This window comes from Eucalyptus grandis, chromosome 8 (assembly GCF_016545825.1).
Source record: "Eucalyptus grandis isolate ANBG69807.140 chromosome 8, ASM1654582v1, whole genome shotgun sequence".
NCBI classification, from domain to species: domain Eukaryota; kingdom Viridiplantae; phylum Streptophyta; class Magnoliopsida; order Myrtales; family Myrtaceae; genus Eucalyptus; species Eucalyptus grandis.
Genome location: NC_052619.1, coordinates 51,480,927 through 51,546,798, shown reverse-complemented (window position 1 = coordinate 51,546,798; position 65,872 = coordinate 51,480,927). Strand labels below are relative to the sequence as shown.

Below are 65,872 nucleotides of genomic sequence, written 5' to 3'. Positions count from 1 at the left end.
AAGTATTCTTTTAAGGAAAAATGTTGTAAAAATCATTTATCTTTTACGAAACAAATATAGGTTAAATATACTTAAAAATCATCTTAGCATACTTTCTTCTCTATTATAACACTATGGCCTTAAAAATAAAAATACAACTATAATAGTCCAATAACAATGGACATCCATCCACATCATGCTCTCCAAAAGAGTGATCTACAACCTTTTGAAAAGATAGAAGATTCCAACACTATCGTTATTTATTATAAGATGAACAATAACAATTTGAATATTGAATAATATATATTTTGATAACTTGAATGTTATCTTATTCCGTAATATATCTTATTAGTTCTATAATTATTCTACTTTTGCAAATCAAATTGTATTTTGGATTCTTCTTTAGAACTATTCATATTAGTTGGTGGCCTTTTTGTTAATAGACAAAAGCTCATTAATATCCTTTCCTGATGTAACTCTGCCCAACTAGCTTGCTGCGTTGCCAATTTTCCAATTGAAGCGATCCTTTGATATTTTAATATGCATTAGCTTGATATTTTCACCAATTAATGTACAAATCCTGAAAAATAAAATTTTATTTTCTAGAAAAAGACAAGTTGGACCTAAATCAATAAAGAAAAAGGCCCATCAATATCCTTTCCTGATGTAACTCTGCCCAACTAGCTTGCTGCGTTGCCAATTTTCCAATTGAAGCGATCCTTTGATATTTTAATATGCATTAGCTTGATATTTTCACCAATTAATATACAAATACTGAAAAATAAAATTTTATTTTCTAGAAAAAGACAAGTTGGACCTAAATCAATAAAGAAAAAGATACTATTATAAATGTCAATTCATTTTGGGCACTTGTATGGTTTCGAAGGATGAAACTCCGGATTGCAATTTATTGAAATTATTTTTCCATTATTTTTAATTAAAATATTGTAACACACAAAAATTTAAAATGGTTCGTGATTAATGGTGAGATTTACTCTCTTTTCTCTCCAACCCCATGAAAAATTAGGGATATGCTTTCGAAAAATCTTTAGAAACCTCTTATTACAATCCAAAATGCATATGCCTATTATCCTTTTGAGCAGCTTTGCGTAGTAATTTTCAGCCGTGAAAAGGAGTGTCATGACTTTCGTAAATTATTTGGTCAACACCTCACAGCTACAGCTATGACCACTTTAAAATTTCAGCAGCTTATAATAACTTTATAGGAATTAGGAAGCTACTACAATTTATAAATTATGCATTTCAAAAACATGAAAGCCACCTCATTTTATAACACACCTCAACTACCTTTGTACCAATCTGGCTCTACTAATTTTGAAAGAGAAAGCCCAAAAACAGAGAGTCAACGTCTAGTTTTTGGGTATCAATTATTCCTGACTGGGCCTGGACCACAGATTGCAAAATGAAGCTGGCTCATCCCAGTTTTGTGCGTATGATAAACTAGGGGTGATCAGTTCCCGGTTCAGTTTGGTTTCAAGGTGGAACCGGGAAATAGACCGGGAGAACTGGTTCCGGTCCGGTCCGGTCCAACAAAATTGACATTTTCCTTTTTCACTAAAGAAAAACCATGCTCCGGACTGATCAATCCAATTCGGTTCCTAGGCGTTTTAATAAAACTACTCACACATGTTTCCATGCGCCATGTGCAAAATATTCACACTTCACTTGCGTGAATATCAATCACAGTTTATGTGTTTCACGCTTAATTTTAAGCATAAAAGCCATGAACAATTTGATTAAAGGTTGTGCTTAGTTTAGATTTTATAAACAATCTCTCTTCTATGCTTTGAATGTTTAGTCGATATCGGACTCTTTGAGGCTTGAAGTGCCTTGTTGTTTGCAAGTGAGGGGAGCAAGTGAGAGAGTGTGAGCACGAGGAACTCCTAGAGCCTTCTCTCACATTGAGTAGAAAATGAAACTAACAAGTAAGTTTTCTCTATAAATAAAGAGTAACAACAAAGCTTTGGTGGTCTCTTGGCCACATAGAAGATTGTTACCTCAATTGCAATTGTAATTGCAATAAGTTTCATATATAATATTCATATATTATATGTGTTTATATATTATATGTATATAAATTATATATAAAAAAATTGGTCGTGCAGTCGGTCCGGTTGGTCCGGTTCCCACCTTGAAACCAAGAACCAGACCAACCGGCCGCCGGTTCCAAGATTAGGGCGGGAACCGGACCGCCGACCGTGGGAACCGCCCAAAACCGGCCGGTTCGGTCAGTCCGGTTCGGGCGGTTTCCGTTGCACACCCCTATGATAAACAAGCTAGCAGATTGGGTGGTAAAAGCCCCACGAAAAGAAGAATTCCCCCAGAATTGGCTATTTCATCCTGGGGAACTTATGTTGGATAATTTATATTGGGTAAAAGTCACCAATAACACATTTATTTAAAACTTTTTTTCGTGACACAAAAAACTCTAAACTAAACTAATGTGTACATTTACCCCAAATTTATATAGTGTGACATCTTTATCCCAAATTTATTTTTCAAACATTTACTTGTGTGATGAATTCACCCAAAAAATTTGGTGTCTCAAGAAAAATTTTGAGATTTTTGGTGTTATAAAAAAAAAATTAGAGTAAATACGTCACACAGGTAAAAATTTGGGATTTTTTGTATCACAGAAAAATTCGAAGCAAATGTGCTATAGTGGGCAAAGTTTGGAGTTTTTTGCGTCACAAAAAATAATTTATGGTAAATGTGTCATTATCAGCAAAGTTTGAGATTTTTTTTTTTTTTTGGTAACTTTTTCCCTTATATTTTCACAAACTTGGCTTGAGTTGATAAAATTTATGTTTAGACACAAAAAAATTTGTTGCATACTAGAAAACCGACTCTTTGCGCAGAAATTGAGAAAAAAACAGAATAAAATTATTGTCCTTTTCTTGCATCGTGCGGATTCCCACCCAATACCACCTGTTTTTATTTATTATTTTTTTTTTGCTAAAAATCAATTTTCCATTTGCTTTCAATATAACTTTCATATACTACTGCTTTTTACTACTGTTCTCTTGTTCCTTAAATTAAGAGAAGATAGCATAAATGATCCTTGAATTTTGTCTCAATTCGCAATATCATCCTTAAAATTTTAATTTATTTAATGTGGTTCTTGAACTATTAGTAAATGTTCAATGTCGTCTTTATGCTTGCTCAAAGGGCAAACCAAATGTTATTTTGATGATGTAGATTACTATATGTTGAGTTGAATTTTTAGAAATGATGATTCGATATATCTATCATTTTACCCATCTACTTTAGATAAGGAAAAAATTTAAGCATTAACATGTCCATTGTTATTTATTGACATGGATTATTATATCCAAGTCAAGATGAATATCTTACGTGGATAATCCATAAATAACTCTTTTTCTTTTTTTGCTCACTATTCAAACCTAAATGATTGGAAGCTACATCACTAGATTTGTTATTGTAGCTTTTGTTAATTTGAATTAATGGAAGGAATGTATTCTAGAATTAGATTGAATATTTGTAAATAATTCAAGTATCACATTGCATATTGGACCAAAATTCATAGACCATTTACGTCATCTTTCTTTAAATTTTTTAATCAAGTACATAAATATTGCAATGTACCTATGTTTTTCAATTTTTTTTTTCATTTAAATGAGTTTTATTTGGAGAGAATTCAGAAAGGGCTTTCTGCTTCGTTTATAACCACGGACAGAATGCAATAAAGTCAGCGGGGCACTTCCAAAAAGCTTTCATTATACCTTGATTTTACTCAAATTATCTAATAAATGTTTTTGGAGGTAGAACCCACTGATTTGTCAAACCCATTATGGCTAATTCCTGCCACATCTCATTAAACTACAGTTTAGATTAAATAAAATATATGGTAGAAATGAAATAGCATTTCTTTACACTTCGGCTAAAATATTTTTACAACTTTGCCATGAATTTCCAAATTTAGATGGATTGATTTTTTTCTATTTATTTTTTTTATATCATTGTATTGACCCCATTGATAAATTTTTTTTATTACAATTAAAAAGTAAAAGCTTACGCAATCATGACTGAGTATTATAATTGTGATGGAATCATGTTTTTAAGTGGAGAAACAATCAATGTAAATAATTACTTATTGTAGATTTTAGCAATAACTTTTGTGCTTCAAGTAAATATAAAATAAAATTTGCCACTCTACTTGAACTAGATATATGGCCAAGTATAACACTTGAGCCAGAGAGAGAAGTTCAGTATCTCCATAGCTTCATTTTCTTGATCGAAAGTTTTGTGAACTATGATTCAGCTACAATAAATCACATGGGACTCCAAACATTTCTTGATACTCAAGACTCGATCGAATCTATTAGAGCTAGGTCTCTTCTCGAAACGAAAATTAATACCGACATCTTTTTGTCCTTACTAGAAAAAGAATTCAACCAAAAAAAGAAGTGTGGAAATGTGGAAATAGAAAGCATAAGGCGTTCCTTTTTCTGCTTGAGAAGGAAATAACATTCCACGTCGAATGTATCGATTCTATCCTCAAATTCAACCTCTTCAACGAAGTGGAAGATAAACAAACATCAAGTCTCGTCTTCTTGACATTACATTTAAGTTTGATATATGGGGAAAACAGTCAAATTAATCCATCTTCTTTGCCCAAGAACTAGACATATTGCTAACAGATGCTCTTTCATAAACGTGAGCTGCAATTGGGCCTACAAGAGCCAACAGTTCTTGCAAACCGGCCTGCTCATCAAGGATCAGCAAGGCATGAACTTTTGCGGCGCCTTCTCCGTCTTGTTTTTTCCGATCGCTCTTCCTTAAGACGACTAGCGACATGCATTCCAAGAGCATGGGATTATACGCCAAGAGTTGGGGGACTTAATGGGAGCTGATTAACTTTCCATTGTCACAAATTATATCAACTGATCCGGATCTAGAGTCACCATCTAATGATATAACAGAGGATCTGTTACCATAATGCTGAACTGCACAATAACTAATCACTAGGACTTTAGGACTGATCCATCCGGATTGTATCGATTAAGCATGTTCTATTAAGTCCAGTGTGCATGCAACATCTCAAAGCTGCATCTTCAAAAGGAGAGACGGAAGTGCATGTACGACAACTGCCGATCAAAGACTACTCGATCCTACTGCTCTATTTAGCGCATGGCTTGTCGACAATAAAATTTTTATTAAGATGGCCAACTGTCTCATAACGCACATCATATTACTCACATACAAACCCCTCGCAGATCAAGCTCGGAAACATCCTCCCAGAAAAGAAAAAAAGGAGAACGGCTCCAAACGAGTCATAGATAACGAAACTTCCATACGGCTACTTTCAGGCTTTACGACAGACCTCACCATCACAGACCCATCCTTCTTTGGCATCTCCTTCTTTCTTTGCTTCCTCCTCAGCTGCTTCATCGTCTTCATCTAACTCGTTTTCAGTTGCTTTCTCTTCTTTAACAGCACATTTTGGATGGAGATCAAAGTCACACTCCTCGCAATAATATGACCACCCCTCCCCCTCTTCATCGCAGCCCTCACAAGTGTACCGTCTCCTCTGAGCCGGAACGAGCTCGTGCTCTTCATGCAAAGGATGCTTCAACTTCTCTGGCCAGCCTTTTATACTTTCCTTGAACTTTTCCTCAAACTTCTTGAGATGTTCGGCAGTAAAAGGATAAGCATCAGCCCCGTGGTCCATTATAAGATCCCTTGCTTTGTTAGTCACCGTCCGGCCCGTTGGACCTATGGCTACAAGCATGGGGATGCCCCGGACCTTGAATTTGCCACTCAGGGATTTCTTCCTCTCGTCACCAAAAGGGAGCGCCAGCCACGGCATCTGAGCAAAATAATCATCAAAGGCAGTTTGATTCCTGTCACTGGAGATGAAGATAACCTCCAAGGCATTGCCGGCAGCCTTGATCTTTTCATATGCCTCCATAAGCACCGGCAGGAATGCACGGCAAGGACGGCACCAGTGTGCCGAGAAGTACAGGAGGACAGTCTTCCCTATCAAGTCTGATACTGGAATCTGCAATCGAAGTTAAGAAACAACCTTTTAGATGAACCACAAATTGATGGAGAAAGCACATGAAAACTGCATATATGGAAAGGATTTTCCTAGCTATAAACCTGGTTTCACTCCTTTCCTCAAGTCAAGTAACCCGAGGTACAACTTTATATGGGGCCTCATTGTAGACATTAAAAATTTCTGAGTCATTAGCTTCTAGGAGAAAAACAAATTTACCTTGGTTCCTTCCTTTCCAATGATGAAATCCAGATCCCCTGAAACCAAGATCGACTCCAAGGTCTGAGATTCTTCCTTTTTCTTTTCTATCTCTGCAAGCTCTGCAAACTTTTCTGGAGTGAATGGGTAAGCCGCAACGCCATGCTTTTCGACAGTTCGGCAACATTGGGATGGACAGTCTTCCCATCCTGACCGATAATGACCAGAGTGGGTAGGGTCGACAGCTCAAAGTACCTAACCAACTTCTCCCATTTCTTGTCTTTGAATGGTAATGAAAGCCATGGCATGCTTCCAAAGGATTGGTTGAATGATGCTTCGTCATCATCAAGAGGTATCTGAACAATCTCAAAACTCTCTTCTTTGGCCTTCAATGTCTTATAAACCTCAAGCAACTTCGGCGTGAAATCAACGCATGATTTGGACATGGACAATGAGAAGTACAGGCCCACAGTTTTCCCTTCAAGCTCAGAAACAGAAACCTAGTTTGGCAACATAACTAGATTAGTAAAAAGAGGATGGAAAACCGAATCATAAGCACATGTGACCATCACTTTCAAATGCATCAAAGATCCCTTTAGGTCTACCTTCTTCCCATCAGACGAAACTACGAAGTCACGAGTTTTAATGACCAAAAGAGAGGTCAATGATTGATTTCTCCTAGCAGCTTCTTCCTGGTCTTTCAACTCTTTGATGCGTTCTGGAGTGAAAGGATGACCTTCCTCTCCATACTCACGGACAATCTCCACTCCACTATCTGTTAAGACTGTACCTGTGCCATCAAGAAGGACAAGGTGGGGTATTCCTCTGACATTAAACAATTCATCCAAGCTATCACGCTTCTCCGAGTCGGAAAATGGGATTGCAAGCCACGGCATCTTGGAAAAGTATCCACTGAAGGACTCCTCATCCTCATCTGAGGAGATAAAAATGATTTCCAGGTCACCTCTTGGGGCAAGTTCATTGTACACCTCCAGCAGAATTGGGGTGAACTGTTGGCACGGACCGCACCACGACGCGGAGAAGTACAAGCCGATATTCTTCCCCTTCAAGCTGTTGACCTTAACCTGATATAGGACAAAAAGATTCCTAATTTGAGTTCTTTCAACAGCAATCAGCAAGCAAGGCATACTAGATCACTTGACCACCACACAAAGATCCTGAAAATGCTCAAGATACATCCAAATGCCAACTGGAGAAGCACTTCCCTTAAGCACTACTCATTAATTCGCAAGCAAATCAACAGTCTCACCGACCAAAACAAGAATACCGCATTCTAGGTGTGAGCATTTACAACTAAAGAGCATTAAACTTCATAGTATCACGAAATTCATATCTACTGCATCCGCACGGCTCTAAGTATATATCTTTGCTTAAAAACTAATGCATCAATTACCAATCATCCAGTTTCTGAAGGAAACAAATGGCTAGCACTCGAAAAATTAGCTTATCTGGAACTAAATTCCCCTGCTTAGCCATCACAATCCGACGGCCTGGTAATCAGAGACTCCCAGCAAAGAACCAACCGGAAAGAACATCAGCATCTAAACTAAAAAGGCACACGAACCCATCTTCCAATCCGGCAAGAGAAGCCCCAACCAAGAATCAGATCAACAAATGCTCTCGACCCCCACCCTCCCCCAGTTCGAAATTCAAGAACCGATCAACCACCAGACCAAGAATTTCTCGCACGAAACTGGGTAGTCAGTGAAACAACGAGAACTTCCACAAGGACGCCAACCAACCCACGAAATTCTTTTCTTTCTCCCCTCTTTCAAAGGGAAAGAGCAAAGTGAAAGAAGAGAACCGAGTATCACCTGATCGCCGTTGTTCCGGATGAGGAAGTCCCTGTCCGGAGAAGACAAGAGGGACTGGACATCGTGAGAAGAAGCCCCGCCTTCGACATCGTCAGCCATCCTCGTCGCCTTCGCTGGAGTGTTCTTGGTGTCCTTGCAGAGCATGCGTGAGAAATCCTCCAATGGCGGGCTCCTGCACCTTGCTCCTGTTTATATAAAACTCGGGCGGGCAGACAGGTGGTTTTTTTAAAAAAAAAAAAATTAAATTATCACCAAAAGTAACTCTTTAATTTTTCCTTTTTTTTTTTTTTTTTTTCTGGGGCTCCTGGATTGTTCCTTGGACTTTTTGGGGGCGCACGCATGGCATCTCGGGAGATGGGCTCCAACGTTGGAAAGCGTCCACGTCAGCAAAATCAATGCTCGCCTTCTTATTCCTTGCTTCGATTTTTTTTTTTTCTTATTTAGCCCTTTCGCCATTTTGTGCTTCCTCCGCCCCCAAGAAATCTCCCGTGTAGAAGTTTGCAAATAATTATTTATCTTTACCCTCTCGATATTATAAAAGGTTAAATCTTAATTTTTGTATTTTATGGAATCATTGTGATTACTCTATATGATCAAAGGAAAAATCGCATATGATAAATTCTATAAAATTTAAAATTTCGCAATAATTAGGAGGATGAGGCTGATTTGCAGGGATGTGAAGAGGGGAAGTCGAAAAGTATTATGTGAAGTATTATTCTTAGTGGTTAAGATTGTGTCATCCATTAATTGGTGAACTAGACCCGTCGACAAAGCCATGTCTTTATCTTCTTATTTTATTTATTATTGACCCGTTGATCATTCCTTGCTTCCATCCTAGGTAGTCCATCTCCAAAAATTAAACTTTGACAAAGTTTTATTTTATTTCTCTCAATTTTCATATAGGTTTGGTTTTAAATTTTTTAAGAGCTAAAAGGCATTTTTGCCTTTTCTTCACCGTGGGACAGCGTTAAATGAGAAATTAGAGGTATAATTGCTCAGGTCAATTTTTTATTATAAGTTGTAACATTTTTGAGAATCTCAATTTTACCCCTTAATTTTTTATTGGTTCCCCACTCCCCCCCCACAAAAAAGAAGAAGAAGTTGATGCGCCTTCTTATCCCTAGTCCAAAAATAATGAGACAGGGTATGAAAAAGGAGTAAAAATGTCGCGATTAATTTATCTGATCAAGAGAAAAATTAGAAACAAAAGAAAGATGATTACAAATTCGCTGATTTGATATGGATAGTTAAGGAAAAGAATTATTCCATATGATTAAAAAATGGAAATTTTAAGAAATCAGAAGTTTGCAATAATTAGGAGGATAAGGCTGATTTGCTTAGCCGCGCCGACCAACCCATTTTTTTTTTTTTTTTAATAGGTTCGGAGACCAACCCAGATTTGACCACCGCTCTCGTGGCACCTTGGAGCTCCGTTAAGCTATTTACCCTTTTCTTTTCTTTTCTTTTTTAAACCCTTTTCTTTTCTTTTCTTTTCTTTTCTTTTTTCTGAAACTTTACTAATTTGCAATTATTTGGCATATAAGATCAACAACGACTTACGACTAACAATAACAGTGAGCAACCAAACGAGCCCTTCCGAAGTGAAAACTACAAATTTTCAATTCTTATTAAGATTTCATATTTAATTTACCCTCTTAAGTTTCCAAAGTATCAATTGCCTTGCAGTTTTATATTGAGAAAATTACCTAATCAATCACAAATCTATTATATAAATGTCAATTTAAAATGAACTTTTCAATTTTTTTCAATTTAATTCTAAACTTTTTTGCAAAAATTGGCAACATTGATGAAATTTAGGATCGAATCAACATTCGTATGATAGTTTTAGGACCAATTGGACAAGTAGAAGCGGAATGTTATTTATTTCTTTTTTAATATTTATTTTGGTGGTATATCATTTAAAACCTACAAGCCAAAGAATGCGTCGATTTAGTCGAAAGGAGCAATACTACTACTACTAATAATAATAATAATAATAATAATAATAATAATAAAAGGAATGATGGTGATGGACCCTGCATTTTGGGACCACGCCGACTAAAGAGGGGACGGGGAGACTTGCCACCGGAAAGAGCATTGAACAATTTAGGTAAGGTTCCATCCTTATCACCCGTAATGAAAGAGATGCCCAATGGATGACCAAAATCTTGATGAAAGAGATACCTTGGAAACCGCAGTCCTATCACCCGCGACTAAAGTTCATAATTAAATAGACATAAAGAGAAGTAAATGGTAATTATCTCGTGTCCTAACATAATATGCCATGCGATAATCGCAATTTTCTCCACCATTATAGCAACATGATCTTCAAAAAAATATTATAATAGTTCGATCTCAATGGATATCCATCCTCCATCATACTCTTGAGAAATGAATGGATCTTTACAAGCTTCTTAAGTATCTCTTTTTTTGGGATCGAATGACTTTCTCTTAAATCTCAAACTCTTCCTTTTTTATAAAGGGCTTCTTAAGTATCTCTTTTTTTGGGATCGAATGACTTTCTCTTAAATCTCAAACTCTTCCTCTTTTATAAAGGAAAACAATTCCAATTAAGGGTCCATTTGTTTCGCAAAAGTTATTTTCCAAGATAATATTTTCCATATTTTCTAGCATTTGGTTCGTTTAGAAGAATAAGTCAACGGAAAATGTTTTCTTAGTTAATGAAAAAGATTTTCCTATCAAAACTTAAATTCAGAAAAATGATTTCCATTTTGAAAGAATTGAAAAACGTTTTTCAAAATGTTTCCTAGTCTAAGAGTCTTTGATTAATGAAACTTTTATTCCTATTAAAATATTTTAAAAATTATTTTAAAATTTAAATTTTTTTGGATTTTGTTGTTATTATTATTATTATTATTATTATTATTATTATTATTATTATTATTATTATTATTATTATTATTATTATTATTATTATTATTATTATTATTATTATTAATTTATTTTTTTTTTTTCTTTTCTCTTTAGTTGTGCAGAGCTACATTAGGAAAGGATAATGATGGCCCTTTGATGTATTTGTTTGAGCGAAAGAATTCTTTATGAATTAGTTTTCCGAACTTTCATGCGTCTAATTTATTAAAAATGCTTAGTCAATGGAAAATCAATCATAGTAAAAAAATGTATAATAAATTCCCTAACCTGAAATAAGGGGAAAATATTAGCCTGAAAAAAAAAAAAAATTCAAAAGCATTTTCTTTTCTGACCAAAAAAAAAAAGTATTTTCTTTTATCATCTACAGTCGGAAACCTTAGCTGTGGATCTAATACCATCAGTTTCTGATCTCCTCCTCCCTGTTCAAAGTTTAGTTTGATCTCAAATTTCACGTTACCTTTTTTTTTCTTGAATGGGTGTAGATATAGGAGCTTGACCAAAAAGTGTGAACACCAAATGGATGAGATCAAAGACCAATTTCCAAGAAGAAGCATCTACATGGAATATCCCCTTGTTTTTGCAAGTGCCCAGTCTAAGCGATAAAACATTAGGTGTTTAAGTGATAGACGCGTCAATTTTACACTAGTCCATTTTACGTCCAACATGCATCACTTTTGGACCCATCTGTCATGAATCCTCACATCCTCTCTCTCTCTCTCTCTCCTACGTCTTTCCCTCTCAAAATTAGTAGAGCCAGATGGGTGCAGAGACATTTGTGGTGTGTTCCAAAATGATGTGGCTTTTGTGTTTTTCGAAAGGTATATTTCATAAATTGCAGCACCTCAACACCGGATGCGGTAGCTTCCTAGAAAAGTTATTATAAAACTGCTGAAATTTCGAAGCAATTGTAACTGTGAGGCGTTCACCGAATACTTTATAGAAGCCACAATGCTTCAAAGCCATGCCAAATGATAGTAATCATTTGAATTTTTGGATCATAATGAAGGGGGTTTCCTAAGATTTTTAAGAAGAATTCTTTAATCATTAATGGCTGGATAAAAAAAGAGAGTGAATTTTACTATCTACGGTAAGTCCTTCTAAGTTTTCGTGTGTTTATAAAAATTACGGAAGAAATAAATAATTATGATAAATTGCGATAAGGAGATTTGGTCCTTCAACACCATACAAGTTGCCCCATAATGAATGAATTGATATTTGGGATTAGGACCAATATGTCTTTTGCAGAAAATAATGTTTATTTTCATGAGTTGTATATTAACTGGTGAATTTCTCAAGCTAATGCAGATTGAAAGATTAACAAGTCACCGCTCAATTGGAAAAATAGACAACACAACTAACTAGTTGTGTAGAGCTACATTAGGAAAGACGTAACTATAGAAGGAGATCTTGACGTGTGTTTATCACCGATGATGATGATGATGATGTGTGATTCAGTAATTGGCCACCAATCATTTCACTTAAATGTAGTCACTGATCTATCCTTAAAGGATGAGTCTTTGAATATTTTTACCAACTGTGCTTTGATGATATGCCCTGATTTTTAGTTTTTGGTTTATTTTGGATTTTAATGTGCTTGCCTTTAGATTTGTTTTCAAGTATCATTTTGATAATGAATGGAACTTTCTTTTGACCAACAAAAAAAAAGTAATATTAGTAAGATTCGTCCTTCAACTAGAACTAGATACTTGGCCAAGTAAAAAGCCTCAACAGATAAAGAAGCATAGTATTCCCCAGCTTCGAATTTTCCTAATTTAGAAATTTGCGACCTCTTATTCAGCCACAGTCAATCAAATGGGTTTTCAAAGACTCGATCAAAATCTTTAGAGGTAGGCCGAGTCTAGAATCGCAGTTAATGCCGGCATTTTTTCATCCTTACCAAAAAAAAAAAAAAAAAAAAGAATCCGACTCAGAAAGGAAGTGTGGAAATATTGAAATCGAAAGCATATGGTGTTGTTAAATGTACAAAGTTCTGCTGACGAAGGAAGAACATTTGACATTGAATGTACCGATTCTATCTGCAAATTCAACCACATACACGAAGTTGAAGATATATGAACATCATGTCTCATGTTCTTGATATCACGTTTAAGTTTATATATGGGGAAAAAGGGTCGAATCAAGCCATCTTCTTTCCCCAACAACTAGACATATTGCTGATAAAATGCTCTTCCTAAACGTCAGCTGCAATTCGGCCTAGAAACGCTTACAGTTCTCGCAAACCAGCTGCTTTATGAGCGTCGAGGATCGGCAAGGAATGAACTTCTTTTGCAGCACTTTTTCCATCCTGTTTTGCCTGATTGCTCTTTCCTTAAGACGACTGGCGACATGCGTTCCGGGAGCATGGGATTATCAAGCAAGACTTGGGAGACTTAATGTGGGGAATTAACTTTCCATTGTCACAAATTATATCAATTGATCTGGATCTAGAGCCACTGTTTAATTATATAACGAAGGGCCTATTACCATAATGGCGAACCGAAAAAGAACTAACCACCAGGACTTTAGGAATGATCCACCCAAATTGTGTTGAATGAGCATGTTCCATTATCTCCAGTGTGGATAAGAATTTCAAAGCTGCATCTTCAGAAGGAGAGACCGAGCTGCCGTACGACGACTGCCGGTCACAGACTATTTGAGCCTACTGCTCTGTTTAGCACCCGACTGGTCGACTATAAACGTTTATTAAGACAGCAAATTGTCGAAGTCATAATTCAAACCATATTTTTCACACACACAAGCCCTTCGCAGATCGAGCTCAGAAACATCCACCCAGAACATAGAAAAAGGCGAAAACTGCTTCAAACGAGTCATAGAAAACGGAACAACTAAGAAGTAACTTTTAGGCTTTATAACAGACTTCACCATCGCAGACTTCTCCGGCTTCTCCTCCTTCCTTTGCCTCCTCCTCAGCTGCTTTACCGTCTTTCTTCATCTCCTCCTTCATCTGGCTCGTTCCTAGTCAACTTCTCCTCCAACTTCTTGAGATGTTCCGCAGTAAAAGGATAAGCATCAGCCCCGTGCTCCGATATAAGATCCCTTGCTTGTTTAGTCACTGTCTGGCCCGTTGGGCCAATGGCTATGAGTGTGGGGATCCCCCGGACCTCGAATTTGAGACTCAGGGATTTCTTCCTCTCGTCACCAAAGGGGAGTGCCAGCCACGGCATCTGAGCAAAATAATCGTTGAAGGCTGATTGGTCCTTGTCACTGGAGATGAAGATCAATTCAAAGGCATTGTCTGTGGCCTTGATCTTTTCGTATGCCTCCGTAAGCACTGGCAGGAATGCTCGGCAAGGAGGGCACCAGTGTGCTGAGAAGTAAAGGAGGACAGTCTTCCCTACCAAGTCCGCTACCGGAATCTGCAATCGAAATTAATAAACAACCTTTCAGATGAACCACCAATCGATGGACAAGGCACGTCAAAACTGCATATATGTAAAGGATTTTCCTAGCTATAGACCTGGTTTCAATCCTTTCCTCAGCTCAAGTAGCCTGAGGGATGATGATAATCGGGGCCTCATTGCAGACATTAATCTAGTAATTTTTCCACAAAATCCTGAAAATGCTCAAGATACATCCACTCCGACCAGAGAAGCGTCAACCAAGAATCAGATCCCAATTCGAAATTCAAAAGCCGATCATCAGAACAACGATTTCTCGCACGAAACAGGTGGTTACCGGAACAACCCACGCGAAGGCCACAGAGAATTTCAACGAGGACGCCAACCCACAATTCTTTTTTTCTCCTTTCCCGAAAGAGCAAAAGTGAAAGAAGAGAACCGAGTATTACCTGATCGCCGTTGTTCCGGATGAGGAAGTCCCTATTCGGTGAAGACAAGAGGGACTGAACATCGTGAGAAGCTGCGTCTCCGACAGCACCCGCCATTCTCTCTCCCTCGACTCTCGTGATTTAGGGTTACTGCCGAGCGTTTCGCGTGAATATTATATATATATCCAAGATAGACAAAGATACTGCGCGCATAGTTTTCTTGGTAATCATAAGAAATAATGACACGGATGGTCTCTGAATTTTAGTCTAAAGTGCAATGTGATTTTTAAATTTTTTTATTTATTCAATGTGGTCATTAAAATTAAGATTAATATTCAATGTGATCATTAAATTTTTAATATATTCAATATAGTTCATAAACTTTTTATATATGTTTAATGAAAGTGATAATATCAAACATTTTCATATAATCAAAAGACTAAATTAAACATGTATCAAAAGTTTATAAACTATACTGAACAAATTAAAATTTTAGGGATGATATTGTACATTATGTTAAAATTCATATACCACATTCCACGTTAAGCTAAAGTTAATAAATCATTTGTATTATCTTTCCTTGCTATAATGATCATTGATTCTTTGATTTTTTTCCCCATATTCCATCTTCCTTTTTCGGGCCTGTGGATGCTTCTTTCCTTTTGGGACATTCGGGGGCGCGACATTTCGGGGGCGCGAGGAAAGCAATCTCAGGAAATGAAATGGGCTCGGACGGAGGATAGGAAAGACGAGGATGTATCCGACACGTTAGCAAATCCATGTCTTCATTTTTTCCCCCTAATTCACATGGTTTAATATTAAATTCAAATTCATCATGCATGTCGTTTAGCTGCTTAGGGACGCGGGGAACAGACGCGGATGGCCTGGACACGGCAGCAAATCCATGTCTTTATCTTCTCATTTTATCTATCATTTGACCCCAAGAAGTCCGCGTGTTTAGTCTCGAAAAATCAAAGCTTCACAAAATTTCATTTTTTTATACCCTCTCAATTTTTGTATAAGAGCTAAATTGCAGTTTTGCCTTTTTATTCGCACATGGGTCGGCGTTAAGTGAGAAATTAAAGGTATGATTGATTAGGTCATTTTTTAATTATATGTTGGATTTTGAAATTTTTAAGAATCTCAGTTTTAGCCCTTAAATTTTTGGTCGGTTGCCAAAAAAAATAAAATTGATGCACCTTCTTGACCCTAGTCCAAATAAATGATAAATAAGGGTATGAAAAAATGGCAAAAATGTTGCGATTAATCTATCTAATCAAGAGAAAAATCATAAACAAGAAAAATATGAATACGAATTCACTAAGTTGAGTTGGTATGGAAAATTAATGGAAAGAGTTACTCCAAATGACAATAGAAAAATTAGAAATTCTATGAAATCAGAAGTTGGCAATAATTAGGAGAATAAGACTTGATTTCTTTGCTTAGAAGCGCCGACCAATCCAAATTTGACCACCAACGATGATTCCCTTTCTCTTGCTCTCTCGTGGCACCTTGTAGCTCCACTAAACTATTTACCCTTATCTTTTTTTTATTAACAATAATAATGATCAAAATGTCCATGTCAAACGGATAAATCTGTAGGTTTTTCCTAAACAAAACTACAATTAATTTCATGTTCAATTTATCCTCTTAAGTGTCAATACTATTGATTGTCTATCAGTATTTACAATAGAAAAATTACCTAATCAACTCTAAACTTATTATATAAATATCAATTCAATCCTAAATTTTTTAATTTTCCCAAACTTTTACGTAAAAATTGGCCACAAGTACTGAATTGACACTATTTAAATGTTTGGAACTGAATCGGCATTCACACAACAAGTTTAAGATTGATGGACAATCATAAGCGGGATGCTAATTATTTCTTTTGGGCGTATAGTGCAAAACTTAATGGCCAAGAATGTGTAAGGTAGCCAGAAGAAGCAAAGAAATAAGAAAACATTAAAGAAATAATGGGGTTGGATCTCTCCTTTTTGGGATCCACGCTCCTTGGTCTTTGACCAAGGTGCATTGAACTATTCGGGTGAGGAAGACTCCATCCATTGTAATGTGCAAAGATATCCAATAGATGAACAAAAACATGATGAAAGAGAGACCCTTGAAACCACATTCTTATCACTCGGCTTTTCACTTTAATCTTAATTGTTTAATTTAAGGAAAAATGACACAAATAATATATTAATACTGACACAAATGATATATGAATTTTGATTCAATGTATAATATCGTCTTTAGGCTTTTGATTTATATGATCTATAAACCATTAGTAAATGTTCAATGTAATCTCTTTATTTGCTTAAAGGATAACTCGGCATTCTTTTGATGACGTGGATTATTGTATGTCGAGGTGGATTTTTAGAAATGACGAGTTAACTTGTCCACTCTTTTACCCATCTACTTTAGACAAAGAAAAGAAATTAGGTGTTGACATGTCCAGCATTATTTGATGACATGGATTGTCATATCCTGATCAAAGAGGAATATCTTACATGAATAATCTATATATAACTTCTTTTTGTAGACCATAATTCAAACCTAACGGATTAAAATCCATATCAGTAGATTTTGTTAACTTGAATTAATAAAAATGACGACATTCTAGTTACTAGATTGAACATTTACTAATAATTTAAGAATTACATTAAACAAATTAAAAGTTTAATTAGTACATTACACATTGGATCTAAATTCATGAATTATTTATGTCATTGTCCATTAAAAGTGTTGTATCAAGTACATAAATATGTGTATTTTTTATTTATTTTCAATTTAAGTCATTTTCATTCAGAGAGAGGTCAGAAAGCGCATTCTGTGTCATTTATAGCCGTCGACCTAGTGAAGTACAAGTAAGCGGGGGACTTCCAATTTCCAAGGAGCTTTCATCATGCCCAGATTTTAAACAATTGTTTTCTGGAGGTTGGACCCACCGATTTTTTGAACCCATTATCACTAATCCCCATCAAATCTCATGAAACTACAGATTAGAACAAACAAAATCTATGCTAGAAATGAAATGATATTTCCTCACACTTTGCTTAATTGTTTTACAACTTTACCATCCTTCTAAATTTAGATAGGTTAATTCAATTTTCATTAGACGTTTTTATATCGTTATATTGAGTGCTGACCTCTCTAACAAAATGGTTTGCTTTGTCGCCAATTTAGGTACAACATTAATCGAATTATGAGATTTTACCAAAATTAAAAGTAAAATCTCATGCAAAGATGATTAGGTATTAAAATTGTGATGGAATCACGCTTTTAGATGTAGAAGCAATATATGCAAATCATTTTTTGTATATTAATTCTAGTAAAATCTTTTGCGCTTCAAGAAATGTAAGTATAATTTGCCACTCAACTTGAACTGGATAGATGGCCTAGTGAAAAACTTGAACCGGATAGAGAAGTATAGCATCCCCATAGCTTCATTTTCTTGATTAAAAGCTTCAGGAGCTATGATTCAGCTACAATATCAAATTGTTCTCAAATTGTACTCTGAGTTTAAGCATATAATCTGAAATTTGGCTCATTTAGGTTATAATGGAAAACGAAATCTGCCCTAGACGTGCAATGGCCTAAGTCATTGGTAAATTAAAATAAAAAGCACAAATGAACATAGGAACTTCTTTTTGGTCTATTGGAAAAACCTTGTTGCATATCAATTCAAGTTGGTTATGTAGAAGAACACCACAAACGGTTGGGGAGGGAGGGGGTGGCTTGAGATATGGTTCGGAGCAGTTTTATTTTAGTCTCTATAACATTAGGTCAAGCTTAAATGAGGCAAAGAAGAAAGTGTGGCCTGACCTTTGTTGATAAGCAGAGTAACTTGCCTTGGTACTTGATCTAATCCCAGAAGCGCCTGAACTAAAGTGAGGCAGTTGGACTCGACAGTTACAATTCTTTTACCATTTTCCTTCTCCCACACGGTCGCGAGCTCTATTCCTTCGATTAGGTCTAGGTTTTCAGCATGCAGTGTAGATTGCATCTTCACCTCACGGACAGCGAACCCACTGATTAACACTCCAGCAGTGTCTCTGCACACTCCAGCGGTCGCTTCACTGGATGTTTCTGCTTTCAAGGCTCCATTGACGTTAGTTTAAGGAAATTGCGTGTTCACTTTCAGGTCGTGTGCTATTTAACATATAATAATCAAGTAATGTGACTACCTAGGTATGGATTGGAGGTGACATGAATCACATCTTGAAAGGTTAATCATATGGCACTCCAAATGTTTCATGAAATTTGGAGACTTGATTAGAATCTACTGGAAGATGAATTCAATGGAAAGAAGCACGAATATGCGGAATCGATTCGAGCAAGTCAAGTAACATCAAAATTGCCAATTCCTCATGTGATGTTAAAGCAAATGTTGGATTGTTGATATAATTTCAAGATGAATTAATTTCGTTATGTTTTCACGGGACCATTGTTTCCCAAAGATTTCAATGATGATCCCATTGGACTCTCTGCTCCTGGTCCATTGCGCCACCCTTAACGTGTGTTGTGCTCGACCCGGCCCATTAATGTGGAGGGTCGGGCCATGCTGGCCCGAGGCCCGAGCATCAATAGGCGTCCCCGTTCTCATCTCTAAACAGCGTTTTCTGACGTGAAATCGGAGAGTTGGTTCCACCGGCTTGGTTTCAGAGAGAATCCAAATATAATCCGTCACAATATGAGTACCTTCAAATGCCGACCCGAATAGATATGATTTGACACGTTTCATTCGTTGTCTAAATTATTTGACGTATAAAATCAAAGTATAAATTGTATCAACGGATGCGTAGAGCTGTTAAAATATGTGATAAGCTCATATTTTAAATTTTTAACTAATATTTATTGTAGTGGATTGCACATGGGTCATCTCATTAGCTAAAAATGGGTTGTACAAAGAAAATGCACAAATGGATCTATCTAAGAGCCACTTCCAACCTACATAATAATTAGGTCTTAGGTTAAATGGGTTACTTGACAAGGTTAATTATAACTACAAAGAGGTCACAAACAAGCCTTTTTTTCTTTTTTTTTTTTTTTAATTTCTATTTTCTTTCCTTTTCTTTTTCCTTCTCGCCGGTGGCTGGCCAAGGCGATGTCTGGTCGCAAGCGAGGGACAAGCTTGTTGGCGACCGACGAAACTTGAGCTCGTCGATCTAGTCAGGCTCTAGCTAGCTAGCCTTGGGTGTTAGCAAGACTCAAGCTTGTCAATTTGGCAAAGTTGAAGCCTCGTGGACTGCTGGCGAGACTCAAGCTCGCCAACCTTGGGGGAGCTCAAGCTCGCCACACCAATTTGGTGAGGACAAGCCCTCACTAACCTTTAAAGAGACTTGACTCACCAAAATCAAGCACAAAACTTGAGCTCTTGATCTAGTTAGGCTCTAGCTGGCTGGCCTTGGGTGCTAGCGAGACTCAAGCTCGTCAATTTGGTGAAGTTGAAGCCTCACGGACTACTAGCGAGACTTGAGCTTGCCGTAATAATTTTTATTTTTATTTTATTTTTTATAATAAAATAAAATATCTGACCAAAAATAGAATAAAATAAAAGACCATAGTCACCTTCAACTGTTTGATTTTTTTGAAAAATTTCGTTTTATTTACTTACATCTTAATATTTTGTTATTTTACTTTTTTAATTTGATATAAAATTTTATCCGAGTAACACATTAACATAAAAAGCTTATGAGTTAATTGAGTTGGCATTTATTTTCATAGTTAGGGTTAAGTATGGATGTGTTTTACTAATATGGGTCAGATTTGATATGAGCAAAATCAAGGTACGAATGGGTATGGGTCGTTGAATTGTATTGCAAGAAAATGGGTCAATATACATTGATCCATTTTCAACCTAATAGAAAGTCAATCTGATCCATTCATTTGACACCATTATGGATACGAACTCACATAAACTACACATATGATTATGACACGGTAATATGAATTGCTGACCCTATCCTTAATAATGCCTTGGACAACTTTAGTCGGACTCTCTCTCTCTCTCTCTCTTCGCAATAGTTAGTATACAATAATACATTGTTGGTCCGACGATAACATCCACGAAGAGTTGCGAACGTTGGTCGCCCTTCTCACCTTCTTAATTATAAAAGAATCATACAACAAAGTCTGGGGCATATATGTTGGGATTAACAATCCTTTACTTTTTCCATTGTAGGTTCTATATTTCTCTTCTTCTTTTTTATGATTTCTAGAGATACGTGCAAAGTCTCATCAATAACTGAAGGCTCGAGAAAAAGTAAATTCCACGTTGAAATATCTAGACTAATCCCATGAGTCAGATAAGGCACAAATTTAAATTCGAGTGGTTTTCCCATCTTCATTTAAGTTTGTTTTAAAATCCTTTTAATGTCAACGCCACTTACTTGCATAGGAACTTTCTTTTGTGCGTAACTTGTTCTCTATGATTGATATCCGCAATATGTCATTTTTTCCATTGGACGATGCACCTTGTACCTTTTCCCATGTACCGTCAGTAAAGTTTCTAGTAAGGGTCATGCTCTCCTCCGTCATTGACTTGTTTAGTGTTTTTGATCGGTCATTTGTGAATATGAATATTACCCACTTTCATATTGAACTAAGTTTGGACACGAATGATGTCTATAACTTGTAATCTACTCAATTAGACTCTAAAGTTGGAGGAAACTATAGCCTATTGTCAAAAGGAGCTCATGCACTATTCTTTCTCCAAGCAAAAGGCTACGAAATTCCATGTCTCCTCGCAAAAGGAACACTTCACAAACGTCTGCGAGAGAATATCTCCGCTTCTTCCCTTCCTCAAAAAGGACAACGTGTCGTCCGTCTTTCAACTGGGAAAAAAGATCATATTCATATATGCTCCTCACAAGCAACCTCGTTGCTTCCTCGTCACCTGAGGCAAACCAATCTCTACAGGGCTCTACATCAAAACCAATCCCTAAACCATTCCGCTTCCTTCCCAATCCTCAATCCTCAACAGCCGCAAGATGTCGCTCCAGCTACTCCAGCCGGCTCCGCCACCACCGCCGCAGACTGTCACGGTGTTCCCCGACACCTTCACAAGGCCACAGCCGTCGTCGTCGTCCCAACAACACTCTCACTCAAGCGGGTCCTTTGGGACAGTGTTCATGGTCCTTGCCATTGTCCTTGCTGTGTCTGCTATCGCCTGCTGCTTCGGCCGGTTCTGCAACCGGCGGTCCCGCACTGATGACCCGTCAGCAAAACAAACCCGCCGGCCTCATCCGAGAGAGAACGACATTGAGTTTGGCTTCGACGGAAGGACTCGAACTGGAGCTAACCCGATAGTCGGCAACAATGGAAGGATCGACGGAAGGACTCGAACCGTAGCTAACCCGACAGCCGGCAACAACAAGGGTGGATCCCAAGCGATCCATGATAATGATAAGGGAGGTTTAGGTGGAGGCTTTCATTTCCAGAAGAGGGCTGTAATCGATGAGCCAGAGCCTGGTGCATGATGAGGTGCATGCAGCAGTCTTCGTAAAATCCTCTACACCATGAAGATGTATGTCGATTATCGTTGCATTTTATCTCGGACACTCGTATCTATTTCCTTGTTTACCAAGCATAAAAGAGAATAAATCTCTACTCTTAACATTTTCCATTAATTCCTAAATGTGTCCTTTTGGGTAATCTCAGCTTTAAGCCGTCTAAATATATTGAGACTTATTAAGTAACCAGTCAAGGAAATTTTACGGTTGTTAATGTACCGTTTGCGGGCTTTGCTAGCATAATAGTTATTGGGCTACTTTAAGAATAATAGTATGTTGTGAGCTATAGATTCTTGAAGAAGTAAGTCACATAATAATTTATAATTATTTGTAATTTGATTTTTTGTAATGCAAAATAAACTGTTATTCTCTTGGTGTATTAAAAATTGTCACGTAATCATATCTTATCGTTTGTTATTGCTTTATGCATCATCAGTGCCTCGAAAAATCGAATCATTCTAGATAAAGTACGTCACAAGTGCAACGGAGGGGCTCATTAACGTTGACGATTCAACATTATAAATCTAAAGTGAAGCTCCCGTGACGCCGGCGACTTAAATGCATTTCAGTGCAATGTCCCAGTCGTCGGATACTTTCCTAGTTCGCAAATCGCAAGCAACAGAATGGAACAGAGCAAGATCCCTTGCTTGGGCAAAAAATACGGTCCAACTTGAAGATGCACTGTTGTGTGAAAAATTTCAAGCCAGATTATTGTAAAAGGTTAATTTATTTAAGGCAATTATTGACCGTAAAATTGGCAATGTTACTATTGATCAGGGAAAATAATGACATACAAAGACAATTACTTGCTGATGGGTCTTTGAATTTATGAACAGTAAAGCAATGTTATAATCATAAAAATAACTTACTACGAATAGTAAAAAGAAGATTTAACAATGAATTTAGGTTATTACAATTATTCACAAAAAGTTACTAAAGCTCGAATACGGAACTTCACGAGACTTTAAGCTAAATTATTACATGCAATGGTTACTAACTTGTCATTTAAATTGACTTATAAAAAAATACTATTATTAGGGATAGTAACTAAAATAACAACTATAAGTTACAACAGTTGAGGGGTGAGCACCATGTTTCAGAAACTTAGAATTGGTCGGTATAAACTTCAAGGTTGGAACTGTCGATTATATTGAAAACTGGTCCTTTGAGAGGGGAAAAAAACACTTTTTTATATGCATGAAGAATGGAACCATTATCTCGACACGAAGAAATAACAATACAACCACTTGACCAACATTTATATTCATAATAAATCGGTGCGAAGTCGGGTTTTTTAATTATAAAAATTTGATTTTTCGTACCACAAAAATCGGACCAATTTCCGGACAGAACGGGAAAGCGTTCCGGTTCCAAAGTCGGAACCCCTATATATAACCTCGAGACATTTCACCGTGCCGTTCGTCGTGGTAAAAAGTTTTTATTTTACGAACATTATATAAAGATTTCCGACCAAAAAAAAAACAAACTAAAAACATTATATGAAGACCTTTACCCGACGAGTGAGAAAATCTCCACTTTGCTCCACCAACGCTGCCCATCAAATCGATTCTCCAATGTCTGCATCGGAAGAAGCTCCGCCGCCGCCGCCGCCGCCGCCGCCGCAGCCGCAGCAACAGCCCGACCCGGACGTCGCCTACCGCATCTGGCCTCCGACGCAGCCCACCCGCGAGGCCATCGTCTCCCGCCTCGTGGAGACGCTGTCCTCTCCCTCGGGGCTCTCCGCTCGCTACGGCACCTTCCCCCCCGACGAGGCGGCGTCCGTCGCGCGGGCCGTCGAGCGGGAGGCCTTCGCCTCCACCGGCGCCGCCGCCTCCGCCGACGACGACGAGGCGGACGTCCTCCAGGCGTACGCCACGGCGATCGGGAGGCGCTTGCTCCACTCCGTCCAGCCGCGCGCGCGCACCGCCCCTGACCGCGGCTCCTCCCCGCTGAGGAGCCCCGAAGAGGTGGATGTCTCCGCCGGTTTGGAGTACGAGGTCGAAAAGTTTTAATCTTTTTGAGGTGGGGTGTTCTCTTTTTTGGTCGCGCCTTCCCTTGGATGACGAGCTTGGAAGTTTTAGGTAATACTGTGAAGTGGTATGTCTGATGGGAGACATGTGTTGCTGTTTTGTTGTGGATTTGTGCGTACTTTTTTTTACCCTTTGCTCGAGGAGTGTTGTTGATCTTGTATGTGTTGTGATTGGAGTAATGTGGGCTGTCTGAAAGCCTCTCAAGTGTTGATTTTGCTATGAGAAAAGGCTCTTCTGTGTGCTAGATTGCACTCATATGTTTGGTTCTGTTCACACTTCCTATCTACACGAATTTCTTTGGTCCCCTGTTTTGATAAAGTTTCCTACTTTAAATTTGGGCGCTTCTGCGGAACTGTTACATAGGGATCCTATTCATTAGATCACCAACAGAATAGATTTTTTCGAAGTGTTCGTGAAATGCGATGCTTTGCTATGCGAATGTGTATCGTTGCTTTTCTGTAACGAAGGTCAAGTGGCAAGATCAAATCAAACCCCTTTTTCAACATGTTTTCTGCTGCAGATTGGCTCATGGTTTTAAGCCCTCCAACCCCTTCACTTCATGTTTGCCCTTCTTCTTGTTTTGGGCTTGTGGTGGCTTGTTAGGTTATGGTGACTGTCAGAACTTGAAATTAATGACTCCCAGTCAAATTTGGGTTTGCACTGAAATTGCTCTAGCTTTTAAAACTGGTATACTGGTTGCTGCTGGAGGCATTTTGATGCGGTCAGTCGCGATCGTTTAAGTCGACTCATGCGCGGAGTTGTGCCTCAGGAATGGAGTTTGTTTCTCTTTTTTCCATGGAAGAACCCTCCTCTCCATGGTATTGCAAGAATGGAAGCTAGCCTTGAGTCACGGACCTCAAAGTCGAGTCCACCAGTGATTCCCTCAACATCACTAGAGAAACAGTTCTGTAAATGACCGAAAAGCAGGACGATTCTAGGAATGCCTGCGCACAGGCTTACTCTCTTTGCGTTGTTCGAAGCTTGAGAAACTGGGCGTGTTGGATAATCCCAAATATGCAGATGTAGAGTCCCTATGATTCTTATTTTCCTTTTTGTAGAATCGATGAGCTTCGCTATAGGGCACTCTTTTTCACAAAGTCTTTGACTCAGTTCGTTTCGTGCATTAATATCTCTTTGCACAATCGCCGTTCGAAGATAAAAAAAATCGGGAAAGGGATATGTTCGCTTTCTTCCTATTGGCCGCTGCACATAAATGGAATGGTGGGGCACATGAACGGACAGTTTCGATGGGGGTGTTCTCACACGCCTCATTTAATGAACGAGTGCCGGAAGAGGACTTTCGAGTTGTCAAGCATGGAAGATCTGACATGGTAAGTGCAAAGAGAAGCTGAAGAAGATAAAGGGACGTGGGCGGGTGCGGGGTTTTCTTCATTAGTATAAATGGAGCTCTCGGAAGGGAGACACAGAGAGCTTTCCTGAAGCAGAACAGAGGAGCTCTCTGCGGAGGAAAAATTTACTTGCTGCTATGTTTAACTACTTGAGTGATTATGATATATAATGGAATTTTATGCAACTCTCCTTTTTGTAGGTATCAATATTCAGATGAAATCACGTAAATTTGATGTCCGATTTAATTGTCCCTCTTTTGTCAGTTATTTGACTCACTTGTCCCGCATTTTCACAACATATACAACTCCGGCATTTTGTGATGATAATGTGTGCAAGTCATTTTCTTGTTTAGATAGAACTTTGCAGTGGTTCCATGGCCAGAGAGAATTACAGAAGTGGAAGCTATAGCCAGAAGAAGATAGTTCCAGAATTTCATAAGCAAGTACGTAAAGTTACACAGATGCTGGACAGCTATTCGAAAATTTACCTCCGCAAGCACCCACCTCTTTTCATATAATAATCAATTTGTTCTATAATTTGTTTCCACTTATTCTCAGAAAGGAATTTCGAAACGGATAAACGAGCCAATTTTGTCTTAAAACTGACTGACATCTAAAAGCTGAATCAATTGATGCCGACGGAAAAATAAAAACGAACTCTAATATTCTATATCCTTGATCTGCTTTTGCTTGCTATTTGTTTACTGTATCGCTAAATTGTGAACCCATTCGTCGTACTGGAGGGAAACCAACCCCAACTCGAGTTGGGAATCGTGGAGTGTGCAGCTGTAAATCAAGCGGGGAAATTATAGAGTGCAGGGGAGGAAAATTAAGCTTGAAAATGACAGGCTGAGAAGCAGGAGGAGGTTGCAGGCGGGCATTGGCTGACAGTGTCAACAAGAGTAGTTGCAGCTGGAATTGCAGCAATGGCAGTCTGAAACCATGCTCCCAAAAGGACCGGTTAAAGTTGGCCAATTTGAGCATAGGAAAAAGGACCGGTCCTTGCTGGAAAATTGCAGGAGTGAGTAGCTAAAAAGAACCGAACTGCAGCAAAGGGTAAAGAGCGAAAATGCAAAGGGAAAATGAACCTGGAACCAAAGGGAGAGACTGGGTAAAAGGAAGAGACTTTGAAGGTTTTCTTCATCGCTCCTTCCTCTTAGGAAAAGATGGAGAACTCCTCGGACGACAAGTTTCAAACTTGAGTATGATTCATATGTGGTTAACGGAAAAAAAAAAAGAAAAAGAAAAAAACGAATTGACATCAATGTGACTTTCAAGATGAATATAGCTTTCATTACTAAAGTTAATGATGCTCCGGTGATTAAAAAATCATATATATATTTATAAATGTGTGATTTTCAATATAGATTATTATATAAATATATGACTCTAAATTTGTGTGACCACGAGATTTTGGATTTAGAATCCTTATTATCCCTCTATTTTTTTTTTTTTTTGAATAAGCTCATCACGCGGTTGGAGGGTTATCTCTAATTTTGTTATTTAGTAGTTGTTCTTCTTTAAACTTTCTAAATAGAGGATTATCTTTTCTTTTATGTTATATAGGTAGTATCCTGAGTACTTAATGCTTTGATAGGAAAGGAAATTGGAAATATATGGAGGTAACTGATTCTTCTATTTTTATTTAGTAATGGTAATAAATTTGCTGATCTGTTAAAACTACTTATTTGTGAAATATTTGCTATTATAGTATACGGCTCCTTGAAATTTTATATTTTTCTTGTATAAAATATTTGTGATGATAGCTAAATCAATCGGATAATATAATTTAATATATTAAAATCAACATGAAATATGCATTACCACCTCTTATTAAATCCTGGTTGATGAATGCAAAAAGATATAAATTTTATTTTAATTTCTCTAGTTTTATTATTATGATCATTTCTTTCTAATTTTTTTTATTTTTATTTTGCTAGTGTTTCGAATCGGCAATATTTCTTTTGAAAATGTAGACAATCCATACTGCACTCTACTCTTGCAGATATTCTTTTAAAAATTCATCGTAATCCATGCAGCATCTAACAACTTTGAACCTCATTGTAACCCATAATGTATTCAAAATTCAAGACATAGGTAGAGACATGGTAAAAGGACCACGAAAAAGCAATAACCGCATAGAACTTGCACGGACAATTGCCACATGCCTCAACCTCCGACTAGTATTACCCCTTTTGGCAATGACAGATCTTCTCACGATACATACTTGATTTTCTTTTTCAAGTGGTGGGCAATTATTTGTCAAAAGGAAATTAGAGCATCATTTTCTCTCATAATGGTCTCCATCATCATTACGATATATATATATATATATATATATATATATATATATATATATATATTACCATGGGCCTTATATCCAAATTACATAAGTAATAAGTTTTTTTGATACTGTGAAGCGCACAATCTTTCGAGTGCAAGTCAAGATCCTATCTATTTGTAGAAGGGAATTTTTAAAGAGTCAATTCCAAATTCCCAGATGACAAATATAGTTCCCAAAAGAGGATTTCGAGAGAAATTAAGGGCGTGTTTGATAACAATTCTGTTCCCGGGAGTTGATTCTGATTAGGAATGATTCTTTTTTTATTATGTTTCCGGGAATAAATTTTAAGCATTTTAAACCGTTTGGTAACTATCTAAAATTTCTGATTCTGTTCCAATTAATTTCTTTTAATTTTTAAATAAAATTTTTACTTTTTCCCTTTCCTTCTTTTCTTTTTTCCTTTTTCTTTTTCTTTTTTTCCTTTTTCTCCTGTTCTTTCTTCTTCTTCTTCTTGTCGATCGCTGCCTCGGCAAGGCCGGCTCTTGTCGGCCGAGCCTTGCCGATGGCCAGCCCGACCTTGCCGGGGTTGGGTGAGGCCTGCCAGGCCATCGGCGAGGTTGGGCGAGCCTCATCGGTGGCTGGGTCCGGCAAGCTTGCCGGATAGGTGGACAGCGACCGGCGACAGGCGGTGGCAGGCAGTGGTGGACGGTGGTCGTAGGGTGGCGGAAGGAAAGAAGAAGAAGAAGAGTTGGTTTTGATTCTCACATTTGTTCCCGAAACAATAATCAACTTTTTTTTTTTTTCATTCTTTGATTCCACTCCAAATATGTTTCCGAGAACAAATTTGTTTTCGGGAACAAAAATTTTACCAAACGCAATTCTATTCCCAAACTGATCCCGAGAACAAAAAATCAGAATCTAGCACTGTTTGGCACGTTATCAAACAGACCCTAATTTTTAAATGTTGAAAACAATTTTGTGCGCTCATTGTATTTCTGAATGGATAAATAAATCCAATCTCTTGGGATTTGAATAGACTCGGTTAATATGCTTCCCGCTAATTCACGCAATCCATGCGTTTATCATCACGACTCTTGATTTTCACCGTATTACTCACGTTACATTGCCTCAAAAAGTGCGTTTAATTATATAATCGAAGCGTTTGTGTTGAATGGAATACAAAATAGCATCAATCAACGTATGATGTAATATGGAAGACAAGAACAACACAAACCATCGATAAGTTTCCTTTGTTGATAACCTAAAGACAGTGAGTATCGAGGTTTGACTACTCGAAGGATCATGAAATATCTTGTAAACCTTGCAAGCCGGTTAAGTATAGACTTTTGATCTATACAGGTGGATACAGTGTTGTTAGTGATTTGATGTATATATATATATTGAGCAAGCAGTTTCATTTACTTAATCCAATGTTTCAGAGCCTTTCTATGGTAATGAAAGCAAGATTTGATTTACTTCTTTAGGCTAATTTAACTATAAATTGACAGCACGTGCTATCTTTGAAAATTCAATCTATAGTGATAGTAATCTTTTTTTTTTTTGTGGTAAAGGTAAGTATTAGTGATAGTAATCTTCTTCTTCCTTTGTTGTAAAATTTTTCATTATAGAAAGAGGCTTGTTTTGGGTGATTAGATAGAGTGTATTCATTTTAAAAACTCGACAAAGTCAATCGGATTGCTTTACAAAAAAAACGTAGAGGTAATAACACCATAAATCTTTGGATTTTTGTCCGTCTTACAATTGAGTACTTGAACCTCTTTTTTCAATCAATTACCTTAACTTTTCAAATTTAGTTCAATGTGAAGCCTCCATCATAAAAATTGATATGTCATGCAATTTTCCTAACGCGAAGCTTACTCAGCAAAAATTAAGCTTGATTAGTGATGTGGCTTGCCTATTTTGCATATTCATGTAAGCGTTTAGTGATGAGGAGGGAGAAAGAGTGTTGACTTGGACGATTTTAGCATCTCCAATATGTCTCAGCTAACGTGGTATCATCTTAAGAGGCTACATCGAATGCCAAATTGGATAGCTTTATGGCGCTTTAACAAGGTTAGTGCTCATGCTAGCATTTTTCATTTGCAATTTTAATGGAGACCTAGTTGAGCGAATTTGAAAAGTGAAGATACTTGACACTGAACAATTAAAAAAAAAAGTTAGATACTTGATCATACAACAAATAAAAGTTCAAGTAATTATGGTTTCATTATTTTATAAAATAAATTCAAGGGCATGCCAAGGAAAAAGTCCCACCCTTCTCCATAGATACTTTATGGGAAAAGTGTTAGAAAAGTCTTAAACCTATTGTGTTTGTATCAATTTAATCTTAAACCTTTTAATAGTGTCAATTTAATAATAAACTTTTTGACTTCATGACAATTTAGTCATTCGGCTAATTTTGACCGGATATTATCGACGTTAACGCCGGTCGGCTTACGTGGAGCCGTCGGTACTAATATGGACAATTTTAAATATATATATTTTAATTTTGTAATTCTTTTTTATGATTTTTCTTTCTTTTATTTTCTCAGCCACTGGCCATGGCCGGTCACCAGCAAAAGGAAGAAGGGGAGGAAAAAAAGAAAAAAACTTGAAAGAATAATAAAATAGATAAAAATTATTAAAATATTATAAAAAAATTATCTACATCAGCAATATTCGGCCAAACTTAACCAGAAGGACTGAATTAGCACTAGATCAAAATGTTTAAGACTAAGTTGATAGTACTAAATTGGCACCATTAAAAGGTTTAATACTAAATTAAAGCAAATGCAATAGATTTTAGACTTTTCCGACATTTTTCCTGATATTGTTCACTACATCATATTCTATTTTATCATTAATTTAATCACCGATACATTTTTTCTTTTCCTTATCAATGACTAAATCTCTTTATTTGTATGACTTTTGGAGTATCTATGGATATAAGCTGAAGTAGTAGGACTTTGTTTTGGCTCAATTCATGACACAAACATAGCAAGTGCAGAAGCCATTGAAAGGGTCAATAAGGATAGGAAAAAATGGGAAGAGAATGGATTGTTTTGTCGTGGACATATTTTGAACACACTATTTGATTGTTTGTATGATTGAGATGAAATTTGCTAGAGACATATGGATGCACTTGAATTCAAATACAAGGCACAAAAGCAAGGTGCGAATAAATATTTGATCACCAAATATTTTGAATCTAAATTTGTTGATACAAAACCCTTGTCGGAGCAAGTTCGTAAAAGGCAAGTGCTTTTCAACAAAATTCATACCGTCAAGATTAATATTCCATAATCCTTTCAAGTTGGAGCAATTATTGCAAAATTGCCTCCAAACTAGAATGATTATGGAAAAAGGATGTTGCATAAGTCCAAAAGCATTAATTTGGAACAAATTCAAAAAGTATTTTCTAATTGAAGAAGAGCCACATTTACATGGTAATTCTAATATGATACCAAGGTGAATGTTGTGGAGGGTAATGGATTTCAATCCAAAAACCACCAAAACTTTAAAGTTAAGAAAGGATAGAAATTTAAGAGGACATAGAAGGAGAAAAATTGTGGCTTGTTTGTGGCAAAGTGGAACACTATGCAAAAGAGTGCATGCACCACAAGAACACATCCAATGACAAGAACACGTCAATGGTGAAGGTAGATGCTTAATATGGTTGAAGAGAATTTCGTGGCCATGATTATAATCATGTTTTCAAACATGAATATTTCTGGAAAAAATTAATGATTCTGTGGCCATGAGTTTTGAAATCAATGTTACTTCCATTGAATCTGGTTGGTGGTTAAATTTTGGTGCAATAGTCCATATATGCAAGGACCAATCGATGTCTAAGCATTTTGAAGATGCTATTGATGCAAAATTTTGAAAAGGTCTAGATGGGAAATAATACAATTGCAAAGGTTGGTAGCAAAGGCACGATGGAGATAGATTTTACTTCTAGAAAGGAGGTTACCCTTATTAATGTGTTACTTGTACCCAAAATTAGGAAACACTTAATTTTTGTTGGTTTACTTTGTAAAGGGGGATTTTGATTTTTGTTGGAATCTGAGAAGATTATCTCGCCAAAGAATGATCTATTTGTTGGAATGAGTTATACTAGTGATGGAATGTATCAACTGAGTAGTAATAATAATAATAATAATAATAATAATAATAATAATAATAATAATAATAATAATAATAATAATAATAATAATAATAATAATAATAATAATAATAATAATAATAATAGTATTAGTAACAAATTTAAATTCAATGGCATGTTAACACGTAGTGGCAAAAGGTATTTTATTACTTTGTGGATGAGTGTATGGTTATCTTCTAGGATCAAAAGATGAATCATTGACCATATTTAAGAAATATAAGGCTGAAATAGAAAATCAATTAGAAAAGAAAGTTAAAGTTCAATGTTCAGATAGAGGTGGAGAATATTTCTTAAATAATTTTTCATGTTGTTTGTGAAGAACATGGTATTATTCATCAAGTTTCAACGCCATACACTCTACAACAAAATGGTTTGGCTAAAAGAAAGAATAGGTCTTTAAGAGAAGTGGTTAATTTTTTAACCACTGGGATTCGCCCTAGTGGTCACCCTTCTAACATGGAAGGGGGAGGTGAGGGGTTCAAATCCCCACCTTCTCAGGGGGGGATGGGGTGGGAACGCGTAAGTTTCAGGAGTGGGTTTCGACTCCCACGCCCTGCAAGAGGCGGGGCAAAAGTCTGAGAGTGAGTGTAGAGTTAGAATAGAGTAGGACTGACAAAAAAAAAAAAAAAATTCAAAGCTTTCAACCATAAAAAGCAAAATTCAAAGCCACCAATTAAATTTGTGGGAGAGGCGTAGTTTATTTATTATATTCATAATAGAATATCATCTCAAAGAAATTACATCAACCATCATGAATTGTGGAAACGCAGAAAACCAAACTTATCATATCTTAAAGCATGGGGTGTTTAGCATATTAAAGAGTACCGGATCCTAAGAGAACCAAACTTGACCTTAGGGCTATTAAAAGTGTTTTTCTTGCATAGTTCGAAACAATATAACTTATAGGCTCCTTGATTTAGAGTCCAATGTCATTGTAAAATCAAGAGATATTGATTTCTTTGAGAATAAATATTCTGCTAGTTTTGAAATTATGAAGAATAATGTTAAAAAACAAGATACAATTAATTAAAACTTATAGAATCACAAGTAGATTCTTGTGAGAAAGAAACGTATGATTCCAAAGACATGACTGAATCTTGGAGAAGCACTAGAACAAGAAAACAGAAAGATTTAGGTCTAAATTTTAGTACTTGTGTTTTCCTTGTTAAAGGAGACACAAGTAACAACGTAGTAAATAAATATCTTTTAGTATTAAATCTAGAAGATGATCATAAAAGTTTTAGTGATGATATGTCTTCTAGAGATGCTTCTTTATATAAAGAAGCTATAAATGATGAAATGTACTTAATTATGTCCAATAATACTTGGATATTAATAGATTTACCAAAAGGATTTAAACCTATTAGTGCAATTTTTTTTTAGGAGAAAATATAATTATGATAATTCTATCCAAGCTTTTAAGGCTAGATTAGTAGCCAAGGGGTATAAGCAAAATGAAGGAATAGACTAGTTTAGTACACATAATCTTGTAGCATACATAATGTCCATTGGAATTCTTTTTGCATTAGAATCTATTTATCATCTTTGCATTCATCAAATAGATGTCAAAATTGTATTCTTAAATGTAGATTTAAATTAAGCTAGAATAGATTATTTTGATATACATGCTTTTGTAGCACATGTAACGTCTCTTGGAATTCTTTTTGCATTAGCATCCATTTATCATTTTGGTATTCATCAAATGGATGTAAAATTGTATTCTTAAATAGAGACTCAAATAAGGAAATTTACAGGGAATAACTAGAGAATTTTTTCTTTCTAGAAATGAAAGGAAAGTATTTAAATTGGTTAAATCTCTTTATGGGCTTAAGCAAGCACCTAAGCATTGATATGAAACATTTGACTTAGATTTATTCTAAATTCATTGAAGATTATAGTGTTTTAGTTTGTTTATATGTTGATCATATGCTTCTTTTGCGATCTAAATTACTGGAGTTATTAAGACTAAGAAGTATCTAACTTCCATATTAAAAATGAAAAATTTGGGTATGGTACATACTATCTTGGGTATTAAAGTTAGAAAAATTAGTAGAGGTTATTCTTTGAGCCATAATCTTTAGGTTTGAAAAATGTTAGATTAATTTAAACATCTTGATTTTGAAGAAGTGAGTACTCCATTTGATTTAGTATTAAATTGAATCACTGTATTGGTAGAGCAATAGCACAACTTGAATATGCAAGTATTGTATGGTCTATAATGTATGCAATGCACTGTACTAGATCGTATATTGTTTTTTCCCTATGTAAGTTGAGTAGATATACTAGTAATCCAAGTATAGAACATTGGAATGCTACTTCCGGAATTTTTTGTTATCTTGAGAGAACTAAAAATTTGGGATCTATAATGATTATTTCACTATATTAAAAGGATATACTGATGTTAGTTGGCTTATAAGTATGAGAGATTAAATGGATTCACATTAGGTGGATGTGCATGTATCGCGGGCAAGTAAGAAATAAACATGTATAGCTCATTCAAAGATGGAACCTAAATTCATTGCTTTAGCACCAATTGTGAAAGTGGCTGAATTAATTAGAAATTTGTTGTCGAACATTAAATTATGGTTTAGTCTTATGCAAACGGTAATTAGAAATTCTATCCATTGTGATAGTTAGACTATTTTAGCAAAGAGGTTATAGTAGCACTTATAATGACAAGTCTAGATATATTGGTTTAAGATATGAGTATACAAGACAATTGATTCTAGATAGTACCATAACAATTGTCTACATGAGCTTGAGCAAGAATCTAACTGATCCCTTTAAAGAGCCTCTACCAAGAGAGGTGGAAGAAATGACATAAAAGCAAATTGGGCTGGAACCCTTTGACTAAAATCACCAGTAATGAGGAAAATGACACTAGAAGTGCCATAGTTTTCATATGTTGCTCACTTGAGTGTCAAAACTTTTCAAATGTCATTTGAGTGCTATCTTTGAAAAAAAAAACGATCACTTTAGTGTCATCATCGATTTGAGTTGTCGAAAATCCAACATGCCAATTTTTTTTATTTAGGCAGAGTTAACTCAACATTGTTTGATCGAATCAACATGGCCTAACCATTGACACCACAAGAACACAACCTAGCTCATTGTCACCTCTCATTGTCACCTCTCATCTTGCTATTTCCAAACTTGACACCATTGCCCCTCATTTTTTCATCTCTTTTACAGCTCGCCCACTGCAATGCAACTATCCAAAGCAAGGTCAGTTTGGATTTTTTTTTTTTTTTTTACAACCCTACATGTAAAGCACCTTCGCATTTTGGTTGGGGAGTCAATGAGTCAAGATGACTCTTTTATTAAATTCCGAGAGGGCTTGTGCATGTTACTATGCTAGTTACAGCATTTGGGCAGTAGGACGTTTGCCCCCGTAATGGCTGACGCCTTCCATGGTTGAATTTAGCTTCTTCTTTTTTTAAATTTTTTATGGAGAGACAATGGTGGTGGAGATGGGAGCGAAGGAAGGAAAGAGACACTTGTCCCTAAAAGTGACTCAAATTAGGGATTTTGGCTTCAAGCTTCAAGCATGAATTGAGTTGGCGAATGAGGGGACTGGATTGCAGTGTAAAATTTACCCCGAAATAAATGAAAATGTTAGGATTTGGGACGAATTGAAGTTGGGACTTGTTTTGGGTTTTCCAGAAACACATGAAAATGTGATTGTTTCAAATGGCGTGTGAAGTTTATAGAGCAAACCTCCAATAGAGGCATTAAAACTACAATTAACATGCTTGGTCCATCTAATAATAACCCATTATTTATTGGGTCCTTCTGTCTATCTTAGGAAATTTGAGTTTGGTTGGGTTGGATTTGGGAAATCTTCTTCTTTTAGTTAAAACTCAATACAAATGATTGGAATTTGGATAACATAGAATGCTCATTATTCCTACATTGTTGTATAATGCATTTTCATTTGATGGATCGAAACAAAGACATATAAGTTATTCCATGGAGTTGATGAAGTGGAATTCATGATCGTGAGGGCAACAAATAAGGTGAGGTACTTAACTCTCATCTTCCTGTTCATAAAAAGTGAGCTAATTGATCAAAGACTTAGGATAACTTTTCAAAAATCATAGATAAGAACACAAAGAAACAATTAAAGTAAAGTGCATTTACTATAGGAATGAGTGTGGGTATTGTGTTGATTATGGAACATCTACTATGTGGAAGCAATTGAGAAAGTGCAAAAAAATGTGACTAGCATGGCAAGGGAAAATGTTGTTTGCACCATGTAACAAAGATGTGGCTGGCATGGTAAGAGAAAATACTTATGGCGGTAGACTCTTAACAACGATCAAGAACAATGTAGACACATGCTTGTTTAGGTGATCATTGTTGATAAACAACATTTTTCCTTGTTTGAGCATGTTAATTTTTCATGATTTTGTCATTGAATTACAACCTTTCTTCCAATATTTGTCACAATTTACAATGGATAGAGATTGTATGTGTTGGAGAAACAACTTTAAATGATTTTGATAATTTCCAAACTATCTTTACTATATATTTACTATGGTATTCGTAGATGTTCGTGACAAGTAGTAAAGACTATGTGATAGCCATGGTGTGATCCAGATGGTAAAGGTTGCGGTATGTCTTGATACAATTTTTCCATAAATAGGACCAACAAACCTAAAGATCATTTGTTGTCGATGTTTGTATCAATGTTGTATACATTAGGTCATTGAAATTGTGGAAGCAACATTCATATGATAATGTTCATTGAATCAACAAACTAGTTGTTGTGGATATGGATATGCTCAGTAGTAGAACCTGGATGATAATAGAAAATGAAATGCTATGTTGTCTGATAGGTCTATCAGAAGCTATAGCGAAGAGACGCAACATATCTATTTTTGGTAGTTTGCGGATGTTCTGGAAAAGGATTGTATGGACAATTTTATCTTTGGACAGTAGCTGTCACGCCCCGATCCTCCGAGCGTGTGTCCATCCCTTAGTGGTGGATTAATAGCAACGTCCCAGGACGCATTGCCAACCCATTCATTTTAATGCACATGTGGAAGCAGTTTAAAAAATCCCCAGACAACAACAAGATGGGATAGGAAAGTAGGGCCATAATTTTGAAAACCATCACACTTATATATACATATCACAACTAGTGATATACAAACCAACTAGAGCCTTCAGCAGATTGCACTGGGGACTTTAGTACTTCAAGAACCGAGTCTACCTTGTCTACGACCGAACCTTAAGGAGGATCTGTTGTGCCCTTCCTAAAAGTGACTTCTAAAATATACCAAGATATCTCAGACTCCGGGATGGGACCCTCTCTCTAGCCATCCTGAGCCTGGCGGTACCATGATTAGTATCGGTGGGGCACCTTGTGGGTGAGACTCGCGTCGACCCAGACTATGGACCTCACCAGCTCATAAGTCCAGCCCCTAGGGCTCCTATGCAACAAAATATAAGATGTATGCTCGGTAACCTTCTTAGGTAGTTCAAAAAACTCACGAGCTACCCTTTATGAACCTAAAATGTTATCCCATAATGGGGCGAGATGACGTCTTAGCGTGTTCTACCCCCTAAGACCTGACTAGGAAGAAAATACGCCCCTAAGGGCTACCTAAGCACAAACATAGGTCGGAGAACTTACCTTGACCTTAGTCCCTTCTTGCAAGTTAGTCTATCTCATAGATACACAAATCACATCAACCAATCACTTGAATTCACCAAATTAGATCGAACTATCGATCAATCGACTCAATCGATTGCATGTTATCATGACCTTCTCTCGGTCGACCAAATCAATACTATTTAATAAGTCCGACCATGTAATAATAGATAGTATAGCTCGAGCTAAGTTGATAAATATTATACTACTCCCTTACTAAGCTGCCATATTAGAACCCGTAGGTTGATATAGTATACTAATAATGCTCACTCTAAGCTAATAGTAACATAGCTCGCGCTAAGCTGATAAGGTATACTATTCGCAATCTAAGCTGACATATTAGAGCTCGTAGGTTGATATAGTATACCGATATACTGCTCTTAATTTACGCTGACATATCGCCCGTAAGCTGATATAGTATACCACCCCAACCATATAACTGATTTATCATTTTTATTATACTCGATAAAAATAGCCATGTATGGGTATACGGTTAACCTTAGCCAAAATACAAGATTTTCACTTTCAAACATCCCACCATTTCCAGCAGTCCCAAAATAGATTTTTGGTGCTATAGACCGACACCCGGTAATTATCCAATTAATTACCAAAATTATCAATTTTTGGGATAATTACCCATAACCACCAATTGCACTCAATTTGCACAAAATAACGGCCAAATAAATAAATAGATCACACCATTGCAATCAACATGAAATTCTGATTATCAACTATCCCGGTCTAATTCCGGAAAATAAATAAATAATTAAATAATTACGAAAAATGATAAATAAATGCCAATAAATAGAACTTATGCCCGTAAAACCTAATTGGAAGCCGAGACGGGCCCGAATTTTTTTTGAACCACTCTAGTTAAATACTAGAGCTTGTTTAGGCTCTAACTACACTACTCTAACCACCTAACATGTAATAACAATTAATTAAATTGCTAATCTAATATAACTATCCACATAATCCATATTTAGTCTAAACTAAACAACCATTAAACGTCATTAACTTACTAAGTAAGGATTAGTGAGTTAAACTCACTTGTTAAATGATCTCCTCTGATCAAATCGATGGGGACGCTATGAGGGACGAGAAACTCCAAAGGGGGCTTGCCAACTGGGGTCGGGAACGCCTTGAAAGCGGGCTGAACAGTGTTGCGAATACCCACAAGCTTCGGTTCTGTGTTGGTGATGGTTGAGGCCGAGAGAGGTGGCTCGGTTTGCTAGCTTGTGGCAGAAACGAGCAAGGACGGAATCGGTGGAGCTGTCGTGGCTTGGACGAGCGAAGGCGGGCTTCAAGGTGGCTCCGGCGACCGCGAGACGAGCTCGAACAGCTCTGGGGATCACCTGGGCTCGTGGCTGAAATAGGAGGACGGCTAGGGTAAGTGGAGATGTGAGCGGAGCTGGCGTGAGGTGCAACGGGCGCGACGGTGGGCGAGCGGCGGTCCGACGGGGGATGGGCTGCTCCGGCGGCTTCAGCTGGTCTCCTCTGTGTTTGCTGAGCTCAAAGCAACATGAAGAAAGGGGGAGAATGAGAGCTCGATGGCGGGAAAGAAGGAGGGGGCAAGGAGATCACTTGGTCTCTTCTTATCTCACTTGGTCTCTTTGACTTGGCCCCACACACCAGTTGGCTTCCCTCAGCAAATTGCAGCCACAAAAACCCCTTTTAGACGCCTTGAGTTGGTCCAAAATGCTTGGTCCATGGGGGCATACGAATGTCACATTATTTTCCCTCAATTTGGACTTTAATCCGTCTTGGATCAACTCAAATCAGCTCCCATAAATTCCCCTATCGAGTCAACGATCAAATTGGTATTTTTCCCACTAATTGAACCTACTAGCATCCCAAATTCACAATCAAAAACGGTCATCTACATTTCCCAGTTGAAAACAACTCTAACTCGACTTTTTCACCAAAAATCCCAGTTTGCAGAAAAATCTTCGGAGACTAAGTCAACATTCCTAAAATGATTTGTGACATTATAGAACTTTCAATTTTTGAAATCAGATTCAAATTTGCGATTAATTTCGATTTGGTGCGGTTTTAGTGTGACCTAGGCTTCCGGGTAACTTTCAGAAATTTTTAGTGCAAATGACCTTTGGTTGATTTGCTTCAAGCCACAATGAACCCGTTCGACACATTGGCGATTCTCAAATATCGTAAAAATCTCAAGAATTCAAATACGGACACAGGGTACCAAAACGTTAGAAAAATCAATATAGTGCCGATTGACGAAAATTTTATAATTTATTGGAATCACCCACATTTAACCACACATCTCAGTCAAACTGGTCTATCTTTGATTTTTAATCGATCTTACTATACCAGAATTATCTTTGTAAATAAGTACGGTCGAGTAGTCGATTCCTGGTCGAATCCTCAAGTCTATTATATTAAAATTTCTTAATGACTTCCCCATATAATCTAATTATCTCAAAAGTGATCAGCTCTGAGAATAACACTATAGGAATGTCAATGAAAAATCCGATTAATTTAATTGAAAGCAGAGGTAAAAAAAACCAGGATGTCACAGTAGCATCAATGGTAACTCTAATGGCTCTTTACTTCCCTAATTCACCTCCAACGGATATATTGAAGATGAGTATAAAAGAGATCTCAGAAGCAAAATGTTAGAAACATGCAAATACAAAGACTAAAAATTTGCTATAAGTTGTGTTCCGAGCAAAACGCTCTCTTTCAACCATTTCTCTAAGTATTGTATTCTTGTTGTCTGAGTAATTGTGCTAAAGATTAAATGTACAAGAGTACTGTTGTGACTTAATCTCAAGTGAACCACCTAGAGTTTTGGCTAATTGATTACTAAGCTTAAATTTAGCTCGGGCTCTGCTAAGCCCATACTAATTAGCGACTTAGGCTCAAGTTCTTAATAAGCAAATGATTGTTTAACTAGATTTTTTAACTAGAAGCCGTCACTTATCGATTTATGGTAAGTCGATTAGACACCTAAGTAAAATAACAAGATCATTATTTTACTTTTATGAATAAGAAATTTTGAGTAGGGGGACTTGATTACACTAATTTCTCTAATATTTTTTCGGTATCGTTCTTTTCATCAAAAATATTTATCGAGCGGCTTGAGCTCATTTTATTACTTCCTAACATGTGAGATGACCATGTAGGTGCGCAATTTATCAATTTAACACCCAAAAAAATAATTAATAAATTGCAAAACTTACCTCATAACAATGAAAGTATCTACACTGTTAACTTATAATTCATATCAATAGCCTAAATATGATTTTTAATTAACATACAATCACTCAATCTATTAGGATTTTCTCTCATTTAATGAAACTTAATCTACGTGTAATGTGATGTAATGATGTACAAAAATGTATCTATACTAACATGACATGGAACGTGCAACCTAATATGCAAACTATATGTCATGCGATGTTACTTACGTGACCTAATCTAATGACGGACAGATATTAATGCAACTATTCTAATATGTCACATGTTTAAATGATCCTAAGTATGCCATGACTAAATGAAGTGCAAGGGATGACCTAATTCTACATGACACGCATGATATTTGTTATGTTTTCTTTCTTTTTAATTAAGAATTCGAAATTGAAATCACCCAATAATTAAACATGCAATTTTAATTAAGGAAAAGGAAATCTAATATCAAAAAGCAATGTTTTTGGTTTTTTTTTTTTTTTTGAAAATTCGGAATAAATAAATAACCTAATCCAAACATGAAATCTAGCCCAAAACAAGCAATATTCTAGCAAGAATCAAAACTAATTCGAAGATTTTTTTTTTTTTGGGTTTTCTTTCTTAAAATAAGCAATTAAATAATGGATAAATATTTAATTAAATAATGCAATCCACAATCTTATGTTATTTATATCAATAAGGACACAAAATATACCAATGATCATATCTACGTGATTATGAATATTGATGAAAGGCTTATCTATTCAAATTTGAAAATTAGTAAATCAATGATTGTATCCAAATGATTATGGATAGGATAGAAGATTTTCCGTACCCAGAGCATTGTATCTTGTAGTTAGAGATTGAATGGTGGTCAAGTACATTGTTAAGTTAGGAAAGTTTTCTATCTAACTTAACAATGTATTTTAGGATTTTGTGGATATTACATTATTTGAGTAAATATCTAATAGAAAATTTGAATATCCAATAGAATATGTCTAATATATCAAAATACACGAATCATCCAAATAAGGCAGTTAAATATTTAGAATATACTAAAGATAAGCATCTAACCTAATTTGAGGATACTCTTTCCAAATTTGGATCAAGTGCAACCGGCTCCATAGTGGGATGGCGAGTGGTGAGAGGCAGCTAGTGGTGGCAGACAGTGGGCGACTCGCGGCTGGTCGTCAACGACAGCAGTGATGCTCGTCGCGGCGTGGGGCACGACTCAATTGGGAGTGCTGCAACTAATGCGCGCTCGAGAAGACTAGCTAATTGCCATGTCAGGATTTTGCCACCTGGTTTATTCTTGCTTGTGGATGATTGTATCCAAGTGCGCTCCTTCAGGACTTCTTCACCACCTCATTCACGGATCAGACCTGCTCATGAGAGAGAATTCTTTTTTTCTTTTTTCTTTTTTCGTTTTACTAATAACCTCCCAACGGACACAACACCCAAAGATCTCTGGTACAGCTACGTGTAATTGGGATTGTTCGGTGAAACTCGACTTGGCTGCCGTTTTATTATCGGATCAGCAGCTTCATTGCCTCCTCAGCTCAGTTTGATACGGACTAGAGGCAGCAGCTGGGAGGATTGGAACGGCTCGTCATCGCTGGTGCCGTCACGGGCAGGAGCAATAAGCAGCAACGAGGGCAATGGATCGTCGTCGTCACGAGGCAATAGGTCTGCTGTCGTCGAGCTCGGCAAGGCAACGAATGACAGCAACGATGATACGGCAGAGGGCGCTTGGCCAAGGCGTGAGCTCCCTCTCACTCTCTTCTCTCTCTCACGTATTTTCAATTCGTCTTTATTGCCTCCAAGAAAAGAGAATCCCGTCTATCATTTTATAAGTGAAGAAGTCAGAAGATTTCTCAATTTTTACTTTCCTTTTGTGCAAGCAAAAGAAATGGTTCTCTAAGGGTTGGATGAATTGTTCTGGAAAAGAAATTCCATTTTTGAGTGATGCCAAAACCTTCTCTTGCCCTTCTTTCACTTGTTTTCTCCACACGCTCGTACTTATCGACTCAATTAAATCTTTTTTCTTTTCTTTCTTTATTTTTATATTTTCCCATACTAGATCATGGACCGAATATGATGCCATGATTACATAAGAAGATAATATATGCTCAAGATTTTAATTGTTTTCTTCCATCGGCAAAAATATTGATCCAGCACTTGGATTTTGCTTAAGCCCATTGTGTGAGTGGGCTCCTTGATGGCCGAGTCTTCATTCGCCCATTAAACACATATTCGGCCCACATTTGCCGCATTTTTCCTTTTCATGGCTCAGAACTCTTGATTTCAGATTATTTTTTTTTTCAATTCAGATCACCGAATTTGGCTATGGACTCTATAGGCTTGACTGAATTTCATGCTTCCACGGGCTAAGTCCAACTCTCTAAATTAAAACTCAAAATCATCAATTCAAACCCATTGACCAGATCGACACGAATGCAAGTAATATAAACTATATAATAAATGCCCATAAAATTATATACTATGCAATTTAATTCCAACATTGTTGTTTATGGGCTAAAAATTAATTTCTAATTTTTTATACAATGAATGAATGATCGGGCTGCAAAAATTTAGCTGCCAACAGCTGCCTATCTTAAATGGCAAGTTCGCAGAGGTTACATTCAAAAACCAATTAAAACCTAAATTTTTTATTATGCACATGCAATGAATATTTTTCTGTTGGAAAACAATTCCATTTTGGAATGCAATTTATATGATGCATGGAAATACTAATGCAAAAAATAAAGGAACATACCTAAAATGACTTACCTTTAAGGAGGGTAGAGCAATTCAAGATAGTTAGTGTTACATGTTCAGGACCCATACCTTTATATGGTTGCCAAGAATAGTAATAGGATTTTGTAATGGAAAGCTCCTTTCCTAGGACCCGTACCATTCTATACTTGCCTAGTATGTCGGTGTTTGGTTATCTAGGACTTGAACATTTCTTTTGTCGCCTTAACAGAAAAATTACTTTTTCAAGACTTGTACCTTTCTACGGTCGCTTGAACGAGAAATTGCTTTTTCAAGACCTATACCTTTCTATGGTCCAGAATGAAATGTTTAATGAAAATATTTTGTGACATTCAAATTTAGACTGAGATGTCAAGATTTCGAGAACTTAACCAATGGACACTCAATGCTATGTGAGATGAATATTGGATTACCTAACATAACTCGAAATACTTAGATCCAAACTAAGATATAAACACTCATATCTTTAATGAAATGTTCAATGAAAAGATTTAGTGACATTCAAATTCAAATTCAAATTCAAATTGAGATGTCAAGAATTGGAGAATGCAACCAATAAACACTCAATATTAGGTGAGATGAATATTGGATTAGGATGGTTCAAAATACCTAGATTTAGACTAAAGTATAATGAAAAGATCGAAAAACATTCATATCTATGATGAAATGTTTAACGAAAAGATTTTATTACATTCAAATCCAGACAAAGATATCAACAACCGATTGAAAGATGAGATTCACAAACTCTCAATTTTTGAAAATTAGAGGAGATGCTCAAATTTCACCTTGAACACTTGAGTTTAATTTAGGTGATGAGTTACCCAAGTTTTGTTTCAGGCACTTGGAGAGAGTTAATGCTTACCTGGGGTTTCTTACCTGAAGGCATTATTGGGCTCCTTGAAGGTTGTTTGATAGTAGTGCTTTGGGAATTTAGGAGTTCGGACACGTCTTAATGCTTCGAAGAGCGAATCAAGCATTACTACCTCTTGATTTTCGTGAGAAGTTCACCTATAAAAAATGGTCAATAATAACAGATAGATGCATTCATCACACATTTCAACTCATTTGTGTTTCATGCATCATGACTTTAACGTGCTTTTATTATCGGACTTACATGGGGAGAGTCATAACCAAGACAATCTGTTCTTGCGATGTAGATACCTTGAAAATGCCAAATGAGGAACTTTCGATCCAAAAGGGCTTTCACTCACTTTCATTGAAAAATTTGTTTTGCCCCAACAATCGATGCGAGCATATGAGAATTACTCTAACTCACTATCATCATACCAAACAAGGGTCCGAATATTCTCGCGAGTAGTACAATATCACCAATCTAAGAGGTCTTTAACAGGGATTGCATACAAACTTAGTAGTGGTTCAACAGATGGGACTCTTTGAGTCAAGGTTATTAGAAAAAAATTATATTTCACGTCACCTTTAGGTTTACAAGTCAAGAAACTTGCGAAATGAGATAGAAATTGTCCTTCTCATACTTCTTCAAGTGATGCTTTTAAACATATGAGCTCTTATGTTAATTTAAGTGTCATAATCTGAAGAGATTTTGCAAGGGAAGTAACATAAACTAGGTTCACAGGTAGAGAAACGAAAGGATTGTTAGACCCAAAATGTGTTGAGAGGGGTGAGAATTGGTCATCATCTTGATATTGCCACCAATCTTCTTCTTCACTGTTAGTGATTTTCACCATATCGAAGCTCCCTTGACTATAACACCTCAACATTTGAGTTCTTTAACTATAGCTCCATTGGGGATACAAATTTCTACAATCGATAATCATCTGTTTGATTTTTTCGATGGGCATTGGCCTTGTTTTTACCACGCACTGCTTTTTTCAGCCCCTATTTTTAATTCCTCTTCTCTTTTGCTCTTATGTCTATATGCGCCGACTTTACTTTTATCAAGCACACTACTTTTTTATGCCCCTTAGTCCTATTTTGATTCCAACTTTTGACACTTGATGCATGCATCAAGTGACTACTCTTTGGATTTTCCATAATAAATGACTCGACAAATGAACTTTCAAAGGTCTTCATCTTCTATAGGTGCTCAAGGTCATGCTTATTGAATAATTGCCTTTTCCTTTTCCCTAGTGTAGGGATAATCACCAACTGAGTTTATATGAAATGAAACCGTAGGCTCAAGTGGGCTACGCAAAGGATACAAGTGTGTAGGATAGAGAAAGAACTGCTCTTTATCATCCTAAGGCACTTAAATTAATACATAAATTCAATGTAATATCAATACTTGATGATTGATGCAAGGAAGATCAAGAAAATTCATATATATTTCCTCACATCATGATGTTGTCCTACCTCCACTTTGCCTCAATGTAGGGTGGTCATTGATAGGGTAATTTGAAAAATATTCTTCACAAATGTGTGGGGCTCAAAGCGGTTAAGTAATGGATCACGTGTAATAGTTGGGATAGAGAAAGAAATTGCCTTGACTTACCTTTTGTGAGATAATTCTTTACCTTGTGGGTATGGAATTTTTCCACTCAACTCACTGAGAATTAATGTATGAAACAATGTATAGTACACGGTTTGCTTTTCATCATTCCAACATATCCCATTTTTGATACATTCAATTTATCTCTCATACAATTCATCGGGGAAACCATTGCCTCAGACAAAATGGTCATGCAAGATTTGCAATAAATGTGTACAATTCAATTTGCAGCTCATTGAGATGATTTATTCATAATAAAAATGATTGCAATTCAAGACATAACACAATAGATTCTATCATGGGTGATACTTCTTGACAATATTTCTGCTAGGATCAAGGCACCTCTAGGGAATACCTTCTTCCGTGCCACCCAAATCAATAATGACGGTTTGTTCGGAGTAAAAATCTTGGCCTTTTCAAACTACTCCTAGCTATGCTGCACCTCAATGGAATCTTCGATCGAGCTTTTAGGATCATCTTATCAGCAGCTACTGCATTGGATTGAATCATTCCCATACCCTCGCATTGGATTGAATCAATTGGATATCATCACTGGGCCGGTTTAGTGTTGCTCATCATGCCCTCAAAATAAAATTTGTAATTTTATTGAAATTCATCATTCAATTATTTTTATTGAATGGAAAATGCGATATCCACACTCACCCTAAAAAGAAAGCAAAAAAGAAGAAATCGAAAACAATTCTTAAAAAGCAATAAAAATTTATACATAAGGGAATGTGCAAGAATCCTTCATCAATGGCGCTTATAAGGAGGTCATTGAATAGACTTGTGATTCCTTGCAATGCATCGTTAGGGTTCTCCACCTTTGTAGGTGCTGGATCATCCATGCCACCCCCATCCAATTGGATAATATCCAAATAATTAATGTAAAAACTAGAGGGAGCTGAATACTTTACATAGTAATCATATTTTCCACTTGGTTGTCCCAAGGTGTCTATCACTTTCCCCCCCCCCATCCTGCATCATTCTAGCGGGGCCAAGGAATGTCTCACGAAAGGTAGGAGGTAGTGAGTCTTGCCTCATTTGCCCTTGCTTAGGTGGTAATTCTTGCCTTATTTGTCTCCATCTTCTAGGACTTACTCAATCTCTTCCATGGTACCCGAATCCAACAAAACGGGACCTCTTAGGGGCTTTAATAGGGTTTTGAATGCCTTGACTCCTTCTTCCAAGACCATAGTTAAGAACAAAGCCATTTTCAACCATCACCCTTTTCACCATAACAACATTTGAAATTTTTGGAGTGGGTGGAGATGAACATTGAGAAACATATATTATGGACACCAACTCAAATGAGTGGTAACTTGATTTGAGTTTGAAATCTGGCTTGACATAAGGAATAATAGTCTCATGATAAATTCGACAGTCTTCCTTACCATAGACAGTGACTAGTTTCCTTTTAACCACAAACTTCACACTTTGATGGAGACTTGATGGTACAGCTTCAGCAGTATATATCTAGGGATGACGTAGCATAAAATCAAATGTGTTGGGGATGTCTGTCTCTTGAAAGGGGATATTGAAAACTACCGACCCTATTTGCATATCAAGGTGGATATCCCCAATCAACTCCTTCTTTTTCTCATTAAAGGCTTGCACAAAGGTCTTCGCAGGATTATTTCACGAAGAATTGGGAATCTAAATACTGCATGAGTTATTAGATATAATTGGGACTTGAAAAATATTTAGAGTGTTTGAGTGACTTAAATGTGATTGTAATTTTTGTTATATTGCTTAATTTATAGTGGAATTTATTGATGCTCTTCCTGTGGACACTACAATCGAACCATGTAAATCTAGTGTTTGGATTATTTTCTTGTTCTATTTATTTATTGTTCGATCGCTCGTTTTTCACAACAAAAACACTCCTAGCAAAATTGAGAGCTTGTCTACATCATTAGAAAATACATCAGGGATTAAAACCTTAAACGAGGCTTTTGGTTGGCATCTAGTGGTCGTAGGACGGGACAAAAATTTATAATTTGATAAAGCTTTATAAGGCAAATTTTAGCGAGCATCTAGTAGTCAAGGTTGGCCTGTCGTCTCGTAAGTTGTGAGTCATCGCATAAGTTGATCTATGACGATCGACGGCATTACAATTCTGAACAATCGATGTGGATGGACTTTTAGGTGATCATAAATGCAAGATTATCGTCATGAACTTTGAATGTTGACCGGCAGCCCGACCGGCAGCCCGACCGGTAGCTTGACTGGCAGCCCGACAATTAATATGTACATCATAAACGAAACAAGGCCATGTTGAATGACCTTACTTTTCTGTGTTCGCCCATTTATAGAAATGGCGTGACTCATTGATGCCAAAGATGACACGAACCTTAGCAGTCCCAGTCTTTTTCCTTTGTCCTAGTAAGCTTGATCTCCTAAATCCTACTTTCATTTGAATTCGCCTTCTTAAAAGCACTGATCCAACTAACATTCTCTCATCTAGTTAAACCCATGCATCACCCAAATAGAGTTTCAAGCAAAGCGAGACGGGAATCACTAACGTGGATATCAGCCATCCTACATAGCACGGTCAACATTGACATAAAATCATTTTTAATAGTACTTTTTTAGAATTTTTCTTTTTCTTTTGTTTTTCCTTTTTCTCTTATCTTCTATTTTCCTCCTTAACTTTTTAATTTCCTTTTCTCTTCCTTTCTTTTCTTTCTTCTTTTTCTGTTTTTCTCTCCCCTAGCCATCATCGAGCCTCAAGGTCATCGGCCTTGAGTGAGGGTCACCCTTGTCTAGGCTGATGAGAGCAGCTTTTCACTTACATGGATGATACAAGAAGCTTATTTTATAAGCATTTTTATAAGCATGCATTACCACCTCTTTGTTGACCGACTTAGACATTTAGATAACAACTAGACATTCATTTGCTATTCAAGATTTTCTCAGCCAATATTGACTGACATTGGATGTTCGCGGTGTTGTCAAGCAGCACTTCTCGACAAAATTCAGCCACCGCCGAAGACTTTTTACAGCCTGGCATTTCTTGCTTCCCACGGGGCTATAGAATTTTACACAAAAATAGGTAAACAATTCAACATTTTCTGAACTCTACCAGCAAATCGACAGCTTGTCCACACCAATATAAAATACATCAGGGATCAAAACCTTGAATGAGGTTTTTGCTGATATCAATCAGCCGTGGGACAGGAGGATTATAACTTAATCTTACAAAATTTTACGAGACATTTTAGTGAGCATCTAGTTATCAAGATTGGTCTGTTGTCTCAAGTTATGTTACTGCATAAATTGATAACAATGATTGATGACATTACAATTCTAAAACGATTATTCTGTAGCTATATTTATTTCAATCTACTTGAAAACCACAACCATACTGAGTTTCTTGCGTACACATTTCGCACTCCTTTCACTTATTTAGGGTATAAAACTAGCACTCAATTTCATGCCATGGACACCAACATGCGTCCTATACAGCAAATTCTGGAATAAGTCAAATTTTCAGTTCCTCGAGCGAATTCTTTCCTTTCTGGAAGCACTCGTAGTTGAAAGCAGCAAAGTTCCTGACATTTCTATACAACCTTGGGCTACTGTGGTGGACTAATTGATCGAGCGGTCCGATCTCTTTCTCTGCTTCTGGCTCATCAAGCATAGCGACCGACATTCTCAACTTGTTCCCGTTTGTCAATACCCTGTGCAAGGGGCTCTTGAACATTCCATTTGTCATTACCTGCAAATATTGTCGCCAATCATATCCATTGACATACTAAAGACTGATATGTAAGAGAGCTTGCGCAACATGTGTATATGATAGGTCAAACTAATTAATACTTATGGGCTGATCGTTTAACATATTCTATGCCTATATTTAATCAAATGAATAAATAGAGCGACAATCACTTCGACAGAAAGTAAAGCATATAGTTGCTCAAATGATGTCCATTGTTACATACGCCTAGGTTTGCGTTTTTAGACCCTACTGATGTAACTTTCCGGATGTTTTTGTTACATGGATGCAGAATGCATACCTGCATCAGACCGCCCAGATTGATGACGAGAGCGTGGGGAATAACGGGAACTGTGTGCCACTCGCCATCTGTCAGGACTTGGAGGCCTTCCACTTCTTTGTCCTGCAAAAGAATTGTGATTGTGGATCTGTCTAAATGAGGTTTGACGCCCAGAACTTCAGCCCTGGAGCACGGCGGGTAGAAGTTGATCCTTGTTTCCAATACTGGCTGGTCTCCAAACTGGTTCAAGAAGCTGTTCTCTTCTAACTCAAGTGACCTGGCCATCGCCTTAGAAAGATCATTCATCACTGATCTTATCTTGAGTGCATACTCATGCAAGGTTTTACTGTCAATAAGAAATAGAAGAAAGAATGAACACATTCAAATCACTGTATATAACATCATAATGGAAATAAGCAGTTGTGCCAAATCATGCTATTGCTGTTAGGCTTGCAGATTTCGCATCTTATACCTCCAGACTTTTGGGTAGGTTATTCTTTGTGTATCTCTAATTTAATGGAACCACATGATCACTTCTTTCGAAACAATATTTTTGGATGGTGCTGTTCTTGTGAAATCATGTTGAATTAGCAAGGAATTCCCATAGAGAAACAGCAGCTTTTCATTTTCCATGAGTATATACGACTGCAACTTGGGTACATGAAGCAGAAATTTGGCAATTGCATGTAAACATACCCAAAATCGGCAGGATTTTCAGGCCAAAAATTCATCCTCCTTTGATCTTCGGGAAATACTCTAAGTAACAAGCGGTAGCAACAGGTTTCGACTTGGTTATCAGATACAACCAAGTCATCTCCATAACCATAAGCCTCATTTGGAGATCGTGAATATTTCTGTTTCTCTTCAACTGGCAATGCAAAGAACTGTCGAGCAACTTCACGCATTTTGTCAAGACATTCAACTGATATTCCGTGTCCAGTGGCCTGAAATTTAGGAAACTATGTTCAACTTGAAGGCTCTAGCATATTTTTATGGGGAAAAAACAGCTGCCAAAACCTAATATTGATGAAAACATATCTCGACAATTTGTTTGCATAAGAAAATGAGAACCATGGAAACTCAATAATGGGCGAAAGAGGGTGTGGGAAATCTAACTCAAGACTTCCTGAGCATGCAACGACTCTGCAACTATTTGTTTTAAATGTTAAGCAGTCAGACTACAATTTATAAGTCATTGTATAGCAATATGAAGCAAACCAACAGGAATCAGCCACCCAAAGTAGAGAAGCTTTTTCCCTCTGCACTAAAATATAGAGAAGCCGAAAAAGGAGCAACCATCACTGAAAAGAACCAGGTTTCAGTAAAAAGTTTGTATTGTGTAGCCCCCCCCCCAAAAAAAAAAAAAAAAAAAAAACCAAAAAAGCTGAAAAAGGGAAAATCGGCCGAAATATATTGCAGAGATAGAAACCTGGAAGCATCCACAAGAGCTGAGAATTGATCTGAGTTTCTGAAGTTCATCTTCTGAGGACAGAAGGCTGATATCAATCACTGGGAATGTCACGGGAACATCACTGTTTGTTTCATAAACCATCGTAAGTTCTACTCTGAGGGGGAGAGGGACACAGAGAGACAGAGAGAGACCTTGGCCTTGCTTCTTGGTGTTTTGATTTCGATGAGAAAGAGTTGGGGAGAAGGAGCTTATTTATACTCGTCTTGAATGATGTTCAAAAACTTCAGACCGGCAAAAGATACCGTCTCTCACTCTCAATGTTCCATACGTGGAGGAACACAAGGGACCCAGTTGCTCCTAACCTTGAATTCATTATCTTGGAAACATCAGCGCATGTGAAGAGAGAACTTTTTGTGGACAGACATCAACACTTCGCCTCTCTTTTCATGCTTCTTAAGGTTCAGAACACTACCAGCAAATTGAGAGCTTGTCTACATCAATAGGAACATCAGATTTAAAACCTTGACTGAGGTTTCTGCCAACATCTAGCGGCCGTGGAATGGGACGAAAATATATTATTAGATAAAGCTATATAATGAAATTTTACAAGGCAAGTTTTAGCAAGCATCTAGTTGTCAAGGCCGGCCTGTTTAGTTCATGATGACGACTGATGACATTACAATTCTGAAACAATTATTCTGCGGCTATGTTTCATTTAATCTTCTTGGAGACCACAACCATACTGAGCCAATGTGTTCATTGATTGTTTCTCAACAATCAATGTAACAATCAATGTGAACGGACTTTCAAGCAAGCATAAACGCAAAATCATCGTCGTGTAAGCGGATAAGATTAAATGAAGAGAAGTTCTTATGTTGACCCGCAGAAGAGTATGTTCCGACAAGGAACCTTGCTTTTCTGTGTTCGCACATTTACGGACATGGCGTAAATAATTGACGCCAGAGATGACTCGAAACCTAGCAGTCCCAGTCTTTTTCTCTCATCCTAGTAAGCTTGAACTCCAAATTAGAAATTCCACTTTGATTTGAACTCTCTTTTTTAAAACCATACCTTAAATTATTCGTCCCTTCCTCTCACCGATCCACCTAACATTCTCTCTCCTAATTAAACACATGCATCCCCCAGAACCCTCATCATCCTTCTCAGCAGTATAGATTCGCTGTCTCCCCCCATTTTCTTCGCTCCACACACGCAAGATCTGCGCACAAACACATCCCATACGCATTTTTGAAACTCCCAAAAAAAGAAAAAATTAAAAAGAGGAAGAGGATTAAGAAAGAAAGTAAAGATAAATGGGGTCTGCCAATAAATGAGCGATGTGTCGTGTGTAGAAGAGCATTCCTCTTAATTCTGATCCGCGTAATGACTTTTGATTATAAAACTAAGCCACTTGGTTTTGCTCTCTTTCGTTTGACATTAACCATGTTGTCGGTGTCGAATTTTTGAGGTATTTATAGATATAAATTTTGTCCCTCAGCTTCTTAAATTTTGCATTATCCTCCAATTTTGTGAAAAGGGTAATCTTTTGGTCCTTTCTTTCGACTCACTTGTCAGCCATTTTGACAACTATAGAAAAAAAGGAGATTATCACGAGGCCTATATGAACTAAAGCCTTTTGTCTCGGCAATTGTTCAATCGTAAGATGACAGAACTGCCAAATTTAGTGGAATTATTCAATTAATATGAGAGGCATGGGAAAAATAGTTAAATACAAAATAAAAGTTGGAAAGTTTTGCACAAAATCTTAAATCATATTCAAGCATAAAAGTTGGTATGATATATGGCCTTCTGCCCCAAATGATGCTTCTAATTTCTGAGCTTTTTTCTTCAAGAGTTTGATAAGAGGCATGCAATGAAGGTTTACAAACTTTGATGATCCATGTAAATTGACACAATTTTCTTTGTTATTTAAACAAGCCCACAAACTCAATTGTCTAGTATGTAAGTCCCATTATATACTTTCTTAATTCATTATTCTTACTCTAAAATGTTGAGAGTTATTATACAAAAGCTGACGCTGAAAGTGCTCATTCTCCGTGTATTTATCTGTTCTTGTATCTATTAATTAATAAAAATAAACGGATAAATAAGCATAAGAACAACAAAACATCCTCGGGAGAATTCAGTTGACTTGCAGCAGATCTTCTCTACATTACAACTATAAAGTTTAAGAAAAAAATTACAAATATAGGGACTTAAAAAAATTACACCTATTGAAATGATTTTCTTTTATAAAAAATAATTACAGCTTCTATTTGAAATGAGTTGTACTTAAACATCAGAAAACAACTCTTTTGACTTCATTTATTTTACGAGAAGAAATGAAAGTATTCCATTTGAAGCAATATTCCCCTTCTCTTTTATATCATGAATACTTAATGTGGGACGATGCTTTGATCTTCTTCTAGCTGTGACCTTTTGCAGTTTGACTGACAAAAGCGAGGAAGGGGATGAACTCGATCTTACTGCATTCGTTGCAGATGAGCTACTCTATTTACGTTTTTCTTAGGTAATCGTTTACTTCCCAAATGTAATAAAACGATAATGTATTATCTTCCTAGTTAGTCGAGTATTATTGTCTTGGTCAAACCCAAAAAAGAAATATATTATTGTCTTAAAGGCAAAAATGAAAAAGTAGAGTCTCGCGGCATCCAACCGCCCCACGAGTAGGCAGTAGAGTCCGTGAAGTATGTATTGCTCATATATTTCTATTTATAGAAATGTGAATAGAGTTGAACAATCAATCATCTCAACAAGTTTATTTGAAATTGAACCTAGTAATTTTCTAACGCGAGAGGATCTTTCGAGTAGTGTGCGAAGGCATTTTTTTGCTTAAGGTTATGTTGTCTTTATTAGAAGGTTAAAGAGAGACAAACATGTTCTTCTTGGTTGCTATAGGAAGATAATTATTGTAATCAACATAATATTTGTCATTACTTCATGTAATGAAGGCACATATAATTTTTCATGTAATAATGTTTTAGGAAGCATTTTTCTTTTGAATTTGCATTATAACAATAGATGTTTAGACTTTTTTAATGTATTAACTTTGTCTTTTATTTATTTATTTATGTAAAACATCTTTTAAAAATATTTCAGTGATGCCATAAAAATAAATAAAACTATCGAATTCCGTGAATAATTTAAAAGTTGAGTAGTCAAAATATACAGACCATGTTGTAATGACAAACATTAAAGTTATTAGAGAACCAAATGCATTCATTAAAACAAGTAGATGAATCTTTTCGCTCTTATTTGTACTTAGCTTAAATTTAGAATAATAGTTTTCTAGTGCAAAATAAAGAAAAATAAATAAACGAATAGCTCATTAAAACAATAACTAGATGGTTATCTGCTAAATTCACTAATTCTTAAAAAAAGAGGGACATTAATTTCATCCATAAGGGAGAAAACAGAAAATGAAGAAACCAAAAAAGAAAGAAAAAGAGATAAGAAATAATCTCTTATCGAGTCGTCCCACATTTAACTTCTTCTTTTTTCTTGGTCGAAAGGATAATTTCATTACTAACTCATAGCCGTTCCACAACTTAATCCACAGTCAATACATAATAAATTCCATAGTGGGCGAGGGGGTCGCGTAGTCAATTATTTCGTTAGTGATTCGTCCCGGTGGGTTTTGCCTGTCCAGTCCGCGGGTTCATTGGCCTCTCTTGGCACGTAGGTGACTTGGGCCCTTGGAAGTAGGCACAACATAGCCCTGCATTCTTCAATGATCCGTTGCTCTCTCCATGGACTTGCCGCTCGGCCCATCACCAGTTCCACCAGAAATAAGCAGTCAGTTTGTACTTCAGTTACCCAGTTTGAGATGTGTACTTCCTTCGTTCCACAAGTCGCAACAACACAGTGCTGAGAGCTTGGGTTTCTGACTGGAAGGCTGAATCGGCGTTGATCTCTTCTGCAAATTTGTCTACGATGATGCCCTTTGAGTTCCGACATACGCCCGCCATCACGTCGGGTCTCCCTTCGTTCAGCCAGGAACCATCTACGTTGTATGTTAGCTTGCTGCGCTCTGGAAGACTCCATCTCGCAGGTATAGATCTGGTTCTTCGTCCCCGATATGATGTTTTCGGGTTCCATCTGTCAAATAGCCTCCTCTTAACCTTCGTGTAGAGATTGAGCGAACATTACTTTCATTGATGAACTAATTTACAATATATACATAGGGTTTAGGGCTAAAACAATACAATGACAAGTATACCCTTTATTATAATCCTAATCTACCAAACCCAAGTGTCGGAATTAAATGAATTCGAAGATAAGCCGAGAACATTACCTGAGAGGTTGGCTTTCGGGATGTTTACCTCTTGCAGCAAGCGCATCAATTGCTTATATTGATCATTTGTGAAAGTAGGAGGTGCAGCATTGGAAGTATGGCTGGACTTGTTGTCTGCGGGTTGGGAGGAGGTGGATGATTGCCCACGGCGCTGCTTGTGGTTGGGAGGGAAGCCATGAAGTGATAACACACATCTCGTGTATGTCCTAGGATGCCACAATGGGCGCATCTTTCTCGGCCACGGGATGTGTTCGTCCGTTTAGCTAGGTTGGCAAACGGAGCGGGAGTGCCAAGAGAGCTAGGCTGTCCATGGGATGAGGAATTTGTGTATGGCCACGGAGCATGGTTGCTATGAGTGCTAAGCAAAGTGCTAGTGTGGTCGAACACTTGACGGTCCGATTCGATTGGATATGGCGGTGCGACTCATCTTGAAGAACTTGTGCATATGCACGTGCAACACTAGGTAACGAATTCATTAGTAAAATCTTACTAATAACATTAGTGTACCTCAGATTGAGACCCATGAGAAATTGAAACAAGTGCCGATTCTCTTGTTGTGTGGTGATGATAGAACGAGCCGAACAAGAGCATTGCCGTAACGGATCCAAATTATTCAATTCATCCCAGCAGCTTCGCAAGTTGTTGTAGTATTTGGTCACGGCATCGTCAGATTGAGCAAAGGTGCATATCTTTTGCTCGAGATGAAAAACCTTAAGACCATTTGATGGCGAAAAGTGTTCACGGAGATCGGCCCAAACATCTGCAACTAACTCTGTGTAGAGAACTGTTGGCACTAAATCTGGATGGATGGAATTAAGAATCCAGGATAGGATCATATTGTTCACACGAATCCAAGACGCATAGGCAGGATCAGTTGTGACTGGTTTTTTTTAATTCTCATGTAACAAACACCATCTTATTCTTGGCAGAAAGGGCAATCTCCATGGCACAGACTAATTATTGTAATTGTCACCCGTAAGGACCATGCCGACGAGATTAGATCTAGGGTTATCAAATTGATGCATAAAATAAGGGCTATTTGGCCGCTCATGTGCAAGAACTATGGCTGAAGAGCTTTGAAGCTTAGTCGTCATGGTGACTTGAGGCCGAAAGAGAAAAGCAATCTGGTTGAATCAAAAGAGATCTCCGAAGCATTCACCAAAAAGTAAGAATAGATTGCGAGACGATCAGGAATGCAGTGGGCAAGAAAACATCACTTAGAGTCTCGATTGGCACGCGAGTCAAAATTTTTTTAAATTGCTAGCCAAACCTCCACTTGATTTCAGATAATCAGGATGAGTTCGAGATCTACGTTCTATGAATTTGGAGGAGTCGGGGGCCAACGATCGAAAGAAACCCTAGCGCTCAATCAGAGCTGCTCCAGCAAAGGGAAGCATCAATGTCACAGCTTCTTCCCCGTAACATCAAAGCAGATGATCGCAAGTGAGAAGGCCAGAGAGAGATCGTGGTGACTTTGGACGTGAGGGACGGGCTCCAAGGATCACCGATCCGATACCATGTAGAGATTGAGCGAACATTACTTTCATTGATGAATTAATTTATAATATATACATAGGGTTTATGGCTAAAACAATACAATGACAATTATACCCTTTATTATAAACCTAATCTACCAATACTTCGCCTCTTCAATTATGGCTGTCGGTCTTGGTTGATCCCCTCTAAAGACCCTTGTGTTGCGCTGTTTGCATATCTGCCATAGATTACCACCTATCAATTCCTATGTCTGGTGGTCTTCACGTGCACTGAAGGCCTCGAACAATCATTTTTCTATTCGTGTAACTTCCTCAGGAGAGGTAGATAACTTCCTATCTCTAGTGTTTGGTGACATATGGGGCATAGTGGATCAAGTACCACCTTTCACTTGTATAGATTTTCCTGTGTTGGGAGGGTGTTTGTACATAAGCTCCATGTGAAGATTTTTATATTTGGTGGAATGTTTAGATGCCAAATCATATTCCATAGCTTCTTGGGAGGTTGGTAAGATGAGGACGCCTGGGTTTTGTTGCCATTTGTCTCTACATTATGAATGGTATTATAATCGCTCTTCACCGTATATATTCCTGAGCTAGTTTTGTCCCACATGAGCTTATCTTTCGTCATGGTTGGGTTCAAGGGGTCGCAAGAATTCCGTTGACTAGAACTTCATCAAATAGGCTAGACAGTTTTTGCTTATTCCACTGTCTGGATGCTGGGTCGATTAGTTTAACCACGTAGTGAGGTTTGCCTAGGTTTATAGGACCGCTAATATACTCCCTTTTCAGCCATTTGTCTTCTCTGACCTTGATATACTCCCCATCTCCCACAGACCAGGTGAGTTGTTGCTCTAAAACTTCCCTCTCAAAGAGTAGATTCTGCCAGCACCAAGATGGTTTAGATTCTTTTTGTGCCTTAAGAAATACTTCGGAGGGGTAGTATAAACCTTTTAGCACTTTTTTCCCATAAGGTTGAAGGATCTAGTATGAGCCTCCAAGCATGCTTAACCAGCATTGCCTTATTGAAAGCAATTAGGTCTTTAAAACCAAGGCCTCCACAATCTTTTCTGATTTTCAGCACCTCCGATCTCTACCAATGGATGCCAGTCTTCTTTTGACTACTCCTCCATCAGAATGTTGCTATCTTATGTTCTATCGCTCGATAAATCAACACCGGGATTTTGAAGATTGACATAGTATACCAAGGTAGTGCTTGCACCACCGTTTTGATTAGTATCTCCTTCCATGCTTTTGTTATAAGGTTTTTTTTTTCCCACCCTTTGAGTTTCATGTTAACCCATGCTAGGATCCACGCGAACATGCCTTTCTTTGATTTACCCCAATCCGATGGGATTCCTAGGTATTTCCCTGTTTTTTCAATGATGGGAAACCGTAATTCTTCTGCCATACTCCTTCTTAAATGTTGTGGACAACAAATACTAAAGAAGATACCTGATCTGTGTAGGTTTATGGCTTGGCCTGACACGTGACAATATTGATTTAAAAGGCGTGCTAAGTTTTTACATTCCTTTCTAGTGCCATCTAAAAAAAATATAGCATCATCTGCAAAAAGTAGATGATAGTGTAGGGCAGTTTCTATTCAATGTAATTCCCTTTAGTTTGCCTTCCCCTAATGCCTTGTGTATAAGCATAGACAGAGCATTAGTCATAATAATGAATAGGTAGGGAGAGAGGGGGCTTCCTTGCTTGATGCCTCGGGTTTGTTTAAATTCTTGGAGAGTTTCTCCGTTAACTATTATGTTGAATGTGACGGTGGAGATGCAAGTTTTGATCAAGGAAACCCAATGATCACTGAATCCCATCTTTGTCATACATTGGCAGAGAAAATCACGTTCAACTCAATCGAATGCCTTCTACATGTCTAGTTTTAAGACCACTTGAAACTTCCTTTTTTTTTCCTTATCCTAAACTGGTGCAGCACATCTTGGACTATAAAGATGTTGTCTTGAATTTGTCTTCCACTAATGATGGCGTTTTGCTCCTGTTCCATCACCTCTAGGAGCCATAGCTTTAATCGATTGGCCATAACTTTTGATATAATCTCGTAGCTAAAATTGCATAGATTGATAGTGTTGACACCTAATTTTTAGTCGATGCATCATTAAAAGGTAAAAAAAGAGATTTAGGTTTCGATCGCGAAAAAAAAAAAGTGTCGTTTTTCATTTCTTTCTTTTGTATTATTATTTTTAAGTAGTTTCTAGTTCATTTTCAATCAAAACTTGAACAGTTAAATGGTTGACTTTTTGGTCAACCTTTGACCAAAAGTCAATCCCGAGTCAAAAATTAACTTTTTGCCCAAAAAAAAATTCCATTTAGCCTTAAATTCACTATTGTCAAATTAATTTCTTGAAAATTCAAATATTTGACCAAAAAATTAACATTTTATGAAAAGTCAATTAAAGGGTTAACTTTTGGTCAAACCTTTAACTTAAAAAAAAAAAAAAGGAAACTTGAAAAATCCAGAAAAACATTTCTTTTAATGTCAATTTGACTTTTGTGTTGAAAATTTCACAAAATTCGATTAAAAACCTTGATTTCTGAATTTTTCAGTTTTAGGTTCTAAATCGACCAAAAATAAAATTATTTTTATTCTAGTCATAATTAGGTGTAGTTCCTTTTTCGACATTTGGTTTAGGGATTATTTTAAATTGGCTTGTGCGTTCAATTTAGCGAATTGCCGGATCAAAAAGCGAATTGTCGTTTTGAATCCTAATTATGAAACTAAAATCGATCATTTATAACTTACGAACCGAAGATTATTTCTCACTCATTTCCTTAAGATAAGTCCAAACCCAAAATCGATTTTGAGAAATTCACATAAGAACTCATCAATTTGAAGGATTTTATCATCCTGAGCATAAGAAAGTCAAGCAATTAAGCTTCAATTGTCAAAATTTGAATTGACCCATTCATAGTTATGGTTTAATATCATAAATCTAGGTCAAATTTTGATATTAGGCTTAGATCCATTTTTTACCTAAGCTCGAGTGCTTTAATTCAAGGTCAATTTAAATGCGATAAGTGATCTTGCACATGAATAGTTCATAAGATAGGACAATTGTGTCACTAATTGAATTCAATTTTAGTTAATTTGCATATCCATTAAATTACAAATTTAACCATTTTAGCTCTTTAGGCCCAATTCAAAGTACCCATGGTTTTGACTCTTTATTTTTCACGATAATCATTCAATTAGATCAATAGAAGACCCGTAGATCACATTCATAAGGTTTGATTAGCTTAATTGTACCTTAATTGGCCAATTTCTTCTTAAATAAGGTAAAATTCATTTTCAATTTGGTCATTTAGGGACAAAATTGTATAAATTTTGGACTCACGGGGGTCCCAAGTAGACGAAACAGCTGGAACCGAACCAAACCGATTAAGAATCGATCAAAAAACGGCAGAATCGAACCAAACCGGTTTGACTAACCGTCGACAGTATCAGCTAGTTCCTAACCTCCAGCGACCGATTCTGGGATCCTCTTAGTGTCAATTTCACTTCTACAACTTCAATTTTTCAAAATTTAACAGGTTGACTCTCGAATTTCGTCAAATTGCAAATTAACCCATAATCAGACATTTCAACGCAATTCTCGGTTTTAACTTAGGTTTTTGCAAATCGAACCTACTAGATCAATTACCCAATACCCCGAGATCATGATAGAGCCTTCGAAATTGATTTTTGATTGTTGGATCGAAATTTCAACTATCGGATTGAACCAACAATTGAAATTGCTTAATTTGGGGAGTACATAAAGTAAATATTCCCTCCTTTTTTTGGGGGGCCTTCATTATGCATGAAATATATATATATATATATATATATATATATATATATATATATCTCTCTCTCTCTCTCTCTCTCTCGCTTTTATGTTATTTCCCTCCATTTCCTTCTCACTCTCTCTCCTTCTTTCTTTCTTTCTTTCTCTCTCAAAAAATTGCCGCCGATTTTGCCCCTCACTAGCGGTTACTTGATTGGAGCCATTAGTTGAGAGATCCCTCAGCTTCTCCTTTCCTCGATTGTCGGCATAGGTTACTGGAGAGGTGGCCACAGCTTTCGTCTGGTAGCTTTTTGATTGTGGCACCAAAGATCGCCAATCAAGCCAATCTATTCCTCAATCGGCTAGTTCAATCGGATTGGCATCGATCGCCAATCTTCCTCCCAAACAAGATCTAGTCCTTAGAGGTTTGTGAAGTTCCGATCAAAGTTCCAGCGAAAATTCTACTTAATTGTGACTGAAATCGAGAAAAATCACATCAAAATGTAATTTCTCAATCTCAAACCTCGTGAAGCGAGGTCGGATTAACCAACTAGGGTTAAGGTTCAATATTAGGGATATATGCTAATCTTTGATGAGTTGCTGAAGCTTGAGCTTGAACTTGAATGATTGTGCTTAATTTTGCTTAAATCTGCATTTTCATAGTTATAGGATTGATTTACTATTTTGGCCAAAATAAGGTCTGAAATGACCTCGTTTCAACTCGAGTCCTCTTAGGCTTAAATAATACATGTCTCAAGATTCGAAACGATGGGTCGCATGCCTCAATCGAGTGTCATTTGACCTTCGAAAAACACCTCTGAAGATGAGCGATTCTGCAGTTGTTGAGGAGGATTTTCGGTTCTGTTTTTGTTCCGAAATGAGATATTATTATTTTTGTGTAGCCTCTTGTGATAATTTTTGTTCTAAATTTTCTTGTGCATGTTCTGTAATTTTTTGTCATTTTTGGATCTATTTAACTAGGTCAAATATGTTCAGATCCAAGCCTAAGTCAGTCTATTCCCTATTGATCTCTGATTTTGTCATTTTTGTACAGATCTATGTGTTAATTTCTGGAAGAACTTTTTTCATGAAAGTTGCTCGTATTGGTATTATTCATGTCTTGTATTTTTTTTTCAAAATTTTTAGACATAATCGTTAGGTCAAAATCGCTTCGATGCAAACATAGGATAGTTTGCCCTACATTGATCCGGATTTTGTTGTGATGAAATTGAGTCTACAAATATACTTGTTTGGTCTCAAATCCTTCATGAGAGTTGAAATATATGATACATATGTTCAATTGATGCATACTTTGCAAAGTCTTGACGTTGGCAAGTGAGTCAATTGCATAAGTTAATGTTAAGATGTGCTGCAGCATTACATAGTCTAAATGTGCATCTCTGTTTTGTCATTTTTGCTGCGATTCATGCGATCACATGGTTTTGAACTCTTAACGAGAAATATTCATCATTGCATCTTCTGTGTGTAGGATTTTTCGTAAGATTTTTGCACTTCTTGAGATATCTGAAATCGTGCCCGTTCTGTGAGGCTAATTCTGAAACCAAATCTTGCTATACATGCATCTTGTCATATTTGTTTGAGTCATTTAGAGTCCAAAATTTGTGATAATGTCTTCTTAACATTTAAACTTCATGTTACAAAGTTTGAGTACATATTCACTTCATTGCATTTGAGTGTCATTTTGCATGATTAATATGTGCCGTAAGAGCGCATGTTTACCCAGAAAGCCTCAAGCATTTCATCATGAATCTTGACTCATCTCGTATTGTCATTGAATTATATGATATTTTCTCATGCTGATCTAGGGTTAAATGATCACCTCAATTGTTTGTCGCATGTGATTTTTTTTCATGCCATTTGTGCATTACTTGAATGGTTTTGAGATTTATTGATGTATGTTTGTATTCTATTTTTTAGTTACTAACATGCACATTTTAGAGATCTTGATCTTAGAGCACTTAACTGACCTAGTTTGGACTTGAGTCATTGTAAGAAATCATAAGGCACACTTAGAGATTTCTAATGCTGTTGATTTCATTCAAAGCGCTTATCATTTGGACCATTTTCCATTTTTTCAAAACCAGATCATAATCTGAACATGGAACTCCTGTTTGGACAGAATTTTGATATTTTTGTTCCATTTTTTCTATTAGGATTTTATATTTGGCTTCTTAACAAAACTTGTTGAACTTGTTTGTCAACATGTTGGCTATGTTGTGTGAAAATTTGGTGATTTTTAGATTTGTTTTGATAGAACAAATCCTCATGATAGTTGAGCGTCCTACTGATTTGACAATTTTCTGACATGCTATTGCTTGTTTGATTTTTATAAAATCATGTATAACTCTTTTAGGAAAGCATTCCTCACAAAAGTTATTCGTTATTATGTCCTACATATCAGTGAATTTGTTCATAACTAAATTGTTCATGGACATTATTCAATTTTGCTATAACATCATGCTTGGTCAGGAATTTTCCTCATGTGAACATTCAGTTGTGTTTGTTTAGTCATACATTTTAGGCTAATTTGCGCATGAAATTATGCCATGTCATCTTCACGGAAGTTGTTCTAAATTCTTTGATCTTTGTTGTTAAACAATTGGTCTTTCCAAATTGTATCTTTCAAGAAAATACTTTGGTACATGTGATGTTTCCCAAAAATAATTTCTAAGAAATTCTTTTCCAAAGTTTGATTTGGCTTAAGGAAAAATTATGGTTTGGACCATATTTAAAATGCTCACGATGCTTGTGAGTACATTTATGCGAGCCCCCAATTATCCTTGACAATTGAATATGTTCCATAGTCTAAATATTCCTTAATCCTAGATATTTTCAAACCTTTTTAAAATCGTGATTTGACATCTAGACAGTTACGGCTTAAATTGTATTAAAAAATGCCTGCAACGCTTGTGAGTATTTATGCGAGCCCCAGACTAATGTTGGCAATTGAATATCTTTCATAGCCGAGACATCACGTTGTCTCAAAAATTTTAATGGATATTTTCGAAATGTCTTTAAAATATCACATGTACCTCTCATCTATATAATCACGCTATTCATTAAAAGCGTATGTGTTTGTAATTGACACATGACTTTGGTAATAAGTGATTTGTCGATGACTCACTCATATGTTTGATTGATTGAGAAATAATATCTAAAAGACCTGCACACATGTTTAAATTTCTGCAATACATGTGACTTTTAGATGAATGGTAGGGTCAATGCATGAAATTGAAGGAAAACCCTAAGATCACATAGATCACTTGGTTAAAAGACTTATAAGTGTTATTGGGTATACGAGAACACAATTGGTCAATATGGCTATAAGTCACAAAAATGGATTGGATAGGTGTCTTAGTAGGATCCTTGCATGAAAGACAAAGGTCAACCCCAATGCCCCAAATCTGATTTTCGCATTGAACTTTCTTTAAATGATTGATATTGATATGATATAGTTTTTTTATTATTATTTTGATGTGTATGCTTGTTTTTTCTTTTTCCATTGTATGTACCTAGTTATAGGTTTCTATATTAGGTTTAGATTAGAATCTCGAAGATGGAGAAAGCATGAAGACGGTGGAGGTCAATATTTATTCCGACTAATATTATGTACTATTCATTTCCCTGACAGATGTCACGGATTCCATTTGTTATATAAACCCGACGAGTTGCAGGCTTTCTCCTTTCCTCTTATCTTTTTCAATTGTGTTTCTCTTTTATATTTTTTAGAATTGCATGGTAGATTTATTACTTTCTTTAATTGTTTACTTACTGTCTCGTAATTTCAATTTCATTTATTGCTTTCATTTTTTGTTTTCTGGAAATAGAATAGTATGAAAATGACCAACCTCGCATAATCGCTTAGTCTAGGACTAATGATCCCGAAAATGTAAGAAGAAATGCATTGACACTTTAGGAAAACACAACATATTATTTAGGTACTGAAAGCGTGCTAATAGAAATATTAGTGTAACCCAAGTTCCCGAATCCAAATATCTGGTTGTGTGGGAATTGAGAGAACACTCCTGACCTTTAATTGGGTTTTCTAGCTGACCCCTGAAGCGAGGCTAGTGGCTATTCCCATATTATTTTTAGGTTGTCATAAATAACTAAGCCATATCAATAATCCCGTTATGCGGGGAACGAGTTTCAATGAAACTCATAATTGTTTAGCATACTTGATGTGGTAGTACCCCAAAGGATGAAATGATACCATCCTTATGGGCGAAGTGTACTATCAAGAGAGCTATCACGGTAAAGGTACCCTTAAATCCGATATTTACATCTGACCTCCTCTCTTGAGGTGTGTCGCTCATGTGGGTACGGGTCGCGACACTCCGCTGTTACGCAAGATGCGAGTTTAAGAGAACTCACGATCTCGTGGAGAGAACTCACGAAAGGCTTAACCCGAAAGGCAAGGTGATGACGTCTTTCGAAACACAAGCCGTAAGGAAACTCTTGTGATCAAATACCGTTAAATTCGATCTTTTCCCCCTTCCTCTCCTCATGGTGAGGGATCAAGGGCAGCGAGATCGGGTCATGATAGATAGGTTGATATTGTGCTAAAGATTCTAGATGCGCTCCCTTCTGGATGAGGGTGATTTGAGTATTGTTGAGAGTATGATCTAGATAGCCCAAGGTGAAGAAGTCATCGACCATTTGATGTACTCCTTGCTG

General features: G+C 36.8%; 4 protein-coding genes across 4 annotated transcripts; 1 reads left to right on the top strand and 3 right to left on the bottom strand.

Moving 5' to 3' along the window:
- Positions 1-5,156: 5,156 nt before the first annotated feature.
- LOC104414210 (probable nucleoredoxin 1) lies at positions 5,157-8,224 on the bottom strand. The gene is given in 5 exon segments (XM_010025254.3): positions 5,157-6,022; positions 6,239-6,393; positions 6,396-6,717; positions 6,823-7,302; positions 8,053-8,224. Coding segments are annotated over 5 exon segments (1,797 nt in total). The 5' UTR covers positions 8,197-8,224; the 3' UTR covers positions 5,157-5,326.
- A 5,403-nt stretch (positions 8,225-13,627) lies between these two features.
- LOC104417045 (probable nucleoredoxin 1) lies at positions 13,628-14,871 on the bottom strand. The gene is made up of 2 exons (XM_039300619.1): positions 14,753-14,871; positions 13,628-14,321 (listed from the first exon to the last, which is right to left on the bottom strand). Exons 1-2 carry the CDS (start codon positions 14,846-14,848, stop codon positions 13,881-13,883), a joined length of 537 nt encoding a protein of 178 aa, XP_039156553.1. The 5' UTR covers positions 14,849-14,871; the 3' UTR covers positions 13,628-13,880.
- A 6,775-nt stretch (positions 14,872-21,646) lies between these two features.
- LOC104414218 lies at positions 21,647-22,365 on the top strand. The gene has a single exon (XM_010025257.3). It carries the CDS (start codon positions 21,727-21,729, stop codon positions 22,213-22,215), a length of 489 nt encoding a protein of 162 aa, XP_010023559.2. The 5' UTR covers positions 21,647-21,726; the 3' UTR covers positions 22,216-22,365.
- Positions 22,366-49,513: 27,148 nt separating this feature from the next.
- LOC120286518 (probable 2-oxoglutarate-dependent dioxygenase ANS) lies at positions 49,514-51,778 on the bottom strand. Its single transcript, XM_039298781.1, has 4 exons — positions 51,594-51,778; positions 50,861-51,108; positions 50,186-50,510; positions 49,514-49,887 (listed from the first exon to the last, which is right to left on the bottom strand). The coding sequence occupies exons 1-4, from the start codon at positions 51,714-51,716 to the stop codon at positions 49,651-49,653; spliced, it is 933 nt and encodes a 310-aa protein (XP_039154715.1). The 5' UTR covers positions 51,717-51,778; the 3' UTR covers positions 49,514-49,650.
- Positions 51,779-65,872: the final 14,094 nt, after the last annotated feature.

What these genes read in the sequence shown, in the direction of transcription:
- LOC104414218 (XM_010025257.3), top strand. Translation starts at nt 21,727, where the DNA reads ATGTCGCTCCAGCTACTCCAGCCGGCTCCGCCACCACCGCCGCAGACT.
- LOC104417045 (XM_039300619.1), bottom strand. Translation starts at nt 14,848, where the DNA reads ATGGCGGGTGCTGTCGGAGACGCAGCTTCTCACGATGTTCAGTCCCTC. An exon ending in TCCGGAACAACGGCGATCAG is followed by an intron (nt 14,322 to 14,752) that starts GTAATACTCGGT and finishes TTTCGATTGCAG; the next exon opens with ATTCCGGTAGCGGACTTGGT.
- LOC120286518 (XM_039298781.1), bottom strand. Translation starts at nt 51,716, where the DNA reads ATGGTTTATGAAACAAACAGTGATGTTCCCGTGACATTCCCAGTGATT. An exon ending in GAAAATCCTGCCGATTTTGG is followed by an intron (nt 50,511 to 50,860) that starts GTATGTTTACAT and finishes TCTTATTGACAG; the next exon opens with TAAAACCTTGCATGAGTATG. An exon ending in ATCTGGGCGGTCTGATGCAG is followed by an intron (nt 49,888 to 50,185) that starts GTATGCATTCTG and finishes CAATATTTGCAG; the next exon opens with GTAATGACAAATGGAATGTT.